Source organism: Acanthochromis polyacanthus, chromosome 12 (genome assembly GCF_021347895.1).
Source record: "Acanthochromis polyacanthus isolate Apoly-LR-REF ecotype Palm Island chromosome 12, KAUST_Apoly_ChrSc, whole genome shotgun sequence".
NCBI lineage: Eukaryota > Metazoa > Chordata > Actinopteri > Pomacentridae > Acanthochromis > Acanthochromis polyacanthus.
The window spans coordinates 25975957-26042189 of record NC_067124.1 but is presented as its reverse complement, the minus strand read 5'-3'; the positions used below and the strand labels follow the sequence as shown (position 1 = coordinate 26042189).

The 66233-nt window shown below is 39.5% G+C and overlaps 3 protein-coding genes across 3 annotated transcripts; 2 read left to right on the top strand and 1 right to left on the bottom strand.

Moving 5' to 3' along the window:
- The first annotated feature begins 7398 nt into the window (after positions 1-7398).
- Positions 7399-18798, top strand: tmem106ba (transmembrane protein 106Ba). The gene is made up of 8 exons (XM_022223037.2): positions 7399-7532; positions 9692-9902; positions 10830-10893; positions 11035-11194; positions 11849-11989; positions 12398-12447; positions 12537-12590; positions 16532-18798. Exons 2-8 carry the CDS (start codon positions 9704-9706, stop codon positions 16650-16652), a joined length of 789 nt encoding a protein of 262 aa, XP_022078729.1. The 5' UTR covers positions 7399-7532; positions 9692-9703; the 3' UTR covers positions 16653-18798.
- Positions 18799-26094: 7296 nt separating this feature from the next.
- On the top strand, positions 26095-29419 carry seraf (Schwann cell-specific EGF-like repeat autocrine factor). Its single transcript, XM_022222429.2, has 5 exons — positions 26095-26591; positions 26929-27024; positions 27482-27586; positions 28641-28736; positions 29115-29419. Exons 1-5 carry the CDS (start codon positions 26369-26371, stop codon positions 29225-29227), a joined length of 633 nt encoding a protein of 210 aa, XP_022078121.1. The 5' UTR covers positions 26095-26368; the 3' UTR covers positions 29228-29419.
- A 100-nt stretch (positions 29420-29519) lies between these two features.
- vwde (von Willebrand factor D and EGF domains) lies at positions 29520-61631 on the bottom strand. Its single transcript, XM_051957043.1, has 31 exons — positions 61347-61631; positions 58434-58624; positions 54608-54839; positions 53092-53166; positions 51384-51613; positions 50376-50465; positions 49587-49731; positions 48570-48784; positions 48216-48289; positions 47710-47983; positions 47291-47487; positions 45701-46569; positions 45236-45372; positions 44089-44253; positions 43372-43476; positions 41998-42112; positions 40728-40984; positions 38981-39200; positions 38512-38649; positions 38048-38260; positions 37347-37793; positions 35847-35942; positions 35602-35697; positions 35400-35495; positions 33961-34056; positions 33677-33772; positions 33021-33116; positions 32798-32893; positions 31677-31772; positions 31351-31448; positions 29520-30201 (listed from the first exon to the last, which is right to left on the bottom strand). Exons 1-31 carry the CDS (start codon positions 61417-61419, stop codon positions 30187-30189), a joined length of 5343 nt encoding a protein of 1780 aa, XP_051813003.1. The 5' UTR covers positions 61420-61631; the 3' UTR covers positions 29520-30186.
- Positions 61632-66233: the final 4602 nt, after the last annotated feature.

Sequence of the window (66233 nt, the reverse complement as noted above, 5' to 3'; positions counted from 1 at the left end):
GTCATTGGTCGCAACGGGGGAGCCTGACATTTAGCAGGTCTGTCGGTGTGTTTTGTGCAGCTCACTCAGATGAACAGATTCACTGGGATTTGGGTAAGGTAAATCTGACATTAGAATGCCATATTTCATATTTATTTATTTGAAATGAGCATTTTTTTTGCTCACCCACCTGTCTGAGCTGAGTGGAGACTAGAGGCTTCTCTGTGCTCAGCTGTATGTTCAGTAGGAAATGCCAATGAATGCAAAGCCTTTATGGAACTTTGGTAAATGGTAGGGTCAAACGATGCCTGTGAGGCATTTAGGGAACAATGAGGAACGATAGCTTCTATTACTTTATGTGTTTAAGTGTTTTGGGTACATCTGTGAACTGTAGCTTACAGTTACACAGTCCCCTCTAAACTGCCAGTGTCTCTGCATGCACATCATTCACGCTGCGCCACACAGCACCAAAAGTAAATTTTCTACCTGTGGGGAAACACTGAGCTATGATAAATGGCTACCATTATTCATTTACTGCAACGACTTCAGCCAAAGCATGTTGAGAAGAGAGCTTTTACTGTCAGAGCATCGACATGAAATGTTAAAAAAGGACAATTTGCCCAAGAAACTCCTGTATCAGGAAAGGTGGGTGGTCACCAGAGCAGGCCTCTTACTGTGGCATTTCAGCACTGAGGAGGAGTGGGGAAAGACAATAAAATTCAACACTGCTCATAATATAGCCAAAGAATAGCTATCATTTACTAACTTAATGTCCTAGATCACCTTTACAAAAAAAGAGCAGCTAAAGTGTACAAAACATCAGCAGCATTATTTCTAAATACAACTGTTGTAATGTGTTAAAAATTATACCAATGTGTATGGGAACTGACAAAAAGGGTAGTGCTTAAAGCGTATTATTTAAAATCAAAAAGCCTGATTATTTTTTATTTTTTGTCCCTACATTATGTGCTGGTGCATCTAACTGATAAAGCTAGCTGCTCTTGTGCAACCCGTGTACAAAGTTTGTCTGGTACTCTGGTAAAACTGGTTAGTTGTGTTTGCAAATTTTCTGCACAGCATTGATTTTACTGCATATTTTAAGCCACAGGGGAAAGAAAGGACCATTCTTATAATCAGTCCATCTTATTTCATTCTCTTACAAGCAAACAAGATTTGCAAATCTGGGATTTAATTTGTTCTACATATTTAGCAGAATTTAACATTATGTATACAGTCACATGGCAGATTTTTTTTGTCCTTTCTCATGCTCAGTTTTTCTTTCTGCAGCATAGAATGTTGGTTGAGTCTTGTGCAAAATACATCCTTGTGCTGCTGGGTCAGACCGTGATGAATCACCGGTAAATTTTGTTCAATATGCTCCTTTACATGCTGCAGGTTTTTTTTTATGTGGTAGCATTCCTACCGAGAATCCATTTCAAAACCGCATGATTTTGTGTTGAGTAATCCCACTTTATGATAATTATTGAGATGAATCCACTCAGGCTGCATATTTAAACCCAGACAAGCACCCATAAAGAATGACATTTATACTGTCAAAGGGATGGGCACAATAATTAATGATTATTTTGCGTTTTTATGATTTTAGAAAATCATTCAAACTAGTTCTTCGGTAGAAATTTCGAGGTAAGTACAAGAACAAGTGCACTGCATTGAATAAAGGGTTTGCTGATACTGTGTTTAAGAGCTCAGTCATTGCTGTTGAATATCACTGTTAATGCTCAGTTTATCGGTCTTACAGCAGCTCTTGACTGGGACTGAAAGATACATAACTCTCAATAATCCTCAGTAATTGCTCATTAAATCGAGCAGACTTGGTGTCATATGTTTGATCTTGCCAAATAACTCTAGTGGCCTTATACTGCAACGCTGCAAATTGCTGTAATAGAGTATGAGAGCTGCCAATTAAATATAGAGTATATATGCTTTCGATGCGACATGTAGAATGAAAACAGAGGCAGAAAGCTTTCAAGAACAGAAATTCAGTGAGTCCCCACTACGAGATTCATTTAGTCTTATATTTTTTTTAGGTTAAGAACAAGTTGACACCAGACATCAAATACTACTAACTCAGAATATCCTCCACTTCACCTCGGCAATATGGAGTTTTACACATTCCCTCTGAAGCCGTGCTTCTGGTTTGAAGTGCTGACACCTGAAGTAGGCTGACGTGTCCTCACCACTCACTTCCTCTTATCGGGGACACACAGGCAGCTTCCTCACACAGCAGACCGGACCAGCAATGCCACTTTTAACCTGCTTCCTCAGACTAGCGCGGAGGTGTTTTCATATGCCTCACGGTGATTCAAAGTGAATTAGTCCTCTCTGTGTACAACACGACTGTATTGGTACTGTGGGCTGCAGTGACAGGAGAGGATTCTGAGATTAGCGGGGACAGACCACTGCACCAATAAACAGGGCATGATGTTAACCCAATAGCCCACTGGCAAGCATTAAGTTCATAATACGCACGTTGACAGGTCATTTTCTTCTTAGGCCAGATTGTTTGGCAGGTGGTGGTATCAAATTAGAACACACTAACTGCAGGAAACAATTACAAAACAAAATTTTATGGCTTTAAAGTAAAGAATATTGACATTTGAAAATCAAGACTGACAGACAAATACAAAAGCAGAAGATAACAAGCTGAAGTGACAAAAAAAGCACAGTGTGTGGTGATGCTCAATTTCAGCAATTTTTCAATATAGTTCTTAACTGGAATGAACACCCGAGAAGGTAGGAGTGCAATCCATTATGCCTGGCTTAAACACCACTGAATGGAAAATCTAAATTTCAAAATCTCTAACCTGGTGGGATGAAAGATTAACAAACCTAGAAAACTGTTCCAGAGTGGTTCAGATCAGAGAAAACAACTTGCAGCGATGGCCTCCTTTCGATGCAACTGGAGCTCTGAACAATGGCTGGTTTCCTGCCAAAGTGCCTTGTGAGTTGACAAACCCACCACCACCTACTGGCACATAAAGTAGCTAGTGGTAATTTCTAACCCAGTTATTAATAGAAGAGAAAGTATCCCGATCCCAAACTCTCATATCAGCAGGAGCAAATCTGCATTTCAATTTTCCGAGGATATTTATTCAAATCATCCAGGTTCAGCACAAAGTTAATGTTGTTTCTTGCTGTACATTCAGCATATAATTATTGGGAAACACAGGGGGATTCACAGTCTTGATGATTCATAGAACATTCAGAAAATACTGTGAATGCACATCATTAAAAACATATTTTCGCTAAAGTAGCAAATCCGTCTTTGGGAGGATATTCAGGGCCACTGTTGATGCTGATTTCTGTCATTTAGCTCGGGCATTACGACAAACTTGATGATGCCAAGTAGGTCGTTATTAAAGCCAACCTGTGTCAAATAGCATTTTCTGTGTATTTTTAGCACATTTCTCATGTGACTACCAGATGGCAGGTACACACCGCACTATGCAATGATTCATAAATGTTACCGAGTTAAACAATCACAGGAAAGTGTGAAACAACAACAACACAGAAAAAACTATTGGAAGACTCTTTTGTGCTAAAACAGCTCCATCTGGTACTCAAACAAAGACTGTTGGGGTCACTTTATGCATAGCTGGTGCAAAAGTATTCCAGGTTATTTTTATCATCCATGTACAGATTTCCTTTAGATTGTCAGGTATGGTATCATTTAGAGTGGCTGCACTGAAATCATGAAGACTAAAATGCACCTATTAACACTATCATTTAATGTTTGCTCACTGGCATTAATGACTGTGTTGTTGACAGAAGGATTCACCAGCCTCTCTGGTGTTGAGTCACACATTTACACACGGCTGCACAGTGCCATCATCTGGCTGAAGGAAAGCACATTCAAATCCCTCCAGTAAAAAAGTGCAACCACTCAGCTTGATTTATGAGATGAGTTTCAAGAATCACTGTAGTCTGAATACAACCGAGATGTTTTATTTAGTCTGTTGTTCGATGTTCAGTGGAGTGGGATTTGGACTTCAATAGGATACAGTTGATTTTTTTAAGTAAATGGATTTTATCTATGTATTGAAAACTAACCATGTTAAATATGTGTGTACTTCATTAAATAATCGTTAAATCAATATCTATTTAAATAGCTTATGTTCCCAATATCTTTGCACGCCATGTATATTTCAGTTGGCAAACAAATACAGAATGCACTATTCCTTGACTCACACATAATTGTTTTTTTATTTGAAATATATATATGCATGTGTCACCTACATATAAAAATATTCCAGGAGTGTCTCTTATGACTAAGTGCGGGTGTTTCTCTGCAGTATCGGTTTTCATCCCATCTGCTTTTCAATATTGTGAGATGCAGCTTCCGCGGACAGACATCTGTTTTAAATAGGTTAATGCAATAACATGGTGAGCTCTAGCTGATTAAGAATAACAATGGTGACGCTTGTGGCAGAAGTTGTTCACAAAGAACCTCTTTTGTGTTTTTCTGTCAGCTGACTAAATTTTCCAGGAACTGCAGCCATCCTGCATGCAGGCTGTTGTATGGTTCATTTTCTGCGGGACAAAGTTTCCAAACACGGGCTTTCAGTCAGAGGACCTGAACTAATATTGGACTCCGCACTGATTAAACAGTGTACCCATTGTTCAAAATGTTTTCATCTTGTTTAAGATTTTTTTTTTTATCGGTCTAAAATTAAATCTCTTTAATTTTAGCAGAATGACATGAGATCAGAATCTGCGGTTGCGGCAGTTTGCTCGTAACACTAAACATTCCCTTGTCAGGAGATTTAATGTAAGATATATTTAGTGAACATGCTCCACTAGTGGTGATGAAATATGAATACTGAGCATTTCTACATGCATTTTTCCTCTACACTTGCAGCAGGCAATTATTTAACAGCACTTATTTAATCGTCAGTGTTGTTCATACAAAGACAAACATTTTGTATTACCAGGTCTAGTTTTCTTCCAGAGAGTCGTCTCAGTAATGATTAAGTAAAGCTGCACAGCTGCAAAGAGCTGCACAGCATTCCTTACATTAGATCTGCATCACTGAACTTTTGATATGCATCAATACATTTACAGTGACATGACTTCAGCTATGGTAAGTTGTGTTTTCTGAACTTTCCTGTTGTACGTCTAAGACAATTTGTTTATGTTCATGTCATGTGGCCACTTATTCAAAGTATTTATGCAATCATTAGTTGTGGAAGGTAATTGTATTTATCCAGGTATTGTATTTAGAGCATTTTTAAGAGACTTATACTGAAACAGACCATCTCCATTATGTTCTACTTTACACTGTAAACTCACCGTATTTCAAAGGTAAATGTTGTACTTCTTACTCAACTATATGGATTTGTCAGTTTTGCCAGACCAGTTATGGCAGACGCTGACGTAGAGACTGAACACAGAGGAGGAAGTCTGAAGGTACTCAGGCTAAAGGCAAGCAAATGTTTTGTGGTTTGTTTGTTTGCTTTGTATCTGTACAAGACAATGAATAAAGTTTACTCTGATCTCTGTATTTGCTCTTGATTTCGCATGTTAAGATTTTACATATGAAAAATGTCATGTTCCACAGTGGGATGACTTTGCATAGATTTGGGTATTTAAGTATTCAAAACTAGCTCCACTGGTCCCAGGTACAGTGTGTAAGTGACAATGTTAAAGGATAAATCTGCATATAATCAGTGATGGATGTAATCCAACAGTATTTACTGTAGTACTGCATTTAAGTATAAATTTAAAGTTTGCTATTACATTACATTCTGTCAGAAGTTGTTACTGACAACATAGTTGGATTAGACATAGCATAAATGGTTCTCATAGCAAAGAGTATTATTACTGGTATGGATTAAACAGCCAAATAGTAGCTAAAATAAACAAAGTTTGTTTCCAAATTGACGATTACATCTGTAATATGCTATTTAAACATTAATCTATCTGTAATCTGTAAAGGCAATCTATTATTTTTTGCCAAACACTCACTGAGTACTTTTACTTCATTTAAATACATTTGGCTCATAACATAGTTACTTTTTTTTCTGTAATATTCTCAGTACAGTAAAAAAATGTGAAATGTTGCCTAAAACAATATAATTCAAATGGCTAATTACTCTGCATTGAGTAGTTTTACTTGTGATACTCATTTGGTTTATAATATGGTTGTTTTATTTGTGTAACACTTTCAGCACAGGATTTTTATTTACAACAGAGTATTTTCACAACTGCATAGTAATACTTGTATGTCTGGTAGGTCTAAAATCCTACGAGCCTCAGTAAAAGGCAGTTGGACTTTTTTTGGGGGGGTTCTTGAGGATGTTTCACTTTATATCCAACAGATTTCTTCAGTTCAGAAGTAAAGTGTCTGCAAGAACCAAAGAAGACAAATCAGGAGTGATAGTATTTGAGTAAAGACTTTTTCCACCACTGATATTGCTCTAATATTCCGTAAGCGGTCACTCTGCCTAACAAATATTCAAATATTTGACAATATATCTGAAATACTGAACATTTTTTTTCTGGAGTAATAAGTTTTAAAATGTATTGTAATTAATCAGGAACATGAATCTGATGAGCTGCAGAGAGAGTTTATAGTGACTATTCTAGTGACTTCAACTGTGCAACTAAACCAATAATCCTGGCCAATCAGGACCCAAGCATCTGTCCTATATGGTTATTATTAGTTCTATTTTCACACTGTATTTTTGTACCTTTCCTATTCTTAATTTTACTGTAACAATTTTGCACCTTTCTTTGTAAATACCAGCATTTTTGGCACCTTAATCTAATCACAATATACTGCGCACAATGACATTAACGGTGATGCATATTCCTAACTAGGACAGCTGGCTCTGTCCGAGGGATTGAGTTAGAGTCTGTGGTGGAGGTGTCAGAGAGGAGGATGCTGAGGAAGTAACTCAGCGTCATGGACAACCCCTCTCACCCCCTGCATGCCACACTGATGTCCTGTCAGAGCACCTTTAGTCATAGACTAAACCGAGGTGCGCCACAGGAGGTCCTTAATACCAGAGGCAATCACACTGTACAATTCCTCCCTCTTCTGCAGAAGGGATAAATAATCAACAAACTTTTCCGTGTGCACTATCATCAGATTCTTTCCTAATACACTCACAATCTGTATTAACATTATTCAAGTGCAATATTTCTAGTGCAATCAATCAGTGCAATATTAGTTTACCTTCACTTCATTTTCTGGTAATCTGTTTCTTGTTATTAGCATACAGTTTACTACTAACCTCTGAGTAAAGGTGGATATTCCACCTTTGTTTATTGTATTGTAATCTGCCAACATAATTTCCTTCGGGATAAATAAAGTATCTCATCTTTTCTAATCCTAACCAGTGTGCCCCAAGTTTCCACAGAGAGCATGTTAGCGTACAGTTTAGTGCGGACCAATCAGATCTCCCCTGGCAGAATTCTGACCAATGAGGAACGAAGGGGGAGTTTCTGCCTTTCATCTCCTTTAGCGTGCGAACCACAACAAACAGCGACGATACAGCGGATGGCAAACAAGTCACAATAAAACAGCAAAGGTAAGATTTTTAGCAAACGGAGATTCAACATGTAATTTACGTCGTGTCGCTGGTTTAAACGGCTTTGATTGCATATTTCTGCGCTGCGGATTGTCCCCACAGAGCTACTGCTTATTTCTAAAACAAATATCAGAATAACCTGTCGACTCGGAATACTGTAATATTGTGCTGGAATAAAAAAAAATGAGAAGGCTAAATATCGCTTTTGGTTGTACAAATGGAGGCCTTATGGCTGCTCTCCTCCGGCCGGTACGTTGTGTTCCTGGCTAGCGGCTCGGCAGCATGGCGGCCTGAGCTCTGTGTCATATGTATGTAATGGCACGACATGGAGCAACAGCCTGCAGCTAGTCTGAGCCTCTAATCTTTATTATCTGCAGCCCACAAATGCATCGCAACGTGACACCCATTAGTTTCCTGTGCTTACACGATGTGGTAATTCAGGAGCTGTGGCCTAATGCACAGCAGACACATTAAAATAATGATAGAACAGATCGACCTACTTTACAATTACCAGTGATCACCCATCATCAAGACATACTGGAAGATCCCCTTTAGGAATATGATTAAACAGTGCAATCTCTTGTGGAAGTAGTATTCAGATTATTTACCGAAGTGAGAATTGCACCACACACTAAAACAATCTTCATCACAAGCCCAGACGTGAAAAATGCACCAAAAATTACATAACAGTAGCTTTTGGGTCATTATTGTCTTGTCTTCAAGTATCAGCTAAAGCCTTTTATTCTACTATTTCATTTAGCAGACGCTTTTATCTAAAGCAATGTACTTCTGAGAGTACATAGAACAAGCAAGTATCTAATTAGAAGTGCCATAAAATAAGTTCAAATGTGATAACAGAACTGTGGTGTCTACAGGCAGTGCGGGAGGTAATAGGAATTATTTTGTTATTTTTTTTATCAGTCTTCAAATGCAAAGGTGTTCAGTGAAGAGCTGAGTCTTAAGTCTTTTCTTAAAGACTGAGACGGATTTTGCAGATCAAACAGACTTTGGTAACTTGTTCCACCACTGGGGAACCACAGAGAAGAGTCTAGCTTTCTACCGACACTGTTGTGGTGTTTGTATCAGACGCCTTTTGTTGTCCGAGCAGAGTGAGAAGGAAGGAGTGTCGACCCGAATGAGAGTTTATACTGTATACTTTAGGTTTTTTATTTACTCCAACAAAACATCATATTTATCATGCAGGCTAATGGTGGTTCTTGTATGTGAAACCCTAATCTGGAAGCTGGAACTACTGACTACAGCATAGCTAAATTTAATTAAAAATATAATATGTCCTCTTGGAATACTGCACAGAGGAGTAGAAATATGAGTTAAGTTCCTCAAAGCTATGCAAGTATAGTTACTCTGAGAAATACAGGTGACTTAAACACCACAAAAACATCAGCTCTTTTGCAGTTTTGTACCACAAAGACTGAAAAAGCACAAGAACACAAAATATGCTACAATAACTATTTTTAAAGAGCCTTACAAATGTCGTCCACCTGCTTCCTAACCAGTAAACAATTGCACTATCCAAAATAATGGTCAAATTTCAGCTCTTCCAAGTGAGGCAGTATGAATAATCAAAATTAAGCAGTTGCTTGATTTAAGTCAAAGTAGAACACATTTTTAAATACAATATTCTTGTCAGTCCCCCGATGAGCTTAGATCATTACTTTCTACAAAAAAGACCGTCAATTTCTTCAAAAGAAGCCTCAACTAATTAAGGTAAAGGCATTGGTTAAGGCTGTAATGACCAAGAAATCGCTTAACTAGGTAGCAGCCCTGCATGCCAAACATTATGAGGTATAATTGTAAAACAAATAAAAAAGCTACAGTAATGCTAAGGATAAAACTTTTAGCTTAATATATGGAACTTTGAAAATGAGCAAAAAGAGATTAGATAGAAATTAAGTGAAGCTAACAGTCGAGTCTCCAGGTCCAACTGAATTATTTGTATTTTAGTATTACAAGACATTTGTCATTATGGACAGTCGGTGCACCAGCTGAAGTTTGTTCTCCTGGGAAATGTTTCCTGGAATTCTTCCTGGCCCATTTTTACATTCAAATGGTTGCGTGGCATGCGGTTAGTCAGCACATCCTGCTGCAACTATGTGGCAGTTCCTCTCTCCACACTCTCTTTTCTGTTTTGTATACAGACAGCTGCAGCTATGGGCAAGTCCCAGTCACACTTGGCCAAACACAAAGATGAGAGTCAAGACGCCCTGACGGCTGCTGGCGAGTACAGAGACAGTCAGACAGAAGAGGATGGAAAGAACGGAGACGTATCTCAGTTCCCCTATGTGGAGTTTACTGGTCGGGACAGTGTCACATGCCCCACATGCCAGGGCACTGGCAGAATCCCACGTGGTAAAACTTTGTAGTTTTTAGAAATAAATACTTGTATTACCACTGTCTGCATGAAAACACCTGTTTCTCTATGTGAAATATCCCTGACAAAATCAGTAATCGTTTACAATTTAGTATCCACAATATTATTTCTTAAAAACATTAACTAATCAGCTTTAGTAAGACTATGTGGGTGTAAGTGTGTCACAAAACCAGGTCCTGTGATGAACCTATTTCAGCCTCACTTGAGGTTTTAATGGTTTAAAAAAAGACAAAGATATGAAATATTTCAATGAAGATCTCTATTCTTTCATGTCATCAAATAAGCCTGCCAAGTGCACAAATTTATACGAACCACAATACTAGTGCATGCACTGTGAAGTTAACATGACAGAAACACAAACCTATTGCACAAAAAATATAATCAGAGCTTCATACCTTACGGTCGACTGTTTTCACAGATATAGCAAATATATGATAGTGAACATAAGAAAATGCATATGGCAGGCCATACTGCCTTCTTTATAAAGATAACAAAATGCAAAATCAAGTTTCAAATATTTCAGGGTTTTGTTAGGGTGTTTCATGAAAGGTTGGTGCACTTAAATCCTTGTAGTTTGTAGAAGAAGTGACTAGACACACTGGCCACTTTATGCAGATCAAACAACTCAAACAATCTATTTTCTTCCTTTTGCTGTACCAGTTTTACAAATCAGGGATCTGGTCAAGCCACTCTGTACTAACAGGACCTGCCTTGTAAATGCAGAGGTTGAAATAGACCCGTATTGTTGAAGGCTGAATAAACCAGTCAACAATAAAACTGATTTTAAATTTGAAAACTCAATTTTCAGATAGGGCTTATGTACTTGTGCATAGTGCAAACCTTACATGTTCCTTACTCAATCCAACAGTAACAGGACCGTTTCCTTTTTCAAAACCATTCAACAGGTCAAGAGAACCAGCTTGTGGCTCTGATTCCATACAGCGACCAAAGGCTCAGACCAAGCAGGACGTGAGTCTGCACTCTGTGTGCTTTTTATAGATTAACTGTGTTAGCTTTCTGTGTGATGAAATGAAATGAACACAGAGCAGCGTGGTAGACTTTGAAGTCATCAGCTGGTTTCAGAGTCTCACTTCTCTTTTCCTCCTCCAGAAAGCTGTATGTCACGATATCAGTGGCTCTCTGCCTGCTGCTGTCTGGACTGGCTGTTTTCTTCCTATTCCCTCGCTCCATTGATGTCTCCTACGTGGGAGTGAAATCTGCCTATGTCTCCTATGATCAGGACAAAAGAATTGTCTATCTCAACATTACAGTAAGCTTGTGTAGACAAACAACCCTCCATACTTAAGATGAAACTCAACACCCTGTAAATACACAGACTTACAGCAGCTATAGACTATCAAACAGCCATTTGTACGTAAAAGGAGTTTCTTATTGTGGAAAACACACTGCAAACACCACAAAGAGTCTTACAGCAGCTATGCAATATCACATGACTATTTGTACATGAAAGAAGGTGCTGATAGTGGTGAACACACAGAATTATCACCTGAATTTCCAACTAGGTCTAGGTCCACTTTATCGCATTTGGTTCAGTCCCACTGATCTCAGTGCTGTTTTTGGCAGTGGTAGGTTTTTGTTTTGTGTTTGTTTTTTTCTCAGTAAAAAGCACCAACGCAGACAGAATTAGCAAACTGGTGAAACAGAAGAGCAATCCAGCTTGCTTTCATTGCTCCTAGAGGGGGCGAAAAATCAGCTACTGCAGCATTAAATGAATACATTTTAAAATGTGTTACTTTGGTTCAGATACAGCCTCCTCTCCATATATAGTCACCTTGTTGTCTGCAAGATTTTAATTTTTACTGGAGATCTATAGTGGTTATCGGTCTCCATAATAACTAATAATTGGTATAAAAAAAGACATGAAGGTCGACCCATCTCACACCCTTTATCTTCTTCTCTCCAGAACACTCTGAACATCACCAATAATAACTACTACGCCATATCTGTGACTAACATCACAGCACAAGTGCAGTTCTCTAAGACGGTGATAGGCAAGGCCAAGTTTAGCAACAGCACAGTGATCATACCACTGGATGAACAGCAGGTAGGTTCAAGCACACACAAAGAAGACAACACGACTCACAGGACTCCAACCTGTTACACATTCATTGCTAGTAAGAAAAAATTGAGACCAGTTCAAATCTACTTTAGAAACTTACACAGCCTACAAAATAGCTTATCGTTACACAGATCATCACAATACAAATGAATAATATCCAGCTTAATTAAAGGATGTGACATGGGACTGCTTACTAAACATACTAGCTACAGTATGTTTCTACAAAATCCAGCTTTCAAACAAATGTTTTCAACCACAACTAAAGTCTAATTGTCTTTAAGTCCCATGACATTACAAAAAATTAGATTAAATTGTATTTCGCATTAATGAGCACTATGTTCATTTCTAATACGGTTTATTCCTGAAATATGTTATATATTGTGTTCATTACAGATCGACTACACAGTTCCCACAACCATTGCCGATGAGATGAGCTATATGTTGTACGTATCTAACTAGAAATCCTCTAAATGAACTATTTACAGTTGGATCATTAAAATTTCTAATCTTAAATCACTTGTTTTTCTTACAGTGACTACTGCACCTTGCCCACCATCAAAGTTCACAACATAGTGGTCATGATGCAGTAAGTATGGTTTCATGTTGAGTGCTTAAAAGTGATGTTTGTTTTGCACCTATATGCTAACATCATTGCATATTTACACATTTTTTAGCTTTTTATTTATCCTGAGAGACGTGATCGCATCAGGCTGTTTTTTTGTATTTTATTTCCTCAACATTTCCCTCCTCCACACTCGCATAGCTTCACCCACGCATTCTTGAAGAGCTGCCCAGAACAAACGCAGCCTTTTGCTGTGGAGTAGTTCTCAAAGCAGCAGGAGAAACCAAGGCCTCTGGGTGCCTTGCTCATTTACACGTCAATGCTAACATGCAAGCAGATTGAGCAAACATTAGTTCACTTAGTCCAAGTTAGTCAAAGCCAAATGGATGGTTTCTGGCCAACCATCTTTAGACTGAAATCCAGGGAAAATGAGAAGCTAAAGCAGCAGCCAGTGCCTTAATTGAATGGTTTGACATCTACACACGTGGACAAAATTGTTGGTACCCCTCAGTTAAAGAAGGAAAAACCCACAATTCTCACTGAAATCACTTGAAACACACAAAAGTAACAATAAATAAAAATTTATTGAAAATTAAATAATCAAAAACAGCCATTACTTTTGAATTGTTGATTAACATAATTATTTAAAAAAACAAACTAATGAAACAGGCCTGGACAAAAATGATGGTACCTCTATAAAAGATTGAAAACTATTTGACCAGAGTGACATGATTAACTCAGGTGTGTCATTTAATTGACATCACGGGTGTTTCCAAACTCATAATCAGTCAGTCTGCCTATTTAAAGGGAGACAAGTAGTCACCCTGCTGTTTGGTGAAAAGGTGTGTACCACACTGAACATGGACAACAGAAAGCGAAGGAGAGAATTGTCCCAGGACATCCGAAAAAAAATGATAGACAAACATCTTAAAAGTAAAGGCTATAAGACCATCTCTAAACAGCTTGAAGTTCCTGTGACAACAGTGGCTCATATTATTCAGAAGTTCAAGACCCACGGGACAGTAGCCAACCTCCCTGGACGTGGCCGCAAGAGGAAAATTGATGACAAATTGAAGAGACGGATCGTTCGAATTGTATCCAAAGAGCCCAGAGCAACCTCCAAAGAAATTAAAGGTGAACTCCAAGGCCAAGGTACGTCAGTGTCAGATCGCACCATTCGTCGTTGTTTGAGCCAAAGTGGACTTCATGGGAGACGACCAAGGAGGACACCACTGCTGAAAAAAACTCATAAAAAGCCAGACTGGAATTTGCAAAAATGCATGTTGACAAGCCACAAAGCTTCTGGGAGAATGTCCTTTGGACAGATGAGACCAAACTGGAGCTTTTTGGTAAGGCACATCAACTCTATGTTCATAGACTCAAAAACCAAGCATACAAAGAAAAGAACACTGTCCCTACGGTGAAACATGGAGGAGGCTCAGTAATGTTTTGGGGCTGCTTTGCTGCATCTGGCACAGGGTGTCTTGAAAGTGTGCAAGGTACGATGAAATCTGAAGACTATCAAGGCATTCTGGAGAGAAATGTGCTGCCTAGTGTCAGAAAGCTTGGTCTCAGTCGCAGGTCATGGGTCTTCCAACAGGACAACGATCCAAAACACACAGCCAAAAACACCCAAGAATGGCTGAGAGAAAAGCGTTGGACTATTCTAAAGTGGCCTTCTACGAGCCCAGATCTGAATCCCATTGAACATATGTGGAAGGAGCCGAAACATGCCATTTGGAGAAGACACCCATCAAACCTGAGACAACTGGAGCTGTTTGCTCATGAGGAGTGGGCCAAAATACCTGTTGACAGCTGCAGAACGCTCATTGACAAATACAGAAACCGTTTAATTGCAGTGATTGCCTCAAAAGGTTGTGCAACAAAATATGAAGTTATGGGTACCATCATTTTTGTCCAGCCATATTTCATTAGTTTGTTTTTTTAAATAATTATGTTAATCAACAATTCAAAAGTGATGGCTGATTTTGATTATTTAATTTTCAATACATTTTTATTTATTGTTACTTTTGTGAGTTTCAAGTGATTTCAGTGAGAATTGTGGGTTTTTCCTTCTTTAACTGAGGGGTACCAACAATTTTGTCTACGTGTGTAGACCGTAATTCCAGAAAGGCCACTTATGAATGTCGTTCCCAGACTTCACTTGGTGCATTTAACAAGCAAGGTCAAAAGGCTGTTATTTTAGAAATCTCTTTAGTCTGTACCGTAATATATGGAAATATATAGGAAAAAAAAGCTGGCTTTACCAGCAAACAGGAAAGACACCAACTACAGCTAAATTATTTCATTTAAAGATGCCATTATATGCATTACATCATTACAATTGTTCTGTATTCCAACTAATCAGTACCACTTACAGTGAGCTCAAAATTAAATGAGCCAGTACTGGTAAAATAAAGCCGACCAAAGTTTGAGTCCATCATTACTTCATTTTGTGCCTCATTTCCGCCTCAGTGTTAGGGCACGGCGCTCCTTAATGACTGCTGGGCTCTGCATTGTGAGCAAATTGAGAGTGAAATTTATTTGGTCACACAGGTGATTGACTCTGTTCTCTGCCAAGTATGAGAACAGAGTCTTTCTCATTAGAAAAGATCAGTGTAAAAAACAGCTAGGCAGTGTCCATTTGTTTTATCTGGCACCGGTCGTCATTTTCACTGTTGTTCAGCTGTCGCTAAATAACCAGAATCCTACTAACTGCTGTTGTTGGGTTTGCATCTCTGTGTTGTCTGCCAAAGATGGTTAATGAGGAAAAAGAAGGGTAAATCCTTAATGCTGCAGCAGAACCATGAGTAGACAGTTTGTGCAGTTCCAACAACTTCAACAGAGCGAAACATCTCTCTCACTGATCGTGTCATGCCCATTTCACGAGTCACATTTTGTCAGTTAAAGCTTTGTCATACATGAATAATTTAATCTTAATGGCTTAATGATTTGTAACTAAATAAGATGCGCCAAAGAGAGCCACAGCTGCCGTTTCTACATGTCAGATACATATTTAATTACATTCAGGTATGTTGGAATATATTTCAGTATCTGTTTGTTTGTTACCATTTTAAATATTTACTCACAGTCACCACCTGTTTTTCAAGAGACCGACTCATTTAGATTCAAGTCAACCAAAAGGTTCAGCCCCAGAGCACTATAATCCACTGGGACTTGGGAGGTTTAACCTGTTTAAAAATTAGCATTTCTCATCAGCTTAGGGGCCGTTTACACGAGGACGCTTGCAGGTAAAAACGTCAAAATATTTCAACAAAACACCCTATCGTTTATACGAGGACGGCGTTTTGGGGGTTTAAAAACGCAAAAATTTGAAACCGGCCTCCAGAGTGGAAAAGTTGAAAACTCTCCGTCGTTACATTTCCGTCTAAACAGCAAAACGCAAAACTTTGCCGAGATCTGACCACGTCGCGTACGCGATTACGTCACATACGTGCGCCGGTGCTTTGGTTTGCCGGCCGGTACAAGGAAGTAAACAAAGATGTGTGATTATTTCCATCCTTCGTACCTTCAAGCAAATCTGGCAGCTCTATGTACACTACAGGAGTCGTACCAACAAACGTGCAGAATCTGTACAGATTCCATTCATGAACATTTACCGCGGCGGAGATCCAAAAAAGGAGATAGTACGCATGCGTTTAGACATGGCGGAGTTTTATCACAGCGCCACCCAGCTGCCTGGCATGCATATCCAATCGAATTCCACACACTATAGAGTCACCGTATATACTCAGATTTCCTTCAAAACCGCTCGTCTAAACAACGTGAAATGACAAGACGCCACTTTTGCATTTTCTGTTAAGATGGTCCTCGTATAAACGTAGCCTTAATCAGTAAGATTTTTCACGCCACTGCAAGATTTACTCCTGGCAACCTTTTCACCAACAACTTCACTGAAACCACCTTGTTGTTTGAAGATATTTACGTTTTCATTTGCTTTTCAGGGTGACCGTGACAACATCGTACTTTGGCCACGCAGAGCAGGTCTCCCAAGAGATGTACCAGTATGTGGACTGTGGGGGAAACACCACCTCCTTGCATGGGCATGTGCAGGTCTACCAGTAAGGCAAGCAGAAGAGCACATGCATCAGATTCTGCTGAGACTGAGGTCACAGGGAGTGACTAGGCAGACCTCCACACTAGGAGATCTTTGCTCAGTGGCAATGGCATAATATTTCTCAAACTAGTCAAAGTGGCTCATGATCCATTTTTACATTCTCTTCCACCTTTTACATGTCACATAAGCTTAGAATAGACATTTTGCAATAAAACCTCCATCTGATGGCCTGTTACCGGTTAACAAAGCAATCTTACCTGCCTGAATTTTGCAGAATTTGCCTCGAGGTTCACCGTCTTTTCCCAATCTGGTGCAAACAGAACACACAGATATGAGAGATTTATTATTCATTTATTTACTGGAAGGTTTTCCCACCACATTATTTCTCCAATACTAACATTACTGGAATCAGTAGTTTTAGTTCTGATGCACTTTAGCTAACCTGGCAATAGCCAGATTAATAATTGTGTAGTACTTGATAGTACTCCACAATATCAATCTGGGACCGCTCCGTGTAAATCCGTTCAGAGGAAAGAGGTACGGATTGGACATTGCAACAGTATGTCCCGCCTCTGACAGGTTTGTTTTTAGTCAATCGCGGGATCTTCACAACGAGCGGAGCCAATTGGTAGATTAAACTCTTACCAAAACCCGTAGGTAAAAAAGCACAAACATCTTTACCATCCAGAAATGCGCAAAGCGCCTCTCTTTGTTCTTCCTTCAAAGAAGCGATAGGAGATTCAGCTAAAACTCACTTAACAGCAGCATCTACACGATCGTTGTCCTCCGTTGCCATGTTTGTTTTGATCTACTGGCGTTTGGTGTCGTCTTCACACCCGGATATCCCGCCCCACACACAAATACTGCTGCGTGATTGGCCCGTGCCAACTTGGCTCTGTACGAACAGTGAATGCGGGAGCGGAGCAAGATGGTTTCTTGAGAGATTTGTGAACTCACAAATATCGCGAGAAATCAACTTGCTGGCAAGGTTAACTTTAGCCTGATTCATATCAACTGTAAGGAACATGAATGTTGTTTGAGTACAGTGGGAATGCTGCATCTGCTAACACGCCCTCCTACTCTACACCACTTTTAAATAATTTTACAGTCAATAAGGTGTAAGAAATATCTTACTTTTTCGACAGTGAAAACTAAACCACTGAGCAGTACCTAACCACTTCTTTCTGCCCTTTTTTCATTCCTTCCTTCAAGCTGCCTCTTTTTTCTCTTTCATGATTCATGGTTCTTGATATTGTATAGTGCAATATAGATGACTTATTATCTCATGTCATTGGTTCGTTTTTCGTTTTTTGGCTCAGAGTTTGGTACTTTCAGTTTATTGAGTAGTGGGAGTATAAGTCTTACATTTATAATTCTGCTGTGTGATTTAAAGGCAAATGTGACTACTGTGTTACATTCATATTTTACTGAACGATTAAAATCTTTATTTTCCATTCAAGAATAAAAATAACTTTGTTAAAGGGATAATATTTTTAATGATAAAAACAGGAGCATTACAGTGGGCTATACAGTAGAGCTATGTGTAAATGCAATTAAGTATGAACTTTCTTTCTGGGTTGCTTTAGAACATGCTAAAGCAAGAATACTTTCTGACCTGGGAGCAGCTTTGTTCCCTTTAATGAGGCTGTTCTGTTTTTGTGGACTGTGGTGTCATTTACTGTATTATGTGTGCAATTTTGATCCACTTTGCATCTGTAACTTGTGTCATGAGTTTACTCCTATTCCTGAGGTTTGAAATGATCATGACTTCCTTTCATTTGTTTCTGTTGTGTATTTAATTGTTCTCATTATTTTACACTTAAACACCACAGATTGTGTGCACTATAGAGTTTTTGTGTGACAGCAGACACCCATTATGCTTGAATTGCTAAAATATATATTTTTTAAACATGAGTGCAAAGTTTCTCATTTAAGTTAATTTGTGATAATTTGGTAAGTTATGCAACACAAAGTGTAAATTTTCCTACCATTTCTACAAAATAATCATAAGGAAACTGTAAGACTAACTATAGCCTTCTTGAAATTTGATAACAGTGAAGATGTGAATGCTTCGCTGCTACTTTCTAATATCTACAAGTGGTTTTGTGTTTTTCATGCATGAAGCTAAAAATAAAATCATTGCTTAATTTTGAACGTTTCCTTCAATTTCTTGGTGCAATATTCTCTGTACACACAGGGTGGTGCTACGTGTTCTGCTAAGCTACAGTATGGTAAAATGCCCCTGCAGATAAAACTGTGACTGCCACGTGATTTCACTGTTATTTAAATGCATGACATTATTAATCAGATTTATCAAAAAAAACCTTCACATTCACTGATACTGGAAATAAACTGATATACAAAAAAATCCAAATAGTTACCTACATCATTGTTTCCTATTGTAGAAAGTTTGAGTTTATCTGTCAGATGTTTGAGCCAAATGTATGAAAAAAAATGTGTAGAAGTAAACAAGTAATTATGTCACAATTATACCAAAGGCTATCTAAATGAAAAGTGTATTCACACTATTTATATTCATTCACTTACAGTATAAATGCATGTTTATTGCAGAGCTGCAACTAGTTATATAATGAAACAAAGTTGAACGTAATCCACATAGATCCTCGCTCAGAGTTCTGCACAAATTATCCGTGAATTAGTTGCAGTTTAATTATCATAGTGCAATTTTACTGTTGTTTTACCGTTTAAAGTAGAAAACTAAAAGCAAAAACTAAAGTCAGTGCCATATCTCATGATTTTTCTAGCTTGGTTTTGAATAATCATGCTTACAAACAAGCAGCACTGAAAGCATACCTCCACTACCTGTAGTGATGTGTTCATATTAACATGGAATGTTAACAGTAGTGAACTAAGACAGTGATGACAGCATTTGTCTTTTTTTTTGTTCATTGGAAAAATGATCTAATCATCAAGTTTTCTTAGATGCAATTCAAATTTTAAGTTTTGTAAGTCTTGGAACACCTTGCAACTACTTTCTCCCCATAATTAATTTCCTTCATCAGTGTCCCAGACTCCAAGTAAGCATCTTCTGATAGTGGAATCCAACATATCCAGTTCATTTTGTTGGAAGACTTTAAAAAAAAAAAAAAAAACAAGTAGATAGTCTCAACTCAGAAGCCAAAACTAGTTAATTTTTGGCAGTTTGCATAGAAAATATTTTTAAAGAATCAGTTATCAAAATAGTTGTCAATTATTTTTTGTGTTGCTCAACTGATTGACTAATGGAGATATAGTTTCAGCGCCACATGCAGCCAAATATACTCATTATGATAGGTAAATTAGTACAATCAAATATCCACTAAACCAGGGGTCGGCAACCCGCGGCTCCGGAGCCGCATGCGGCTCTTTCAGCCCTCTGTTGTGGCTCCCTGTAACTTTGGAAAATAAATTGTTCTGCCTTTCAGGCGCGTTTCAATGCATTTTAATATAGAGTTTTATTGTGAAATTACCGCTCTTATTTTGACGTGTCACTTCACCGGATGTGCTGCTGGGGTTTTCCCCTGGCTGGGACATGAGAGCGCAAGGTTGATCCGGAGGAGATGGAGAAGCAACGCATGTAGTTTCACATCGTTTTGTACTCAAGAATGGCAAGCCTGTATATTAAAGCTCCACTCCAAGAAAGACACGTCTTGTCTTTGAGTCAAAAGTACTCATGATAGGGTAATACACGTTACACGCAAGAACACGGCAGCAGGTCAGAGAGTCAGAGGAGTAACGTCTTGGAAAACAGGGCAGCGACTTACCGGAGAAAAGTTATTAGCTTAAGATAAATAGATAAATAGATTTTACAAGTCAAATAGACATTCGCAAAATATTGAGTTCCAGCTAACATTATGTAACATTTGAGGTCCAGGAGCAAAAATGACATGAACCAGGTAAGATAAATATTAGTGGAAGGACACAATTTAAAAAATGAATCTAATTAGAGGCTTTGTAATTAATTAATCACGACTGATTAACAAGGGCATAGAAGTAAAAAAAAGCGATATATGCAGTGTTGTCTTCATTTTAAATGCCAAAAGGATTTTGCGGCTCCCGGTGTTTTCTTTTCTGTGGGAAACGGGTCGAAATGGCTCTTTGAGTGTTAAAGGTTGCCGACTCCTGCACTAAACTAAGCAAACACCTCACTAACCTTGTCTTTTCGGAGCCTCACCAATAGTGGGGCTACAAATGTAGACATTTGTAGAAACTCCACACAAGAGTCTCCATATGACAAACAAATTTAATATATCTACAGAGCAAGAGTCATGGGAACTCAGCAATTACTTCAATTGAGGACTTGAAGTCTGACCAAGGGGATATTTCACTGAACAGTGGAACAGAAAGAAATCTACGTAGGCCAGTTATTGGCCAGACAGACTGCTTTGGATCAAAGAGTTCAATGACTGGACAGAGAAGCTGAATGACAAATACTAACATCTACTGCTCCCACCACTAGGGGGCATAAACAAGGCAAGAGGAGAAAGGAGGGCAATCCCTGTCTGAGGTATGCAGTTGAATAAGGGACCACGAGGACGTAACAAAGTCGGTTTGGTCCAACTTATAGTCAGATCATCTGTCCTTATGCCTATATCGAGACAGAACATAAGCATATATTTTTAAATGACATTTTTGTTCTCTGCTCCTCTCACCTTACTAAAAGAATTGAGAGTCACTGTGTTAATTCAGCACAGGCTCCGACGTGCTCTCGACTGGAGCTAGAAGCAGAAGATGTCTCCAGTGTATCACGGTATGTTCACATCTGCTGCAGTCATTAAAACACCAGCTCACTTCCTCTCTGGGATCCAGGTCAGTGGTCTGGACAGGAGCTACACTAGAATACATATGGCAAAGGAAAACACAGGAACAAGATCAGGTTTCCCTCCGTGTCTGAGGAATTAATCTAATTGTTCTTAGCAGAGAAATGCCTCCTGAAGTCCCTGCCAGTATGTTAGTGTGGCAGCATTACCATACAATACTGACATATATTCAGAATATATGGGTATACAGACACATTAATATATTTTGCCTCAGGAGTTATTGGGTTCAGACTGAGTGGGAAAAAGAGAAATATTCCATATTAAATATTAAACTTACAATGCAATACAGTGAAAAAAGTCTCAGTACTTTATACTGAAACGTCTGTTGACAGATATGCAAAAGGACTTCGCCCATACATAGTTTTGTAAGGATATTTGTAGCTTCAGAAAATATTTCCATTGTCTCAGTTTGTTGAGGACAAATAATTTTCCCTTTTCTTACATTTTACTGATACAGTTATCTTTGATCGGAAAATTAGCGTTAGGCTTTGCATAAGAGCTCAGGAAAGGAGAACGAGACAGGCAGATGCAGTCCAATGCAGGCCCATGCCGGGTGGCCGTCTGGGGTGGCCGGTTCCCCTGGCGATGTTGACCCTTTGCCTGAGGGGGCGGGGGTTGCCTCTTGGATGCCTGGGGCCCAAGGTCCTGTGCTGGGTCGGCGGCCGCCGGTCTTGGTCGCCTGGGGCCCGGCCCCGCTGGACGTCCTGGCCGGGTTCTCCCTCTGTCCCCTTCCGGGCCGATCCGTGGTCATCCTCGTGGTTTGGTGGCTCGGATCTCTACTCTGGGATTGCTGCCGGGTCGCCTGGGTCTTGTGGGCTCTCGGGCCCGCTTCTGGCCTTCACGGAGGTCAGAGGTCATAGTTGCATGATCACAGTCACAATTGCACCGTACTCTGCATGTGGACATAGCAACCATGTTGTCTTGTGGGGTGTTAAGTTTGTCCTGGTGCCAGAATATCAAAAGACATGTTTCCTCAGTTTGTTTGTTTCACATAGATGATCTGAATAATTACTAGCTGTGTTTCCTAACAAAACCCATAGGATGCGTTCCGGTGTGTCTTTGTTAAGGTGTACTAGCTTGTTGTCAGCTTGTTGTCAGCTTGTGTCGGTTTCAATTGAAAGATAATTGTATTCTTGCACTCTTCCTTTTCTCTTCACTATCCCCCTTGTTGTTGTTTTTTTCTTCCTCTTTTCTCGTTTCTCTCTTCCTGCCTTTTCCCTGTCAGGTCCGCCAAATTTATGTATATTTAACTAATCAACAAGTATTCAAACTAAATAAATTACTGTACAGTATCAAGGGGAGTCTTATACTTATAAACTCCCCTTGGAAAAGCAAACTTGTCTGGCACAATGCAGCAGCCAGATCCCCATTCTGCCTGCTCTGTTGCCGGACAGGACAAAAAAAAAAAAAAAAAAAGAATGTTTCCCTGCTTTCCAAACACAGACAGAACTAACCAGTCTAATCCTCAAGTCAGGTGCACTGTATGAATCAATAAGCCACAAGGTGTTATCATTGTGCAAACTATGGATAAATAAATATGAGGCCATATGCTTTATTAGCTCAGTCTACAGTTCACCATTTGTTTGGATTTTAATTGAAGTTACTACCTCAATCCAAACTGTCACTCTGCCAAGACTGGAAGACTGGAAATTTACAACACACTAGTTCTTGAATCCTGGGCCTGGGATCTTTCTGCATGGAGTTTGCATGTTCTCCCTGTGCATGCGTGGGTTTTCTCCGGGTACTCCGGCTTCCTCCCACAGTCCAAAAATATGCTGAGGTTAATTGATTATTCTAAATTGCCCGTAGGTGTGAATGAGAGTGTGATTGTTTGTCTGTATATGTAGCCCTGCGACGGACTGGCGACCTGTCCAGGGTGTCCTCTGCTTTCGTCCGAGTCAGCTGAGATAGGCTCCAGCACCCCCCACGACCCTAATGAGGATAAAGCGGTGTATAGGGAATAGATGGATGGATAGTTCTTGAATCACTGTTTGTTGCTGTGGTCAGTCCAATGAATGACTTTCATATCAGATATGGTGGCTGCTTTTCCAAAGCGACTTGCAGTGAGTAACAGCCAAGTGATTACACATTTTGCTCATGAAATCTTTATGTAAATTTAATCCGCCACTTCAGAGTGATCCGTCTGAGTATTATGCCAACTGGTAAGTGGCGTACTGAACTCTGAATGAACTGCCATTGCAGGGAACGACAGATAAGCAGTCACAGTCTACTGCCATTTCACACAAAAATAGCAGCCGCAGAAGTTAATTTGTGAGGAAAGGAACAAAATCATATGGAAAGTTACTTTCCTTCAGCTTTAATTCAACGGATTTAACTTCAAGAGGCCTGGTTGAGGGGAACAGCCACATCCGCTATTGATTTGGTTGTGTTATTGTCATTACAGCAGACCTGTCACTCACCCCATACTTCATATAGGTCCAGCATTTCTTTTTACCAGGTAAAAGGAAATGGCTTTTCCACATGTGCTCCATGCAAGTTTTCATCTTACAAAACATCTTGCTGACAAGATGGCTCCACATCAAATCTTTTTCTGCCTATTGCAGTTTTCCTTCAAAGGTTGCGATAATAAACGAATAACACAGGTGCTTATTTAAGGGTCGTTTCATCCAAATCATAAAACTGCATACCTCACATTTTTAATTTCCACTAATTCTGAGTTATCTGCTTCTGAAATTTCTGAAGTTATTTCAATACAACAGACGAAAGTGAATTGTTGTTTAAAACATTTAAATGCACGGTTTCTTTCCTGTTACTCTGGATAACCAAAACAACATGCTATCAGTAGATTTTACAGGACTCAGTATCTCAACAGAAAACTCTGAGGTGTGTGGACTATCCAGAGAAAGCAAGGCATTTTTCTATTTTTTTCCCTCTGTTTCTAGCTGAAGTTGGAGGTCTTCATTTATGGATTTCTCAAACCTCAGAAAAATAATCAGAGTCAGCAAACAGAATGGGGGTACAGGGTTCTCGCCAGCGCATTTCAACGTAACGGCCCGTTACGCTGTCAGTTTAAAAGATTACGCTAAATTAGGGCCGCTACGCTGCCTTTCGAGTTGTGGTATTGTGTTTTGAGCACATTTGCTTGCGTAATATTTCCATATTTATGTGAAAAATTTCTTTATTGGGGCAGTTGGCGCTGTGAAAGAGAGTTATTTTTACAGATAACGCCATGTGCGTTTGTTTTTATCGACTGGGTGCCTATCTAGGTTAATTTATGTCTCCCCACCTCAGCCGTACTTTCCTGTCGATTGACCCGTTCCCATCTAAAATTAAGAGTCGCTTCCAATCTCGGGGTTACAATTAGCATGTCTCGGTTGTTTCCGTGATGCCATGTATGGTGAAAAGTGACCTAAATCACGAGCATTTGGAGCATCTGCGTGACCCTCATTGGCTGACATCTGGGCAGGCCGCTCGCAAGATTTAATGAAGGCTATTGCGCATGCGCATAGTATCAGGCCGTCCCGACCTGCCGTTATGCTGTAAAAAATCCTGGTGAGAACCCTGGGGTATAGTAAGACAATACACCTATTCATCGATTCTGCATAAACACTAACTAGACTTGTCTTTTTATTGTTTAGATGTCAGTTTTCCTCTGAGTAATGGGTTAATATTCATGGTGTGGCAGGACTTTATTTTAGCTGCACATCTATATGTCAGTGTACTCTGCAAGTGTTACTCCAATTGCATTTTTAACATCAGCTTTCCCTTTTCATACCTCTGGTAGGTTTAAGATAACTAAAGTCCATTGTGTCTGACAATATCATAGCATATATATCAGGGCAACAGTTAATCTAAACAGTATATTATTGAAAAAGAGAAGCTGCAAAGTTTTGATAAAAGTAAAATGTGTTACACAATACTATTATGAATGAAGCATTGCAGTGGTACACAGATGCCCCATCCTACAAAGCACAATTTGCAGACAAAGGGGAACATATTTATTACGTTTGTATATTTTGAGTTTCAAAGAAAGGAAAAAAAGACCATTTGCATTAAAATCATTACTCATATTGCAATATCTGCCAAACTAATGGTTACATGTTCATATTTTGCTGTGTGTACTTTGTTATTATGGTGTTTCAGCTCTTCATTGAAGTCATATGAAGACAAAACTCCCTTGTTTTTAATGCTGTACCATCCCATTTAGTTAACCTGACAGTTTGCATTTTTAAAACTTTAGGGTCCCCACAGAGAATTTTATATATTACCTAGCAGTTCTGACAACTCAACTTGCATTTGAACTAACTGAGCAACCAAACTGGCCAGAAATTGCAAGCACGCTATCTGTTCAATCAGGGTCACTGTTTGAGGGCAGCTACTTCCTGTTTAGCAGAAAACACGTGAAGTTAGCATTAGCCAAAGTTAGCTGCGCAGTTGTCTTTTAAATCCCTACTTGTCAACTCTTATTGGGTTTGGTCGTTTATCTTTTCCCCAGTTTGTTAGCCAACAACATAACATGTTGTATAAGAAAATATTTAGCATGTAAGAAGACAACAAAAAAAATCTAGCTCGCTAGCTTTTTTAGCAGCTAATGTTTACGCTGCTAACAAGCTAGCTAACAGCTAAATTTACTAAGAAACCCCCGTTGAGGGTAGTTTTGGAATTATTATTGCATTCGTTTCAAGTTCCCTCCAACTTGTACGTGCATCTGTGAATAGCTTCACTACTTACCCCCCATTCAAAGCCTCCAGCCCCCACACCCGGAGATTTTCCCCGCCCCGCCCTGTCGGCTGCCCCCGGCTCCACACCGGTTGTAGCCTCCCTGTGTGCAGCAGCGGGGCCGACGCGGAGAAGTGTCACTACTTTGTGGGAGACTTTCTCCATCTCCGTTCACCGCTCCCCACCTTCCACTCTCCAGGTTGAAGACGAATTAAAAACCAGTCATGGGGTTTTCTGGTCACGGCTCAGCGGTTTTCCTTGTTGCCTCCTTGGTCACCTTTGTCGGTGTCTGCCACGGAGGCTCGGACGCGCCCCGGGGAGTCGCTATCGGGTTCGTGTTTGACCCCAAAGCGAAGTGCGACCCGCCATGCGAACACGCAGGAATCTGCATCCGCAACAACACATGCTTCTGCTCTAAGGGCTACGAGGGAGAGACCTGCAAATATGGTGATGTACCAAAGCTTTTGTCTTAGATGAGTTGCACCTTTCTTTCAATCTGCAAGAATTACCTAAATATTTGTGTGTATTCAACCCATTAAAGAACAATAGTTTGGAGACATTGTGGATAGTACAAGTGTATAGCACGGACAATTATAAAGTATAATAAAAAATATACTGTATATAATGCAACCTATAAATAATCAGCATGTCACTTTATACTGTCATAAAAGAACACCTTATTTTACCATTGATCATTTAAAATGTTTCCTTTTTAAAACAAAGCTGGTCAAAACTTGGAACCAGAATGTCTACAGTAATGACAAAATCATGTGTGTCCTTGCAGCCAACTGTTATCCCAAATGTAAAAATGGAGGAATGTGTCTCCGCCCTGGAAAGTGCAGATGCCCTCCTGGATATGGAGGAAGATACTGTCACAAAGGTGAGCAGGTTTATTTGGAGTGAGTTACTGTGAACGTGCAGAGCCTGGAAGACTCCTAAAACGTTCTGCATTGGAGTATTTTTGGCAGGACAGTTAGTGGTGGTGTATTTATTCTGAATTTGCTCTGTGGTACGTGCATGTATCCTGTATTTTCCATGTTATGGGTGATATAATAGAGCCATGTTCATACATTCAAGTGTGAAAGTAGAGCAGGTAGAGTTTTCTAAATCTGAGGGTTTTTTTTTTTTACAGGATATAGAAAAGTGTCCTTTTGTAAATCGCTATGTGGTAGTGTTTGTAGGAAATCAAATAATGAACACTTGAACTGAAACATGATGTGTTTTTAGTGTTTAGTCAGGAATTTCTTAAATGGGTGGGTAAAATCTGCTGAAATATTTGACGACAGGTCAAACTATCTCGTGAACGTCCCTGCTCATCTGTGGCCCGTCTTTTGCAGTGACCTGTGATGGGGGATGTTGGAACGGAGGAGAATGCACCGCCGTCAACGGAGTGGCCAAGTGCATCTGTCCTTCAAGCTGGACCGGATCAAAATGCCAAGAGGGTCTGTTTACGGCCGTATCCAATTACCCCAATTAACACCAAAGGTCAAAGACACCAAATGGAGCTGGTCTCTCAGCTGGAGCTGCTCATCAGCAGAAGACATTAGTCAGTGTTTTGAATGTTTTTCCTGGTCAAAGTTGCTGCCATGATGGGAAGAAACACTCATTTATACAGCTCAACAATAAGGCTAACTTAGTGGTGAAAAGTGACATCAGGTTTTCCAGCTTGAGAATGGTGATGAAGACATTATTGACAGTTTAAGTTGGACACTTTCTATACTACTTCCACTTTTCAGTAAACTTGCTTTTAAAAAAACAGCTCAGTGGTTCTCTGTCTAACCAACAAGATTCAAACTATAGGTAGAAGCTGGTTAGCTTAGCTTTGCTTAGCTTAGCATACAGACTGTAAACATGGAGTTAACTGCTAGCCTGGATCTTTCCAAATAGAACTAAATCTACCAAAAATCACCTCTAAATCTTGCAAATTATCACAGGACATGCAAGTGTCTAGAAGATAAACAGTGCAGTCGATGTAGTAGCATGATGGTAATATGACTTTTGTTTGGTAAATGCTCTAATTAGCAGTCATTTACCATAAAGACTGAAAACCAGGGGGAAAGGGAAAATTTAGAAAAAAAATTCTGGCACTTTATGACTTAACATTTTATTCAGTAAGGTAAATTTGTATAATCCAAAATATTTTGGGGCCTTGACCTTAATATTTAAACTTGTTCGGTTAATTTTTAAAGTCACTCTTATGTCTCTATTTGTTAGCACTTTGGCTCAGCTTCTGTTGTATTAAATGTGACATACAGTAAATAATAATGACTTGACAAACACAAAACTATTTTTATTTTTTTTACAATTCAGGTTTTAAACAACAAGAAATAATGTTTTAATTAGTGAGCTTCAGAGGTAATAGGCAGATTTTGTCACCTTTGCGGATCTTTTCTAACTTCAGACAAGAAGGCAAATGCCTCCAGTGTAGCTCACTTACAGCCCCCGTCTGATTGCTGGCATGCTGAGAATCTGTCTCTGGTTTGTTCTCCATTGCAGCGCTTTGCCCACAAGGCTGTAGAAACGGGGGCATCTGTGTGGCTCCAGGAATCTGCAGCTGTCCGGAGGGATGGCTGGGTGGTGCCTGCCATACTGGTGAGTTAAAATTGTCCCATAAACCAAACACTTTCATATGCATCAATTCACTTTATAAGCATGATTTCTTTGGTGTCTCTTCATCTGCTCAGTTCGGTTATGCATCCACTCAGGCCAAGTTAACTGTCTGCATTTTACTAAGTAATGTTACAGATATCTCCCTGCGAGACAAACAAAAATGATGCAATTCCTATGTTGGTATTTACTAACTTAAACTCCCTATATTTCCAGATGTGACACAGCACTTCTCACCTCTAGTAGCTGGATTTATGGTGTTAAAATTTACAACCTCTTCACAGTCACTTCCACTGCCCCTGCTTTTTACAAGTGATTAACATCGCTGTGTTTGTTTCTTTTGTTTCTTTGTCTTGGCTGTAGCTGTGTGCACTCAGCCCTGTCTGAATGGAGGGAAATGCATTTCTCCCAACAAATGCCGCTGCCGGCCTCCTTTCTCTGGACCTCACTGTGAGGAGAGGAAAAAGTCCCACTAGTGTGACACAGCCTGGGTCAGAGGTCAATGAGACCCCAACAGCATTGTTAGGATGATTATGTTTTTGTAGTTGAAAGTATTTTTTACTTTTTAAAAAAAAACATTTTATATGTAATTCTTCTACATTTTACTGTATAAACATGCAACATACTGTACTGAAGTTTGTGTAATTAAATGGAAAAACTGAACTATATGCATTATCAAAGCTCATTTAACAAAACAAAAGCAAAGAAACAGTACATTGTCTTTATTTTGTCACATATAATTCATACCACAGTGTAATCTGGCATATTTAAAAAAAAAAACAAAAAAACAAAAAACCTACATCAGCTGATAATCCTTACTTGAATCCATGTTTGGTATCAGTGTAAATGGATAGCACAAACAGGCCTGATGTAACAATATCTTAAGGAAGCCAAAGAGAGAAAAAAATGCTATTTTTGTTCATCTGTACCATATTCATATCAATGTCTTCAATCTAATTAGTGATAAGTACCATCAAAATTAGGCATAATGAAAGCAGATTTAAGATGATTTTCTCCCAGGTAAGAAACAGTGCACATCGGTTGGTATAAGTTGGCTAAATTGCAGTAAATCTAAAACTAAAAGCTCGCTGGTAATCACATACACATTTTGAACAAATCATGCCTAGCACTGACTCATTTGTCAGTTATTTTTTTATAATACTGTGCAGCAGCACACAGATCTGTATAAAGAACTGCAGATGCATCTAACAGATGTGTGTTACTTTGAGCCTTGAGGTAGTGATATACAGGGACGGAAAGAGAAGTGCAACACATCAAATCCCTCTGTTAGCAGTCAAATGTGCACAGAGTCACACATTCAAGCCCGATACCCACCAACACACACACATACTCATATACACAACAATTTATGGTGCTCTCCTCTTGCTTTGTGCATTTTGTAGCTTCTTTCATCCCATTTCTCATTCTGTCTCCATCATGCTTGTGATGCCTGTAAAATGCAGATGTAAATTCAGTCACATCAGATGTCACATTGTGCAATTTTCAGCTCATGCATTGGGTGGATGTCTTTCGGTCTGTCATATATTTTAGAGTCATGATTGCATTTTTTTTGTTGTTGTTGTCACATTAGCCCTTTTCACATACAATCTTCAAGGTGGGACCATTGCACCTTTATTGTGCCTCACTGTTCTGTGTGTAGGGTGTGGAGATGGAATTTAAAGCAGAAATACTGCACTTCTAAATAAATGAAATAAATACATTTATCTAAAAATGTATTGCTTTGGCTCTGAGCAATGTCTTTCTCACAGCACTATCTGATTGGTTATCAAATCACGAAATATATTTACATAGCAAGTTAAAAACAAAGTGCCGTACACGTGCAAGACATCAGGCCAGGACAAACCTAGTAAAATCTACATTTTAAACAAAATGAAATAGAAAAAAAAGACAAAATCAGACATAACAGGAAAGCAACTTGTAAAATCAATTGGTAAAAAATACATAAGAAATAAATCTGAAATATTAAGAGCAGCCAAAAGTCATTAAAAATCTGTGCATCTTGAGGTATTTTCTTGAAAATGTCAGTGGAGTATTGTCACCAGTAATAGCCTATTAACACTAAAAGATAAATGTTGAAGAGTTCTCTTTAAATTACACGTGTAAAACACAAATAAAGGCATTTCAATGAAGCTTGACTTGGCGTTTGAGTTTTTTCAAGTTTTGACATCAAGACTTTCATTTTTACTCCAAAATATCAGTTTCCCTTGACTACTAGACGTGTGTGAAAAGGGTCTATGGAGAGCCTGAGCACCTGTCAGCGCTTCTAAGTTAATAGTAATATCTTCAAGTCAGCAGCTGAGCATCTGTTTTCCTGACAGGCAAATATCTTGCAATGTTTGGGGAAAAACTAAAACCTAGAACGTGGTTAAACAACACGTACAAATGTTCTGAAGGCAATTCCAGCCATTTGGACTAAAAAAATGTTTATATATTTCATGATCCTTGACTCCACTCTAAAGGTAATACTGGTGGGGTTAGCAGAACCTCAGAGGAAATGCAGCCTTTAACACTGGACTTATTCGTGCTATTTTATGAGCAGAGTCATACACTACACATGAACCATGGCCCGAATCCTCACCTTTATTGCACAGGTGAGGCCCTTGTATCCTTTCCGACAGTGGCAGTAGTCAGGCAGCACACACCTGCCTCCATTCAGGCAACGTTGTTTACAGATTGCTGGGGAGAATGTCAGAATTTAATGACTTATGCTTGTCATAGTTTATTCTTGTCAACCACAGTCAGAAAAGAAAAACAACAACACCAGGAAAATAAGACATGTAGAGCTCATGATTATAAATAACTTGAAACAGTATCATATAGTTTTGTTTCTGTTTTGCGTGTTTCTCCAAATAACAAACTGAAAAATAGAAGAATTAATTCAGTGGGATTCACTAACAGACTCACGTGTTTGACACTGCAGGCCCTCCCAACCGATGGGACAGTGGCAGGTGTTTGGCCCCACACACTCGCCGCCATTTTTACACTTCTGCAGACAGGCAGCTTTAATGAAAACAGTGAGGACAGCATGAACACAGTCGACAGCAGGGAACCTAAACATTTCCTCTTTCTAGTTCCTTTGAATAAAGACAGTAAAAATGTCATGTTTCATCACTGTACAGCTCATCATGTAAGGATTTGATGATTTTCTTTATTAAGATTGATTAATTGATTAAACTAAACACTCTTGGGTTGGAGGGCTCTCTTTATTTCTCTGTATTGTGCCTCCTTGTCTCCTCTGTCCTCTGTCTTCAGGTCTGTCAAACAGAAAGCCATCTCAGTGTGCTACCTTGAAAGATGTCTCAACTCATCAACCAGACCTGGAGGACAGAGGAGGCTTTCTGTAGGACATTATGAGCGAAGATGCAGATGTCTATCCCTTGTGGAAATCTGTGCGGTCCCCGTGACAAATACAAGTGGCATGACACACAGCTGGTGTATACGAACCTTGGCAGGAGCAGAACTCTGCCAGTGTAATTCCGTCTTTAGTGTTTGTGCGTGTGTTTGCTTGTCTAAAGAAAAGTACGAGTAAAGTAAGCTTGGAAAGACAGTTTGCCTAGGAGGCTGAACTCATGGCCGTGAATAGCTTTATGTTTTGTTTTGGGGGTTTTTAGCCTAAAGCACATCTTGTCCTTCTCCATGCAATGTGCTTCTTGTTGAAACAGAGTGATAATCCTGGATTTAAGACTATTTAGGTGGGTATTTAAGTGTAAGATTTTTGCTTTGCATGAACCAAAAGTAATGTGATTATTGTACAAATATACAAATAATAAGCATTTCCTACTTTAAAGCGTACATGTATAGCATGACGACAGAGGTAATGATGATGTCCAAAATGTTTAGTTTTAAGAGATTTTTGGGGAGTAGAATACATTTCTTTCCATTTAATTCTATTTTATGAGTCTAAACCTAAACCTAAGAAAGCAAAAACATGCTGATTAAATGAACAATTTGTGCAGATGCCACTGCACTATTTTGATTACTTGCTGTGTATTTTGTGTTCATGAACAAGGCATTGTACCACTCACGTATGTTACACCTCTTCCCCCTCCATCCAGATGCACAGGAGCATGTGTTGGGTCCCACACACTTGCCTCTGTTCATGCACATCGGCTCGCACACACCTGGAAAATATTTGTTCACACATTACATTCCACATTCTCTCTCCACATTCGTAATTGTGCACTGCAGTCACCGGCCATTACTCTCTTTACATAGTATTCTCAATATGCAGCCTGTGGTGTTCCTTACTCTTTTGACACCTTTTTCCTGTGTAGCCTTCAGGGCAGGAGCACACATTGTTTCTCATACACTGACCTCCATTTTTACAGGGAGGGCTGCAAACAGCTGAAACACAACAATATTCGACTGTGAGGACCTCGGGAGACACTGTGAAGCTGGAAAACAGAAATTTAAAACAGAAATACAAGAAATACTAAACATGACCTCCAGCTTCTCGTATATAATTGTGTCACACCTCTTAAAATCAAACAGAACGAACATTTTTGTTCAGCAAAACAGGTGAGAAAGCATCACATCCCTCCTGTCAGCCATCTTCTCCCACTACCTGCTGTTAATCATTATGGGACTCTCCTCAGAATTCTTCATTGAAACACAGACTAATGACTTTCTCCCATTTTTTTGCCGCATTTAACAAACAATGACCCCCATTTAATACGTTTGTGTACCAACACATGATAAAAATACAGCTTCAACCAGAAAGTGACCTTCCTCATATCAGATGCAAAAAACATAAAAAAATAATAGTACTGTCATTTTAATCATTAGAAATCAGTCCAGTAACTGATCACCTAACCAGAATTCAGATTTTCTGTACAACTTCTCTCTGAGGTAGAACAACAGAGTAGCTAAACATGTCAGTGAGCAATGCATTATCAGAGTCTTACCAATTTGACACTGAGAGCCGTAGAAGCCACTGGGACAGGCGCAGATGTTGGGCTTAATGCATGTCCCTCCATTCAAACAGACGGGGTTACAGAGAGCTGTAAGTAACGTGAGGTACAAGAAGTACAAAAAAATCTTTATATCATGGCAGCAGTTCCATTTTGAGTGCTAATATGAAAGTCTCAATATTCAATTTAGCATTGTAGCTGAGACAACTATTAAAACAGATATAGGTTAATGCTGCAATCTAAATTCATGCTTGGTAGATAGGGTTTTTTTTTTATACCTGAGTTACAAGTCGGGCCATACCAGCCATGTTTGCATTTGCAGACATCAGGAGAAACACACTCGCCTCCATTTTCACAGTGTCTGTTACACACCACTGAGGGAAATAAATTAACGTTATTCGCAATCTAAAATGAAACTTCACAAACTTAAGTCTACTGAATCCAAGGACACTTAAATTAAAGCTACACTAATGAGGTTTGCCATGATACATAACAGATTTGAACACCCACACTGCTCATTGGAAGGGAGTTTTGTGATCCAAGAGATCACTGACCAAGGACTCTGACATGCTAATACTTTTTGATGCTGACAGCTTTAAGGGTGTTTCGAATGTTGTTTGCATCGACACTGACTGAACAGTGTGGGACTCATGGATCCCCAGTTTTAGAATGATACAGCCATGAGCAAAAACCATGATCCACAATATACAGGCAATGCAACTACAGCTGACGCCATGATCAAGTCTTTCAATGGTAAGGGCAAACTACTAAAGGTAAATAAAAAAGCCCCTAAACAAACAGAAGCATGGCAGTCCTGTAGAGCATCAGAAGGGCAGATAGCAGTTCTCTGCTGAGGTTTGTGGGTCGAACAAGTGACATGTCAAATTATCACAATGTATCCAGTCATGATCTTACATGAGAGGAACTGTAAGACAACTTGGAGAACATCCTTATCTTTTTCATTTTTAGCAGATTGTTAGATGAGAAAGTTAATAGAACTGTCATGCTTGTATATGAATATACAGCCAGCAGCTTATTAGTTTAGCGTAGCATAAATACTGAAAACTACTAAGTAATTTAACTATCCTGGGGCCTGATTGCAAAAGCACTTCTCACAGGAAGCTTGGAAATGATGCCAGCGCACCATCTTCCACTGTCCTCTAAAAATGCTCACACACAGATCACAAGTATAATGTTTCATTTGATGATGTAAAAGTGTGAGATTTACCACAAGAAAAGATGTTGGAAGTTGCATATTGAATGTTACAAATTTCATGAAATGGACCTAATTTGTGACCACACATATAATAATCCAGCTGTTCATAAATCTATAGCTCACTCACATCATATCTCAATGAAATAACTTTTACACTTAAACTTAAAAATGTATTTTTTCAGACTGTTAACAGTCTGTAAAAACATCACTGTAATATGTCAACCATATAAAACAAGAACAAGAAGAAAGTGTGGTTCAGATTTCTGTTCTGGAAGTTTCAATAACATTAATTAGATCATTCTTCATTAGCATATTTAAACATTAATTTTCAGAAAAATTGTAACACAAAAAATATTGGTTTTAATGTCGTAAAAGCACCTGGGGAAGTTTCATTGATGCATCTGTTAGGTGATTACTAGTTCACTTGTGTTTTACTTTACAGAAAATGTAAACGCATCACACAACGTTTAAACAGTTCAAAGTAGTTAAGTAACATCTCACTGATTTCACATCTGGGTCCCACATAGCCGTAGGGGCAGGTACACAGGTTTCTGGCCAGACATGTGCCTCCGTGCTGACAAGGCGGCTCACAGCTCGCTACACAACACAGAATTGTCAACAACACACAGACACTCGTCAGTATTCCGTGAGCAATGTGTGTGAGTCAGCAGATTAGACTGGTGTGAATATGAGTGGAGGTTACCTTCCTCACAGGTGGGCCCACCGTAGCCTGCAGGGCATTCACACACATTCGGTTTCACACACTTCCCCTGGTTCTTACAGTCGGGCCGACACACCGCTGAGAGAGAAGAAAGGGGGCAGTTTTGATCAACAAAATCGAACACTGAGATAAATTAGCCAATTTCTGAGGCGATCGTGATTTATTTAATTTGTTTTGCAGGACAAAAATAAACTGATCACACTCTGTCAAACTCTCCTCACTCTCACCTATGCGGCAGTTATAGCCAGTGTAACCCTCCATGCAGGTGCAGGTGTTGGGCAGAGTGCACTCCATGTTCCTCCCACACTGATACCTGCACACAGCTGAAATCAAAATACATTTGGGGGTTTTTAACTGCTGATCCAACAACAGCAAGCAGATTGAAGGCTTTATTTTAGACCAAGAGAGCTTCAGGATTGGCCATGTAACGCCATAATTAAGAGATAATAGTATGTGCTAAAACATGGTGTAACAGGAGCTTAGGTAGCGAAGATTCATCAGGTCATTAAACTGATTCATTATTGCCAGTTAAACAAGAATATATATTTACAATGCTAGCAAATGTTAACATGAGCGACTGGACATAACAAAGCAGGTTAAAGTGTTTTAGTGCTTATGATTTCAGCTTTTCATACGTAGGAGGAAGAATGCCATCGTCTTTACCTTTCGAAAAATCCTACACTAATACACTCGGTATTTAAAAAAAATGCAATAACTTGAGCTAATAATAGCAGACATGCATACAAGAGTGCCACAGCAAAAAAACGTGATCTTAAAAAGGTTGCCATGAGCATGAATATTCTTCCAGGTGCATCAAATATGAATGCTTGACTTATTTCACAGATGAGCTGAAAAAAATAGTCAAGTAATCAATTTGCTTACTGGCTGAAACCAGTTTGATAACTGGCCTGAGGGTACACAGGGAGTAATTTGAATATTTTATTTTCTGCGGTTTACCTGGCTTTGCTCTTGTAGCTTTTTGAATGATAAATCAACAAATGAAATTAAATTTTTAATCCTCAACATTTTTAGCTTCACAGGATGCCATTCATCTCTAATAAAGCTAAACTGCATCACATATTTGGTCAAAACTGAGTAAAGACCAGAGTAAGTGGTTTTTTACACTGTACATTTGTATACAAACACTATTTACAAATGCGTTAGAATGCCTTTGATGCAGCTAATCAAAATTTTTTCCCTGTTTTTTCAGTTTTAAAAATCTATTTTAACGCTCAAACACATTAAAAACTGAGCTTTTATATCACATATAATGATTAAATGCAGGTAGTTAAATTAAATCAGTTTTTTGATTAAACTCTGTTTCGAATAAAAGACAAATTTAGCAAACTGAAAGTCATTAGTACAAATAAGTAAGGAATCCGCAACAAGATTATGTTTTGTTGTAGATTTTTCATTGAGCTATTTAGACAGTCCTAAAATCAGTGCAGTAGTAACATGCTTTGTTTGTTTTTGTCAAAGTTTAGCAACGATGAGTAATAATCACTCATATAGAGCATAAAATTGAGGTTTTATTTATCTGTATAGCTAAGACCCTTCATACTTCATAACCATCCATCCTTTATACACCGCTTCATCCTCACTAGGGTCGCTGGAGGTGCTGGAGCCTATCCCAGCTGACTCGGGCGAAGGCAGGGGACACCCTGGACAGGTCGACTTCATAACCATTGATTTTTCATTTTGTGAGTCAGCATTATAAGATGAACTACCTTTACATGTGACTCCATCCCCAGTGTAGCCGTACGGGCAGCGTCCACACCTGAAAGACCCAAGGACAGTAGGCTCACAGGGAACACCGGGAAAGCAGGGCGAGTCAGCGCAGGTCACACGGTGAGCTGGCTGCCCCCATCTGATCCCTGTAGAGAGGTCTGGGGTCAGATCCACCCCACTGAGCTGACCTCTGTGAACAGTGGGAGGAAACACTCTGGATGCAGTCTGATTCTGTGGGGTTGCTCCGGTCTTTCTGTCAGACGACAAAACTCTCCTGATACTGGAGCTGCTCGTTTCTGGTCGCATCCTTCTGTCAGAGGGTCTTCTGGGCGAGGCGGGCAATAATGAAGAAGAGGAAGAGGAGGAGGAAGGAGTCTTTTCTTTGCTGGAATTTGATTTGGTGACGTGAATATGACCGTCTGCTCCACTGCCGACTGCCCCTTGACCTGTAAGACACTGGAAGTTAGAGGATATGACTAATCAGCAAATGTAATACCATCTTTACGTAAGATTCTAAAACAGAAACAAGTGATTGCTTTAATTTAGCTCAGACTTGACTTTCTTCTATGTCCTGTATTATGTTTTGGCTAGGGTGTCTTCTTTTAATTTTTTTTTATTTTTTTTATTTTCATGTAAAGCCCATAGTCTAAATTGTCATTTCACTAGCTTTCAAGCTTTGAAAGAACTGCTCTCCTCTCACCAGTTGCTGTGCATGTGTGTCCATTTCCATGGAGACCAGGAGGGCAGGGTCCACAAACAAAGCCTGCTGAAACGTGGATGCTCTCAAAACACTGGACCCCCGGGTAACACGACCCTCTTCTACACGGCGACAGGCCTGTTGATTTGGGCCTTAATGGAACCTGTGGTACTCTTACTGGTGTTGTCACCACTTTGACCGGCAAGTCGGCATTACCTTGGTAACAAAAAGGTGAGAATGACCGTTAAATGTATGATGAGAGGCTATACTTCTTTATGTATGAATGTGTAAATCCCTTAGACAAAAAACAAATCCAATGCTAGAAATGTGAGAATTTGTCCTAATGAGCCAACTCAGAGAGTCTTTAAGACACACCTACTGTCTCTGAAGCTGAATTAAGATAGGATGTGCATTATTTAACAAATAAAACTTAATTTTTAACTAAAATGAGGAGGTAGTGGACTTACGATTGCAGTTTTTCCCATCACCACTATATCCCTGTGGGCACAGGCCACAGATGAAGGAGCCCAGTGTGTTGTTACAGCCCACTCCAGGGAAACAAGGCTGAGAAACGCACTCATCTATGTCTTCTCTACATGTGTGGCCTGACAACACATGAGACATTGGATGAGATAATGAAGAAACATTGTAAATCACTATTTCAATGTTATACATTTATGATTTTTTTTTTTTAAAGACTAGATACCATTACTGTGCATATATCTATTTGCGCCATGGTGCACCGTGGCCATAAAATTTAAACCAGAGGTTGCCAGAGTTATTGATCATAATAAATGACCACCATTATCAAGTTGCCCGTAGTGTGCAAATAACTCCATTGTGGCTCCCTTTCATCCCAATAAATAAAACAATCATTATCTTTAAATCTTTTACTCCGTCTACTTGTGTAGTTTAAAATGAACACTTAATGGCTACCTGTCATTCCAGGTGGGCAGATACAAGAGAAGGAGTTGGGTAGATCGATACAGCGGCCCAGCCTGCAGGGGTTGGGTTTACAGTCATCAATGTCCACCTCACACAGCTTCCCTTTAAATCCATCAAGACACACACACACATATTCTCCGCTACCAGCAGGGAGGTTGACATTGGTGACACATGAAGCTCCATTCAGACATTCACAGGAGTGCACAGTCACCTGGAAGAAAGAATAACAGAGAAAAGCTTCTCATTTGAATAGCATGAGTCAGATTCACTAACCTGAATGCAGTCACACAAATATATATCTTTGTCACAGTGATTTGGCAACCCAGCAAACAAAAGAAGCGGAAATAAAGTAAGTGGACTTGAACAATCACTGCAGACTATGTGTAATGAAAACTTTGGAAAATCTATGGATTTGTCTCAGCAAAAATTGCATGACTTAGATTTCTGTGCAGGTGTAAACACTTTCTCCATTCCTGTGTGCATTGCATTGTGTGACAGAAATGTCAAATGTCCAAAAAAAAAAATCAAGCAGATTTGGCATTCATACTGACATTGTACATTAACTTTTGCCACTTATTGCTGAATTGCTAAGTGCTGTAGGATGTATTGCTGAATTCTCAGCATATATACCTGTGCCCCCCTCTAGTGGGAGAAAGCAGCAAAGACCTTCTGTCACAAGACCTTTTAAATTGCAACAATTCCAGCCCAATTCCAAAGGTGTGTTAAAGGTCCTATATAGTGAAAATGATAGGGTAGGTTTCAAATTAAAGCTTTTAGAATATGAAGCTGCTTACTACCACCATTCTTCTAGCCTCTCCTCAACTAGATGACTTTCCAGCTTTCGTCCAGCTAACAATTTGCATCACCCTGCCTCCTCACTGCCAGCAGCTTCTGAGTTGAGCCATTCAGACTGTGCAGCTGCCTGTCAGTCCACTCGGTGTATTTACTTTCTACAGATGCTTCTGTTCACTCTAAAATTTGTCATCCACAAGCAAAGCACATCAAAGGTTTTGCCGGGGAAATACAATAGTCTTCAGGCACTCCAAGAATCTGAGGAATTGAAGAACAGAATGCAATGTCCCCATAATAACAATTCAATCCATAGTTGTTGGTAGAGCTATTGTCGCATATCCAGTGGTCATAGCTGTGTGGGAATTGTAATACTGAGGGACAGTCAGAAATAGTATAAACTTTAAGAATGACTTGAAACCAATAAACAAAGGTCTATTGAGAGGCGAAGGTCATAATATGCTCTTGACCACAGTTAATAAATTGGTAAAAAGCTGTAAAACTAGTAGGAAATCTCCAGTGTTGCAGAGAAGCTGCTTGGTGATAAGAGTTGCAAAAAATGTGGAAAAATGCTGGAAAATGAACTCATTGTGGGCACAAAACTAGAAGAGATGGGTTTCAGGGTCTAAATCTTTTGTGCTCCATTTGAAGAGGTAAAAGGGGCAAATTCTAAGCCTCAGCCTTTAACCTTCCCTCAGCTACATATTTACAAATTGTCAAACAATTCAAATGTTTCGCAGAATATTTCATTGAAATGTTTTTTGTAACTTTTGCTGGAATCCTTCATCTGTAACATTTGCATGACATTGACCTAGATCTACGCTTACAACTTCATCAGAAAATATTGAGCTACAATGACAGTTTTCCTTACTTATCCACTGATTACCTTTAGACATTTTTTAACCTTCTCTGCCCTACAGTATGCTACACTTGATGAACCCAGCCTTACCTTTACAGAGGCTCTCGTCTCAGCATTACAGTCGTCGCTCACAGTAAACTGGAAAGTGTGGATGTCGGTCACTTCGGCGGTGGCCTTCCACATTAAGAGGCCAGCTGGAGACAGAGATGCACCTTCAGGACCTGATGCCAGCGTGAAAAGAACCGATGAACCTTCGGGGTCCCGAGCTTGTAGCTGGTAGATGAAATTCTCTCCCTGGAAGGATTGGAGACTAAATGGCAGCGACCGGAGCAGCGGAGGCTCATTCTCTGGTGGAAATTACAAAGGAGGGACTAAGCATGAGACTGAATAAACCTAGAAGTGATTAGATGTAGGTTGAGTCACACACTGAATAAAAAGGCGGCCATGAGAAGGTACTGTGTGGCAGAGAAGCTGTACAAAATATGTAGCGCACATACTTTAAAGTAACATTTTGGAATAGCAATTTGGTAAATGCATACTTAGCTTCCTTGCTGAGCACTACATGAGAAGATAGTTAGCTTAGGTTAGCCTAAAGTCAGACAATGGGGAAACAAGTGATCATAATCCTACATTACAGGTAGAAGACAAAAAAAACATCCAGTATGTTGTCTTAGCTAGTTAGGACAGGGTTTTCTGTTCCTCTGAAGCACATATGTGTGTTCTAAGAAGAGATGAGTACATTTTTGCTGACAATATATGGTCAATACACCATTTGACTGGATCAGAAATATTGGAGGACCAATGTTTTTGGGTAATTTTAGCTTATTTCAAATGATTTCCAATTTCTTGTTGCTTTCATTTTCATTTAACATATAATTAATGACAACAGACACAGTCAGCTTAATTAATAATCTACAGCTTGTCCTATCCTATCTGGCTATTTGGTCTTTTGGTCTGACCATGGCAGAGTACTGTTTGACCTACTTTAGGTTGAAGAAGTAAAGTTGGTCAAAAAGTGTAACAATAATCTAAGTTGTCCTCATATCCACGCCAGGGGACAGATGGAACTTCAATGGCTGCAATCTGCAGAGAGCTGCTGACAAAGCTGCCCCAAATGACCGCAAGCCACAAAGCTCATTGACAACAATCCAACCTCAGCTCCACTAAGGAAGTCACACATGGAAAACTTTTTCAGTCTTACACTGCGTTGCTGTACATTAGGACTGGTTGTATTGCAGTTCAAAGTAAATAAGCAAAGTTTATTTTGATAGCACACAGTTTCAGATGATTAAAGTGCTGCCCAAAAAAGTGCAAGAATGAGCTTTCAGACAAACCAGATGAGAGGATTTTGTGAACATACTTTCTGCGATGGACCATGTGTGTTTGGACGAGTCTGGAAGACAAGTAAGGCAAGGACTGCTGGGGTGGGACTCCCCTTCGCTGTAACATAGGCTGTCAATGTTGCAGGTTTTCTCCTAAGAAGCAAAGACAAAAAACAACCAAAAATATATTAAGTGGTATTTCTGTTTAATAATAACTACCTTTCATAATATAAAACATTCTCATTGGAGGCCTCCACATCCAAAACATGAAACCCATGCCTATGTCAGCGAGGTACATTGGGCTACTGAAAGCATGTGCATCATGTTAGCAAGGGAAAAAGGCAAGTTTTGTTGAAATACCCAAACAAAGATTTGGTCTAATGAAAACAAATTGATTTCCGTCAGGAAACCTGATACATTCAGCAGCATAAAATAACATTACAAGCAGATCAGTCTTCAAAAATTATTCAATGTAAAGTTGAATTTAGAAGTATTCAAAACTGACCATATTAAGTGTTTTTAGTCAACATTTACTCTTTAAAGCACTCCTTCAAATCTCAGCATTCTTTTTTTTCTTGCAGAGAATTTAAAGCAATAACTATTTTTTTGCAAAGTGCCTACACATATTTTTCATGTAAGTCTGCATGTCAGTCTCTTTGGTCAGTGTTATTTTCCAACATAGTTGATCATTGTTGAAGCCACTGAACATTTTAGAGAATGAACAGTCACACAAACACAGATTTGGGTTTTTTGTTTTTTTTTAAAGTATTGCAATAAAACAGTTAAAAATTGTCTGTTTTTCAGGCTTCTTGATTTTCTCTACTTTCTGTTTGGCACTCTTAGTCAAATAAAGATGAAGACTGGAGCATAACTGCTGCCACAGTGCAAGCTGTGGGTTGTGGTTAGTAGCAACTGCTGACAAAGGCAAACGTTTGAGGCCCCAGAGTACTGAGTGCACAATAGCCAGAGGAAATACAAAAAGAAACAGTTAAAAATAAAATCATAATTGGTGCAGACTGCAGAGGCAAAGACACCCTCAGTGTAACCAACAGATGATTGTTTTTGTCTTTCCAACAACAAAACACAAAGAAGAGATTTAATGGTTTGATTGCAGTGGCACACACTCTAAAATACAGAAACTTTCACCTTGATATCGAGCTGAAGCAACTGGTCGATTAATTAAGGTAGAAATCAATCAACATTTAACTCTTAAAGGTGTTTTATATTTTATTCTTTCATGTCTCAGGGCACCTCCTCAGACTCAATTCACTGAACAAAGTTGTCAATAGAGCATCTAAACCTGAAGAATATTACAACTGAGACTGCAGTTGGAGATGACACAGTTAACAAAGGAAACAGGCTGAGGTATTTTTGATAAATGCGTTAAATTATTACTAAGAAAGCTGTCTTACCTTCAGGGTACAGAGGACTTCTGTGTTGAGGATGCAGCTCTGACAGGCTCCATCATACAGAGTCAGAATCTTGGCATTACTGTAACTATAGCCATCATTGGAAACCTGTCATCAGCAGAAGCGTGATTACTGTGGCTCACTGGGAAAGGCATTAACAAGTAAACTTCACAAGGTCTAACTGCTTCTCAGACAGTGGGTCATTCACTCAAACACTCACAGCATACAGTCTGTGTACAAAATCTCTCTTGTGTGATTTCACTCTGAGGTAGGTACTACGGTTCTTGCAAAGCTCTCCTCAGAGATACATTTTCTCATGTTTACGAAATATAACTACTGTGAAAATGCATTCTCAGCATTTGCATTGTTTCACGCACTTGGCAGTAACGTAATCCAGCTAATCTGTTTTACACTACAGAGTCCGTTTTGAAAAAGAAGAAAACATCCAGCTGCCCTCTGTGGACTCTTTTCATAACTGCATCCAGCAAACTTTCTACATATGTTTGCTTACAGGTACTCCAGCGCTGATTTATTGTGGGCTGAGATAAATATTTATTATCAGTTTTAAAAGAGTTTGATGATGATACAGCAGTGTGATAGAAAAAATAGGAACAAAAGCCGAAAAAAAATACAAGTGAAGGAGAGTAGTATGAAGCAGGTAGGATGGGCTCAATGGATTCCTGACTTTGTTGTGCAGAAACGGTGGTAGACATGACTAACTTTGATCTGCCAGCGGGCCAGTGGTCTGCTCGTCACTGTTTTCAGGTCGACGCCTGCAGAGGTCCTGCTGTCCTCCAGGGGGAGCTGGCATTCCAGAGCTGTCACATCCAGAAAGGTGGCCAGAACAAACTGAGGCTCGTCTAAAACCCATTCTCCATCTACAAACTTAATAAGAGACACAGAGGGAAAGAAGGAGGAATGTATAATTGGTAGGAGGTGCAAATGAGAGGGGGAGATAAGAGATGAGAACAAAAGAGAAAAAGGGATGGAACATGATCAAGCTGAATAACTGATGTTAGAGCTCAGTGTTTTTCAATTAACAGTAAACCAGTCTCAGTGCAGTTGAAGTGCAGCAGGCATCTGCTGCACTTCAACTGCAGCAGGCATCAGATTTCATTTTAAAGCCGACTATACACCTCTGACAGTCCACAAACAAGTCTAGCAAATAGCTGGTTAGCAAAATAAAACATTCTGAAGTTAAACCGGCTGAAAATAGAATGAACTTTGGACTTGCATTAAACTACTTGAAGTGCTCGTGAGCAACTGTTTCATCATCTCTGTTCAATACGGTAACAGTATGTCAGTGGTGTGTGTTGTAGCCACAGAGGCCAAACCTCAACGAAGGTTTAAAACAAAGTTGATGAGAGCACACGAACATGGACATGTCTCATTAAATGGCTCTAACTCAAAGAAATGAAAAGAAACAAACTAAAGACCATACCATTAACCGAGCCTATACCCCCATGTTTGATCAAACTTATTCCTGCCTAATACAATCTATCAGAATATCCACACACAGAGAATATTTAGAGTGTTCAGATGAGATCATCTGCGGATTCCAAAGGTTCATGATTAGTGTGACAAAAAAAAAGCAAAATCTGACTTTTCAGCATTTGTATACTGCAGAATATTACAGTCTGTGTGTTGGTATTTCTCATTTACTTCATTGTGACATTTTGCATGTAAAAAAAGAACCCATCTGATAAAAAGTTGGTGGTCTGCATTGAAGAGTCTGGGCAGAGCATCTCAGATGTCAAAACTTAAAGAAAAAAATTGACAACTTGTAAATGTATTGTGAGGCACTGTCTATAAAGGGGATGCATGCACAACAAATAAACAAAAATAAACACAAAGGAAAACAAAATACCTTTTCTTTAACAAACTCACACTTGAGCTCATAGGAGTCCTTGAAGCCTTGACCATTGACATGGATGGTGGAGCAGTCTCTCTGGTGAACGTCACACAGACCCTCATTCTCCAGTTCGGTGATTTCTGGAATCTGGTCTTCACAAAATTAACAAATAGTGCAAAAGAGCACGGACTGTTATACCTGGGAATTCAGCCCAAATCACAAACCATGTGCCAAGTGGAAGATCGATGTGTTCAAGTCACCGCTAACTGTATTACAACTAGGCTAGAAACACAGAGACACCTTAAAAGTGTTGTGGTGTGAGTCACTATAACACTATTCTGAGCACTATAAACTCCAAACCAAAAGAAACAGCTGGTCCTTAGTTTTGTCTGTTCAGCTATTTATCAAACCAGCTGATGGTACCAAAGATTTCTCTGGAGTAAGTAGTGTGGCTACGTGAGTATGTGTTCAGTGTTTTACCAGACAGCACACTGCAGTCATATGACCCAAATCCTGGGAAGCAAACACAACCCCAGTCTGAGCACTGGCCGTTCCCGTTACACAGATTTGGACACTTGAGGATGGACAGAACATCCTGGTAATCCTCTTCTCTCTTCCTCTCCTCCACCAGCCTCCTCTCACACTCGTTCTCTAGCAGAGGTAATGCTGCATTGAGCCACGACAACTCATCCTTCAGTTGCAGGTCGGTAACACACATATCCACTGCACGACTAACTATTGTCTGTCCAAGCAGGTGCCTGCAACCTAAAGCTATGCTTGAGTTTGCCACAGCCTTCTGGCACTGGGCCTGAGCCTGCTGCTTAGTCAGGCCAGACGGTGTGGGCCACATTACAGAAGAATCTGGCTGAACTGCTGGTTCATGGTCCTCTGGGAAAAAGTAGGCAAAGCCCTCCAGATCAGACTGGCTAAGACTTTGGTGTGGGGAGTTAGAGATATAACGATGCGTCTGCCGCCTGCCTCTGCGTTGTTGTTGATGCGCTGAGGTAGAAGCTCTATCTCTGGAGGCTCTGAAAGGAAAGTTTCTTTTATGTGGCTGTATGTGACTCCCTCCATCCTGGGTGTGACCTGTAGGCAGAGGCTGTCTTTCATATTCTTTGAGTAGCTCTACCGAGCCAATGTACTCAGCTGTGACATCCAGAGTTGGGATGACACTGAGGAAATGCAGATTACCATCACTAGAGCAGGTGGAGTCAGAGGAGGCGGTTTGTTGATGTCGAGCTCTGGGAGATAAGATGCGGGGCTCTACCTGACAGGTACAGTACTTGCGGGGATTCAATGGACTCATATCAGATGGCAGAGTGTCAAACAGGCTGTTGCCTGGAGGGAGTCTGAGAGAGGAAAGGAATACATTGCAGTGAAGAATTAACAGATTTTGACAAAAGGATCTCTGCATTGCTGCAATAATCTGTCAACAGGGCCCTAGCAAAAATTATTTGGTTCCCTTTTAGCTGCTGTCTTGGTTGATATAATGACGAGCGGCAAAATTCTGTAAAGAAATCCCCAAAAATGTCATTATCTCTATCTATCTGATATACATTGAACATGTGTGGGTCTTGGTGAAAATGGACTAAAAGATTCCTAAACCAGCTTCACCACTGGGAACATCATGCATGCAACAGTACTCCACAGCAACGGCTGAAAATGGCTAAAATTCATATAGAGTGAAAACAGCTTGTTTACTTCAAGACCTCTGTATCATCACCACATCTCCGATTTTTCATTCATTAAAGTGAGTCTGATGCTGGGCTCATTGAAAGCTTACAGTGAGCATAACTGAAACAAATGACCAGTTTGAATTTAGAAGACTGGGAAAAGAATCTGGATTTCCTTTGTTCTACATAGCTTGCTTACAAGTTGCTGTAAGTCAGCTTACATAAAGCACAACCCCCAAATCGACGTACACCCCCTGTCAAAAGGTTTGAGATGGGTTCATCATTCATTTGAATGAGAACCCGTCTCAAAACTTTTGACAGGGGGTGTACGTCAGTGCACCCACAACTGAAATTTTCCCATCAAATGATAGATCAATCACAATCACAAAATACTGACCTCCATTCAGAAATAAAAGCGTGTAGATGTTCCATTTTGGCGCCGCCTTCTGAGTGGAAGTCATTGTCTGACTGTCCATCGTAGGTGCCACACAATCCCTCGGTGTGATTCCGGTCTGAACTGGGGGCCCTCAGTGTCAGACTCATTCCCCAGTCAGACACATCTGCACGAACAAAAGCTCCAGATGAGAAGGTCATCTGCAAAGGGTCAAAGATTCAGATTAACGACATGCAGGCGAAAGAATATCATAACCTCTAAAACAAGAAGACACAACCAAAGTATTCTTCGCATGCACTTTTCTAAACCTTTATCAAAACACAGAAAATGAGTTGTAAATCAGCTATAAGTACAACAAAATCTGAAATGTTGTGTAGGAACCTGTGAACAGATTTTTGATATGGTGACTGGTCCTCACTCACTGTAACTTTGCGACCTTGGTAGGACTCAGTGATCCGAATGCGGCTCTTGGTCAAGTCTCTGTTCTTCACAGACAAGTGAGGTTTGGTTTCACCCATTTCTCCGCTGCACATGTCAAAAGCGATAACATCGCCACCGTCCCTCGCCACGAAGCCACACACGCATGAGGCAGCGTGCATAACGCTGCCACACTCCCACTGACGGACATGCACCTCAAACGGCCAGAAGCTGCTCTTATAGAGAATGAAGGTGCCTATCTGGTAGTTCTCATAGTATCTGAAAGTAAACAAAGAATATATATGTTTTTACTGCAAGTTCCTGGAATAGATTATTAGATATTGTGATTACAGTGCAAAAAGAGACATAAAATACATTATTCACTGTGGACAATTTAAACTTGCATATGTAATGGAATTTGGACATAAATTTTCAATACAGTCTAATACAGTACACAGTATAATACATGTAAAGGTTGTCTCCTGGTTAACTAAACAAGACACTAAAGTACCTGCCATCAAATGTGATAATGTGAGGATCAGTAAAGGAGTAGCAGTAGGCAGAGGGAACATCCTGAACCATTACCTGAAAATGAGAGATCAGTTTTATTCCTTCTTAAAACAACATACTGAGGATACATCACTAGAGGACAAGAATGTGCAGATGATTGTGCATATCAAAAAAATAATAACAAAAATTGCAATTCACAGGAAAACCGTTTGTAAAAGTGAAAAATCATAAGAAAAAAGTATTTAAAAGATGGCTAAATATATAAAGATCTATTAGATATATAAAAGTCAAACTCCTATTTATTAGTAAACCATCAGCATCGCAAAGTATCAGTTTTACATTCTGATGTGTTTACCTGAACAGGTTCTGGTGAGTAGCCGTTCCAGAGAAAATTGTGTGAGGCAATAGGTTTAACAGAGATCCGAGTTGTTCTGTTGCCATCTTTGACAAAGTCAGTGATGGGGGTGAAGTGGATCAGAGCCCGACTGCAAACGCCGCTGCTACAGGGGCCATGGGACAGATCCACAGCACAGGAGGACAGAGACAGGTCTGCACCCAACAAACCCTCATCTGCAACACAAGGATTTAGGTTCATTTCATTTAGATGATGACTAAAAGAAAAAATAAATCAATAAAATAAAGGTAAAATGTATACTACAAATGTTACTCGTTTATGAGCTGGTTTGGTACTTCTGGTATCGAGAAGTAACATCACTTTTCAGCCTCCTTTTATGTACTTGTGCATATTTAGATCAGACCTTTAGAGGTGAAGACTTTTCTATTGGATAAATTAAATGATGGAAATGAAATCCTGCAAAAAATAGCTCCAAATTAAAATGATCAATTACAACGCCTTCAAATATATCCAGCTCTCATCATGACTGACGTATGGACTCTGTCGGTTTGTCAGCAAGATTCCACAAAAACTAACTTCCTGAAACTTATTGGGTTGTTTTTAATAAATATTTTCTAAGTCACTGCTCTACTACATTTACTACTGCCCTTCTCTTTACATAAACATTCTGCTACTGTAACTTATGTTACAATCTCATCTTTTATATCTAATGTTATCGAAATGATTTTTTTGTGTGTACATAATGTCTCTCTGCAATTTTTGTGCCATGCATATAATATAATCTTAAATTGCCCTTATACATCTGTGTTTTGAGCTGTTGTAATGGTGAACTTTCCCCATTGTGGGATCAATAAAGTTAATCTTTATTATTATTATTATTGTAAACTGTCTAAAATACATACCACGTTACTGAAATGCAACAGTAAGTATTATGGCAACATAGGACAGGATGACAGACGATAAAAAAATTTAGAACCAATTAATACGTCATGTTGTCATCTTGCTGTAAGTCCTCACCTTGACTACTTGTGCTGAGCTGCAGGGATAGAGTGCACTGCTCTGTAGAAGAAGACCCCTTTGAACACGGCACAGGAACTGTGCTCTCGACCACCAACTCATACAGTCGCCCATCCTCCAGGACACTGCTCACCTCTGGTCTTAACTGCACAAAACATTTGTCAGCCCTTTAATACATAGAAACTTTGTCAAAAGCCCATGACATTCAGAAAGGAAGGAAGGTTGTAGGCAAAGAAACATTTTTCTGGAAGTCTTTAACCTTAGCAGGAAAAGCTAAAAATATGTTGTCATTGGTCAAAAGCTAGTCTCACAGTGCTTTTGGAAGAATCAATTAAACCTGGGGTTCTGTCTCAGGATACCATCAAGTGAGTCATACTGTCCTATGGCTAATGACTTTATTTTTACACAAAAAGATGGGAATAGGCCAGTAATACGAAAAAATCAGCATGATCCTGAGATGAACCAAGTAGTTAAAAAATAATGACAGTTTTCATTTTTTTTCCTTTCTTTTCCTTTCTTATCTTTTCTATCTTTTTCTGTTACCATACACGGAAAACCTCCTGGCAGTTCTCATTTTCAAATTCTATTTACAGTAAAAACAGTAGAAACAGAATTGGCAATAACTTTTGTGTCTTTCTGGCCATGATGACCAACAAGATTGTGCCTTTTTGATTATATCACAGTCAAATTTAAAAGAAAGAAGGAAAAAAAAAACATTGTTATGATCATACATATACTATAAATCAAGAAAAACCACACACAATAAATCGTCAGGTAACTGTTTTATACCTTTATTCCAGCAAAGAACTCCTGACTTTCCACTGATGAACTCCGGACGTCAGGTGAGTCCAAGAAGAAACTGGAGCTGGAGCAGTAAACCTGAGAGAGGGAGAAACATGTACATACAGTAATCTGTTTGTTTTTTTTTACTTTTATGAAATGATTGCGCGCTATGTAGTAATTTGTCTTTTTCAATTATGCTTACATAAAAAATGTCTGCACTGTAAAGCCTGAACTACCGGCTTTGGCAGTACCAGACTTAACAAAAGTCATGTTATTAAAGGAATTTTGGATTGAAACAAGAGTGAGCTGGTGAAAAAAAATAAAAAAAGGAAACAATTCTGAATGTATTAAAGGTTTTTGGACAGGTAATCCATCCAACTAACACAGAATAAAACAAAACGACATGTTGACAGGTTTCCATAATACCAACAGTCCCTGCTGCATTCAAAGTCCAGGAGCAACAGTTCTGATTTATGTATTAGATTTCATTTCCAGAAGAATGGAAAGTCTGTTGTACGAATGTACGAGTGACGATTCACAAATCTGTACTTGATTTTTTTCCTATTTATTTGCTTATTTCTGTCCAGACAGTCACCTGGAATGGATGCCTCTACAGCTGGCATTCACCATTAATAATGTTTTGGTTTGTTTGTTTTGTTTTTTTGCCATGATTTACACTGACATTCCAGGGATATCGCATTGTAATCTGCAGAATTACATGATGTACTTCATTCTCTCCACATCCTCACATCTACTAGTCCATGGATCATTACTGTTTGTCTGGTGTGAAATTATTCTTCATTAAACGACCTGTTTATTTTGAGCCCTGTTTTTTTTTTAGGTTGGAGTTCGTTAGTTAAAATCATTTCATAAACACAAGCCTGACATACAGTTAGGTTAGCTATGTATCTAAAGCCTCATGTCTGCATATAGGCAGGAAATGTACACAACTAAAAAGAGACCACCCAGGCTGAAAAAAAACCCCCATTAAATCAAAGCAGCCCTCAGTCACACCTTGTCCCCCAGACGGAGGTTGAATCCATCCAGTTCGATAAAGGCGGAGGTCTGAATGGTGGTCTCCTGTTTGAGCTCCTCCTTCCTCCCCTCAGGTGAGAGGCGAGACCAGGCCACTACATAGCCCAGGGAGCTGTTGGAGCTGCTGTCAAAGCTGCACTTCAGATAGATGGCGCTACCTGTCACCTCTGATGTAATCACTGGTGCAGGTGGAGTAGGAGGCTTATTAGCTGACAGGTAAGAAGCAGAGAGAATAAGTATGTTAATGGGACATAACATGCACAATATACTATATGAGAAGAGTGCAAAAAAGTGGTGAAGGAAGTCAATAAAATGACAAGATAGTTGTGCACAAAATGAAAAGCCTATTATGTGAATATATTACTTTCCCTTGTTCTTTTCATAAATTAGATTTACTGTCACATGGCAGTTTACCATTTAGCTCAGGTGTCTATATGTTTTTTGCCTTATTATTCAGCTTATTCAGAGAAAATTACATTCCCCACCTAGGAAGAATGCAACAGTTCCACGTTTTTGCCAGTGTTTCTGCCACTACACTTGTATTGTTGTGGACAATTTTTCTTTTGTATTGCTACTACTTATTGACAACCATATGCACATAAGCAACTTGCTTCAGGCTGGTGCTAATTTCCATTTCAGGGGGATTTAAAGGGCAAATTCACAGTCATGTCTGTCTTAAAAACAAGAGTCCCACAGGTGCACATAGGAACTCTGAAACAGTTTTTCTGACTGTAATTATTCCTCCTTTACATCCTGGCCGTTAAGAGATGCCTTTAAAAATGTGTTTCCATTGCAAGTAATCAAAGACAAAGTCCACAGTCATTATTCTGTGCAAAAATGTATTATAAGGTTCAAATGAAGTTCATATGAGGCTCGATCAGCCAAGCCGTCATCTTCCAAAAGTTTCCAAAAGTGTTTTTTTTACTGCCTTGCAGACCAGTACAGAAACTGTGGGACTGTTTGTTTAGAAAAAAGTTAGTTATAAAATTCACTTTGAAATACATTTTTGCACAGACTGGACAGTGGGTTTTGTCCTCCATGAGCTTGAAAGGAAGCCTGCTGGAAGGGGTCTCTCAAAGGCCAGAATGAACAGCAGGAATGATGACAAGAAGTGAAAATTGTTCATATGGGATTCATATGGGAACTCTTCCCTTACTTTAACAAATATGAACCTACCTTGTAATGACAAAAATGTTCTAATCTTGAAAAGCAATACAATTTTAAAAAAAACCACCTAATAAATCCAGCAGACGCTATGCAGAAAAAGGCGTCAACTGTGGAACATGAATTTATTCATATGATCCAGTTTAACCACAAAACATTCAGCAAAGCCCATTCTCCAAGGTTTAATAGAAAAGAGAGCTTTGAAATAACACGGATCCCATTATTTAAAACAAGCTAATGAAGCAATCTTTCTTCTGTCTCTAATTAAAACCCCTCTTTCTTTCCACCTCTGTCAGCTTCCTAAAACCTGGCTTTTAATTCACGACCTGGCCGAGGGCTGTCACCATGGAGACGATGCCCAGCGGACATCAGGACACATGCTCAGCTCATTAAGGGGAACGGTGAGGGGGCCGACGGTACATTCCTGAACACATGGCAACGCCCTGACCTCCTGATTGTTTTGGAGTTTGACCTAACACGAGGAGACAAGCGTAGGCCATAAACACAGCAGCAGGGTTCTCACTTTTACATGTTCCATCGAGGTTCACCTCGCCAGGGCTGCAGATCAGCGACGTTGAGGGTAAAGTGTCTGAGATCTCTGTTAGATAGAGGAGATTCAGAAGTTTAAACAATTATAAATCAGTATTAATTAACATAATGTATTCCACATGGCGGATACAAGACTTGCACTTTTTCCTCTAAGACCTTGTCTGGTTTAGTTTGTACATTTCTGTGTTATTTATCTGCAGATATGCTTTCACTTTTAATCTAAACATTTTAAATTGATGCTGTTAGGCTCAACAAATGGTATTATGCTGTATCCTAGGAAAGATTTTAAAGCTGAACACTCACAACTAATGCAATCTCTTTTCTGTGCATTTTTGCCACATGAATTCATCACTATCAGATGCTGCAACAAAGACATTATGGCCACCGAAAAACATACTGTCCAATGGATATAGTCACTACACAATGGTAAAGGGAAACAGTTAAGAATTCACATAGCATGATAGCTTCAACAGTCAACACCTGAACCAACTTTCTATACTGGGATGAAAAGTAAAGTAAGCAGGGAGGTATAGCAACAATGCTTTTGTTTTGTGCTGTGTTACCATTTAACTCTCATAGGTGAAACAAACCCAAGGCGAAACTGCAAGAAATACTTTAAAAAACAAAGGTGGATTGAATTGTTTAATTGATTTAGGATAACCCGACCCACTGTCACGCATTCATGCCTGCTTACAGAACAACTCCATAACTACTTCTTACATTTCACACAAAATGGGAAGAGAGATCATGAGCAATTATTATTCTAATGTATTTTGCAATAAGTGATTATTTATTTCAAACCTAACTCATTTAGAAATGAGCTATTAACACAAGACTGGCATAGAATCCCCTTTACAAGGTGTGTGAACGGTTGTCTATTTATAAATCTAACAGATATAGAGCGACATTAGTACATATTTGGTGTCATGTTTCTGACCACCTGATAAATACCAGTATAATATACACTCTGTTTTTATCTGTGTTTTGTCCTACACTAACTCATAAGGGACATATCTGTTTCTTTAAGTGCTAAAGGCTCCACTATGTTAGCAAGCTAGTTGCTAACTCTGGCTTTCTACAGTGTGATGCAGGGAACGTAGCGTTCACTTGGTCTGGGACAGTATAATGGAAACCTTTTAGCTAATGCGGCTGAAAATAATGTTGATGAGGGTGGTGAAAGTGAAAACAAACCAAAAACTGCAGGCTGTGAAACTCAAACACACATTGGACTGTTGTTAAAAGTTTATCACTATTCATAATCAATGCTGTAATGCATTATCAATACATTATAATGCCTTGTGAATATGTATATGAAGACACAGAGATTAGGACTCACTTGATAAGGGTTGAACTTTTCAGAAATGTGAAAATGCTTGAAAAACAAATACTTTATTCCTGTTGTGCCACAATGAGCCTGCCTCTCACAGTGATTGTCCTATTTTTAAATGTGTGCAACACAGTCTTGCGTTAGACTCTCTGAGCTGACTTACCCTGTGCACAGTACCCCATGCATCCCTGTGTGGGCTGGAGCAGGTAAACGTAGAAGTCTCCACAGTTACGGACGGTTACTGGGATGCGGAACATGCAGCAGTCTTTGCTACTGCTTGGGAAAAACTGCCAGGCAGCACAAGCCATCAGCTGTCGGACTTCAAGCGGACCTGGCAGGGACTCACCCTCGCCCAGAGACAACCACACTGGAGCCTGAGTTCCACAGTGATTCACCTGGAAGTTCAGAGAACATTTTAATAGTGTGGGGACACTGCATACATTTTAATTGTTTATTTTGTAATTGCATTTTACTTTCAAAAGTAAGGCTATGGTCACTGTTTCCCCAAAATGAACCCTCTTGCTGGATGGAATCTTTAGGTTTTCAAAATGAGATTAATTTTGAAAAATAAAGAGAAATAATAACTGGTAGTACCAACACACGGCCTCACAAGAAGTACAGAGCTGCTGGATAAAAGGTGTCGAATACCTCCTGTGTCCAAACATACTTGCCCAATAAAGGATTCTGAAAACATTAGCCTTCTCAGAAACAAAAAATGTCATTAAAAGAAATTAATCTATCAAATGACTGAAGAGGTGTAAATAACAACTTTGCTCTGATGCAGAATAAATTTGAAAATGCCAAAAATGAATTTGAAAAAGTTACAGATTGCTGCAGCTCATTCTCCTTCCCAAAAAAACCTGGGTCTGACAAATCTAACCATTTATTCACCATCATCATAAAGATATCTCCTTATTATATAACACATGTTCACAGCGATGCTCTCTTCCTTCCTCCGCCCACTCCTGTAGTTATCCATCACTCAGGGGGAGCAGCGATGCCCTGGGAAGGCAGAGGGAGGCTGACACTTCAGATGGATCCTGCAGGCTCACAGCAGGGCACCCGCAGGAAATGAGACACATTCCGGCTCTCCTTGCACTCTCCTTCATAAGTATGTACACACATACAACAGAGCTGTGTGTGTCCAGTCATATGTGTCATGCTTACACACAAAAATGCAGAAAATGTATTTTTTGACACATGAACACACTCTGGAGTGATGACAGACAGCCCACCACAAAGTTTCTCCGCATGAGGTCATGTATAACGTCCCGACGTGTTTATATTTGTAATTGAAGAAACACATACATATCATCACTTATATATTACCACTAGACTTCAAGATGTGCTTCTGAAAAGAAAATACAAAAGTGATTGATGAGATAATACGGAAAGTGCAATTCGTGATGTCACGAGAGTTTTAAGACCTTCAACAAAGGTGACTGTCAGCAAATGATGGAGACTCTGAAGCCAGTCTGTGTAAAGTGTATTACTAAATTAAAAGTGGGGACATTTCATGCCTTAGAAATCCTGAAAAACAACATGTTTGTGGCTTTTATCTTTTAGACATTTTGCTTATGTATGTCAAATCATTTATAAGTAAATGTCTTTAAAAACTCACTCTGATTGTGCATGAATTATGAGCACATCTTTACCTAAATACATAATCTAAGAGTTGATTCTTGATACTGAAACAGTTTAAGAGTTACAACGGTGAACTTGTAGCTCAAAGTCTGGCATTTTGGAGTCCTAATGCCAAAGTGAAACTTTAAACTCGGTTTCAATGCCTGCAGATGTACAAACTGTCTGGAAAAGAGCTACATGCTCAGCACAATTGATCACTACATGTCAAAGTAAGTAGCATTTTAGGATATACAGTTGATCACTTTCGAGCAGAGACTTTGATGAGATGATTCCAGCAGGTGATTATCTTAGCTTTAAGACTGAAAAAATGAGAAACAGCTAAGCACGGCTCTGTTTGGGAAAAATTCAATATCGGACACCATCTAATAGTTCCAAGGCACAGAGGCACAGCTTATGCTAAGTAGAAGTAGTGAGTAGAAGTAAGTTCTGTAAAATGACCATAGCATAGTTTTTAAAATGTATGTTTTGCCTTTTTGTTAGAGATTGTCAAATGTAGGCTGAACTGTTTCAGATTTTTGGGTGTAATTATTAGAGTCCGAGCACGACGGTGCCGAGCACTGATGGTGCCGAAGGACCCTATTGAAACTCTAGGCTTTCTTTTTTCTTCTTCTTCACCTTTTTCCATCTTTTCAAACTCCACTTTGGCGGCCTAAACATACCCTAAACGCGTCTAACTTTGCACACACATCAGGACTGGCGAAAAATGTGATATTTTATGGGAGTTGCGCACGTGTGGCAAAATGGCTTGATAGCGCCCCCTGTAAAATTGAAAAAGTGGTCATTAGGCCAACTGCCATGACTTTTCAGACAGGCATGATGAATATACGGCCCTCGTGGGACACAGAGCTGGTCTGAGATCAGGCAACTTCCAGGCTCTACTGTAAAGTCTGGAGAGGGAACATTTTATTCAGTTTTATCTCAACGTGACAAATAAAGGCTCTTTTCTTGAAAGTGCAATCTGCAGATGGCAAGAATGTGTTAAATTCTTTGCAAAATAAGGTGTTAAAACATGCAAAGTCACATGTTTTGTTACAGCCACAGTTTAGGCTGTGAGCTGTGGCAGGGCTCTCTCCTGGCTCGGCCTTGCTCTCTCTCTCTTTGCAGGTGTGTGCTGTGCTGATGAGGAGCCCAGGTGTGTGTCATCTGTCATCAGCAGATCATGTGCAGGTGGAGGCCAGCTAATCAGGTCCTGGTGTCCTATAAGAACCGTCGTCAGTCGTTGTTTGATGCCAGACTGTCTTTGTCCCTCCATGCTGACCTCTGCTTGCTTTTGGTTAAGGTAGTGTCTACAGATATGGACCCGTACCCGTAGCCTGTGGCCTACGGATACGGCACTTTCCATTTGCCAGACAGATACGGACCCGTACCTCTAGCGTCTACCGGGAGTCATGTGACCAGATCTCGTGTATCTGATTGGCAAATGGAAAGTGCCGTATCCGTAGGCCACAGGCTACGGGTATGGGTCCGTACCTCTAGCAACTACCTTTGGTTAAACGTTGGAAAGCCAGATCAAATTTTTGCAAAAAAAAATTATCATAGTTTCATTGGTGCAGCAAAATAAACATGATTATTATATTAAGAATCGCTCATCAGAACAGATCTTTACTGTCACCGTCAGGCGTCAGTATCCGTGGGTGATGGGGGGGTGGGGCCCCATGGGGCGCTGTGGCCCCCCCACCCCCCAGCTGACACTGTGCCCGTGCTGTGTCGCTCCATACTGACACCTGCTGGCTCTTAAAGTCATTACAGATAATTTTTAAATTTAATTAAATAATTTTGAAAATTGAAAATGTAATAATAACAGTAAAAGAGCAAGCAAAAATGGTTGTCATAATTTTTCCCAGAACAAAATGGTGCAACCAGAATGAGTGCAAGCAAAAAGAATAAAGTGACTGGTAAATGGAGGTTATTTAATGGTTCATCAGTCCAACAGCTGAGGGGGAAGAAATTGATTTTGTTTTGCCGACCAGCAAGGATGCGAGGACCCGTCCAACGCTGCTTGCAGCTTTAACTGTAATTATTCTTTTGCTGTGGGCAGCAACTGATTCATTCATTTCTGTATAATATGGAAACTACTTAGTGCTTCAGAGTTTAAGTTACTGTAACACAGGCATTATGTTTACGAAGCTATAACTAAGTGATCTGTGTACTGTATTCAAAATGAATGGAAATCAAAGGTTACCTGGGAAGATGATGGAAGATTTCTAATCATATAAAAACACTGGAATGGTTCTTTCAGACATAAATGTGGCTAAATATTACTCATTACTTATACGCAAGACAACACTTGAAGACAGTTGACATTTGATATCTCTGCATTTTTTTAAATAAAGAATGTCGTTTACCTCCACACACTGGGTGGGCATACTGGCAGGCTTGTCAAAAATCTGAAACTGGTACCATCCCACTGTGAGGGAGTGGTCACAGATGAAGTCCTGCAGGGCCGACTGCTGCAGCCAGCTGGAGCTGAAGGTGGTGCTGCGGTAGGGGTTCTGGAGGACAGAGTGGCCACCCGGAGCACACTCTGGAGGGAGCACTGCAAGCACAGCCAGAGAGGCAACATAAGCACTGGATTTTCACCAAAACTGTCAATAGCAATGATCAAATACTGCATATGGAAAGCTTTCTGTTGGCCAAATATTGGGTTTGTCGCCAGCTGGTTTGTATTCAACAGAAACAGTCCAAATTGAATTTCAAAGCTGATAAACTGTTACAGTTCTGGCCAGTGCTGTGGATAGCACACACAGACCACAGGAATGAAACATGAAGGAGGAAGCCCAGTGTTATCATCTAGGAAGTCCGTATTTTTAGTGAATTACATGTAAAATGTCAGGCTATCTCAAGCCAAACCAGGAGGGACCCTGACCCATTGTTTGCCTGTCATTGCAAATTTCATGAGTCTGTGCCTGAATTACCCAGAAGAATGTTGTTTTCAACAGTCTTAAAGAAATGCCTCAATCTCCACAACATCTTCCATGATAGAAAAACGGGGACAGGTCCAAGGGGAGAGGTCAGTCTGGGTCACAATCCTGAGGACAGTTATGGTAAAAACATGACAGCTACATCCTCAGAGAGACAACTGAGCAGGAAGGAAACGCAGAGTAGTATCTTGTTGACATGAGAAAAATCTGTATGATTCAAACTGACAAAACCTACTTGGCATTACGAATCAAGTACCGAACCCTGTACACTAGTCTATTCGGTTGAGCAGTTGTTTCACTGTAATCAAATTTAGGTTTCTATAGTACAGTTTAGGTGTTTTAACTACAACTTGTCAATCATCTCTCCTAGGAAGGAAAAGAGTTTCAGGAAACACTTTCTCTGTTAATAATGGAGATCAGACTTGGGGCCAAACTTAACAGCACTATGTTAAATGGATTTTGCCAGGAGGATGTGGCTACTGATATTCATATGGTTCTTGTAAAGAATGAGGATGTATTTCATATTCACTGGCTTCTGATTCATTCTTTTTGCTTACAATAAGCCCTTTCAAAAAAGAATCGTGGACGTGTCAATTTGAGGTCAGATGTGATTTTAAAACATGAGAGCAAGTATTTATTTGGAGAACGCAATAATAAAAATAAAAATAAAATTATAAAGGGGACAGATTAAAATTTTAGCAAAGATGATGACAAGATATCAAAGCACACTCAGGTTAAAGGAGACCACGATGTTTTGCTGTGGCCACACAAACAATTTCCGTGTGCGAAACTGATAATGGACTGTGGCTAGAAGTATTACGAACAGAGGATCAAACCAACTCTGCAGTCCCTCAGCTACACAAAAGGCTTTTCCAACTCATTGTATAGGTTTGCTTTAAATATAGGCACATAAGGCAGACAAAGAGGCAGATAGTTTTCTCAGAATGTAATTGGAACCAAAGTAGAGCTAAAAAGAGAGTGAATGTCAGCTTACAGGTTGGGTAGCTAAGGAGAGACAGAGCTGCAAACAGTGCAAACTGGTTTGGCAGCTACAGTAGGCCGCATCAAACCTGAATGTATCTAAAAATGTCCGGATTTAAGTATTGCCCCTGGCATTGACAGGACCAATACAAAAATGTGTCACTGTGTGATGGACCTGCGGAAACTTTTCCAAAGTAAGTTAGTTATATCAATTTCAGTGTTTATCCTCATATATTAAAGCTCATTCCACCTTTGTAGATGTTACTGAACCTCAAGCTGCTAATCATTAGCACCATTAATAACCCTGAAACATATTAGGAAAAAAACAAACAAACATGACATCCACCTGCTGCTTTCAGTTGATTCCAACATATAGATCAAGTTGCAAAGAAGAAGCAAAGAGAATCTGATGCTTTTCTAGAGCTGTGATTGGCAGAAGGAGAAACACTAGCATGTTTTCAGACCTCTCACTGGATGTTCACACCTCGGATGTTTTAGTTATTTTGATAGCGATATGACAACAGAATGGAAGGGTGGTGTATCGAGCCATGTGGCACACCTAATGGGTACGGTTATAAGACAAAGATGTTATTTTAATTCCAGATCAGGAAGTGAGGCCAGATAATTAAAGTCAAGAGACAGCATGGCTTGATGTCTATCATATGTGACATCCATGTAAAAATGACTAAAAAGCATCAGGCCAATAAAGTGAAAGTAGAGAGAAAGAAAAAGGCCCAAGCTTTAACCAACATCCAGCCTCTGTTTCTGTGTACTGTCGCAAAGTTTTCCACTCTGACCTGAGAGGTCAAGTGAAAGGTGATATCCTGACAGTCTGCACTGCGGTGACAGGCAGACAAGCCGCTGAAAGAGACGACAGAAGCTGTCAGAGCTGACATCCTTCATACTCAACACCTGGTCACGTCAGTCCTCAACACCTTCACAGGAACTCAGAGGGTCCACATCCTGTCCCTCTGTCTGAGGGGAGAGCCGGAAAAGCAAAGGCCCAACTGTTTGTAATATGGTTGGAAAGACAGTGAACTGAATCTCAGCAGGACTGCATTACACCCTGAGCATGATACTTGGAGGTATGTGACCTTTGACAATAGTCACATGATGGATGAGAAGGCATCATTTTCTTTTTGGCAGAAGTGTACAAACTGTTAGAGGAATTTTCAAGCTCTTATGTGTTTAATTTGATTCAGTTTTAGGCTTGTAAATTGTCGTTTTTCTTACTGGTCAATATCACATTCAGAGAGGAGTCTAGTATGATGTCTGTTAACAGAATTGTGGAAATAGTGCACAGGCAGTAATTAAGTATTTAAAGAATCATACTTTTACTTGAAGTAGTGGGCTTACCTGTCTGAGCATTTGTATTAGGCAGTAAAAACACAGCGCAGAGAAGAAGTTTCCAGAGAGTTTCAGGTCTCATCGTCCTGCAGTGGGCATTAACACGGGACTCTGCCACCAAACAGCGCAAACACAGACCACAACACCGGCACCGTTTCCACCAAAAGTCCTGATCGGAGCAACAGGAGCGCAGCGGGGATTTCAGAGCCACAACAAACGACGCAGAGGGACGTCCGGATGTACGTGAGGCTTATTAAAGTCACTTGTTGTCGGAGGACTGAGGAGGCTGTCGGACTGCAGCGGCTGACCTCAGACTGCTGCAGCATCACAGTGTGTTAGGAGGAGCATCAGCGGTAACTTTCTCGCGGCCCAAACTTCTGCACACATCTGCACCGAGCTGCACGAGTATTACGACTGAACACTTCAGATTCATTCATGACTCTCGGACGGATTTTGCTAATCAGGTAGATCAGCTGTTTCATCTGTAAGCATCAGGAAATAGTGGGCTCTTTTTATCCGGAGCATTTTATGCTAAAATGTTAAAGTACAGATTCGTTAAATTTTGTGTAATTTTGACGATTCAATAGTTCATTACCAACTAATCAACTTTTACTAGTTTCATGTCATTATACTGAAAGAAACACAACTCCAAATACATAAACTAATACTGTACTGCAACTACAACTATTATTTCCCAAGATCCAAAGAGATGCCTACAAATTTAGTGTTTGATGAAACAGTACAAAACCTGAAGATATTCCATTTTCAATCAAAATGTGATAATTATCAGTAATTTATCAGAATGTCCAAACAGAAAGTAAAGCAAAGTAATCTTGATATGCTTTACATTTGTTATATTATATATGCAAACAGATTAATAAAGGTCAAGCATCATAAATCTAAATCATCCTAACCATTCGCACATCAAGTACTACAAAATTGACTTGTGGGTCCAAGGCCTTAGAGCAAAATCAGTCAATCAACAGTGGCTGCTCTGTTATTCAGGGTGAATTAAAACCAACAATCTGAACTGGATCAAGCCTGTAAATCTTTTTGCACCAAATTTTCTCTCTACATGAAAAGGGGATGAGGAGGGTGGGGAGTGTTGGAGGGGGCACAGACTGATGGTCTCATCATGAAGGCTCACTAGCGACCAGCCAGTGATATTTCATTAGTCAGCGCTCCAAACCACTAAAACAGATGGCCCACATGCTCACTTTGTCATGGAGGCAGCCCCAGCCAAAGAGTGGGATTTTGGACAAACCAGGTATCATATTAACATCTTTTCCCAATCTGCTCATTCCCATTCTCACGCTTTTACTGCCAACCCAACTGCTGCAGCGTACCCTCAGATATAGAGTTTCACTGGCAGGAGCTGAGAAGATGATGGTTCTGTCAAAGACATGAAACTGATGTGTTTAAAAGAGGAATTATGAAACAGAGGAAGTGATTGCTCAGTTGCAATTGTCAAAAGAATAAAAAAATTCCAGAAGTGTTTTACATTTAAAAAAAATAGCCTAATAGAGGACAACAGGGAAATAATATGTGTTATTTTGGTCAGTCTTATGTTGATATAAGAGCCAGGAGAGATGCAATGTTGCATTTCTCAACAGAGTCAATTACAGCCAAAGGTTACAAGTACAGCTGTGCTCCTTTGTCCTCCAAAAGCAAACTAAATCCAGAGATGTCTTAAAGATTAATAGTTTATGAACACACTGCAACTCTACAGTAACTTTCCCTAACAGGAGCAGCTTGCTCTGTTTGAAAGAGCCTAATTGCATCTGCAGCACTGTTGTAAAAAACTCAGACTATTTTTTTTAACTAGAGTGGACAGTTTAAGTAAACTGTGAAGTTCAATAAAGTCAGCAAGACAATGGTATGTGATTAATAGTGAATAAACCTTCTGTAGACCGACAGGAAACCAATGGAAAGCTGACAGCTGTGCAGATGGCAGACTGCTCCTTCTATTTTCTCCCTCTGCAACATGAAGGTGCCTGGCTGTCTTGTTTCGATGCTCGTCTGCTTGACTCCTAGGCGGAGAAGTGCTATAACCCCTCCTTCATAAATCTCTCCAACCATCAACCTGGTAAGAGCCTGGAATAGCCATCAAGTTAAAAAAAAAACTCTTTCCGTCTGCTTACGTCTCGTCTTACACAACCAGCAATTAAATCTCAATTGGCCTCCTGGATGGAAAACATGAATTTATGTCAAGGGAACATATACATGTATGACTTTGTACTTCTCAAGTTAAATGCAGAGAGCAAAGAAAGTGGCAAACAAACGGGGATAATTGCTTCATTTAATAGTTTAATCTATACATGAGCTAATTTTGTGCAATTTTCTCTCATTACAATCAGTTATCCAAACGTTGGAGAAATGGCAGCACTGCAGTGTCCCTTGAGAAATGTGACATCAACGAAATGGTGCAGGGAGTTCAAACTGTATGCAATTACCGTAACCTCCACCACCAACAGGAAAACTGATTACACAACTTGAAGTAGGACAACAAAAGAGCAGAATACTCTGAGAAAATAAATGAGTCGCTTATAGACAATGCAAGCGCCAAGAACTGTGGTTTTTAGTTGTAGCTAAGTAACACTGATATAAAAAAATCTCTAGAAAAGAGGGAATTAACTTGGAAATCTCTGCTCTGATTTACAACCCAACTGAGGCTTGTCACAGTGAGCAAAGGGTGAAAGTGCTTGCTTAGGTCTCAAGAGTGTTGGGGTTATGTTTGCTCCTATTGCCTTTGGTTGGGCCACCATGAAGAAGATTTAGACAACACCGTGCAAGAAATATTCCTCATCCTGTGTCATGGCTAACAATGCATTACTTTTTGATAACAAGAAAGATGAAAGAGGCACTTGACCAGCTAATAAAAATGCATATCAGCCATCTAGGTGATACAATGTCAATGAAAAAGATTAACCTAAATTATTCTGGTGAAAGTGGCACTATAGTCGTGGAAAAGTAGAACGTAAACGTAATGCACTGAACCCATCTAACGGCATTCATTTTCAAGTATTAGTACAATGAGTCTGAGTATCAAGAATAAAAGTACTCAACACAAAGAAGCATTGAGTGAGTTTTGCTTTTTGGGTGAAAAGTTTGAAGGTCCAGTTTAGAGGAACATTTCAGCTTTTAGATCAGTCTAATAATAAAAGATGGCATCAGGGAGGAAGAAAAGGAGAAAGCAAATAAGAAGGAGAAGAGAGCTCTTTTGTTAATTTAAAGCATGATTCTACAAAGTTGATCATAACTAGAGCTGTGGGTTCTGAAATGTGGAGACAGTCTGTACAAACAGAAATACCAAAGTAAAGTGTGGAGCCTCTAAATTGTGTCTGAGTCCAGTATTTTAGTGGTGATGAAAGCATTAGATTAGAATCAGAACTGCTGTGGGTGTTTTGGTCTGTTTTGTAATTGTTTCATGCTGTAGAGGGAGCTGCTTTGTGTTTAGCTACTGTAGCGGACAAATGTGACCTTAGAGCAGCTGGGTCACAGGAGCTATTCCTGTTTCAGCCCCCGACATCCAGCCTCCCATCACATACCCCGGCCCAGACTGACCACTCAACACCACCCACCAACAATGCCTGCAATGCCTGTGCAGCCTCTGATCCAGTTAACAAACCAAATGCCAAAATTCTAACGGACGCAAGTAAAGGCTGCAACACATCATTAAACAAGATATACACGAGGTACCCAGCTGTTCTGAAACAACTGTCTTGTTCATTCATTTAAGAGCAAAAAAAAAAAAAAACAGTCATACAATCATAGTAAATGTCCAACATTTAATGTCAACATCTTTAAATCAGAAGCAAGTACTTTTCTCTAGGTCAAGCCTTTCAGTGAAACCATTGCATATCATCAGAAACACACAGAACAATGCAAAGAGACATCGATTTATATACTAACAACTGCATTAAAAGACTTTAATGCACAATTTGTTTTTGCATATCCATTGTTGAGTAGCCAGGTAATTACAGTGACAATAGAGAGGTTTGTATTATTTCTTTCCTTCTTCTAGTTCATCTATCGGAAAATCATTTTTGCCTTAAAGGGGAAACAGAACTTTTGAGGTTTTGTCTGTTTTTGCCATAATGAAACCTGAGAGGGCAGTCCCAATACTTGACAAGGACCGCACAATGTGTGTGTTTACATGTATGCAGGTATCCTAGTTATGATTATGCTTTGGGAGTATCCTGATTGTGTTTGATATCCCATCACAACATGCTGGTTTCCAGAAATCCGGATTTTCTAGCTGAAGTACTCGGGTAAAAAGTGTGGACCTTATTCAGATTTCTGACCAGATCTCTGACTTACTTGCAGGAGAATCATCAACTCAACTTATCTTGTCGTTAGTCAGTTTAAAAAAATGAAAATAAGATTCTAATAAAAAGGCTGAAAGAAAGGAAAAGCCTACATTGGTAATCCTGATCATAAAACTTAGGATATTTTAATGATAATTTTATGAGATGTTCAGGGATTAAAAGCCACCTGCAGGCTATAATCAGAACCCTGAATACTGTTATTTAAAATTTCTCTAAGGCTGGGTAGATCTTAAATCAGTATGCCCATGTCCATATACATAGTATATATAGTTAGTTATAGAAACATGTTTGTGTTCAAGGCCCCTTTTTTTAGCTCTAAACTTCAGCCAACACTGGATGTATGTACAGTAAATTACGTTAAGTTCACAGTAAATTATATATTTTCTGCAAACTACACTGAAAATGTGGAAATTACTAATAGGACTAAAGTATGTGGATGTTTGAGGACCAGTAGTTGTACTACACAAAGTAAACTGTACAAACTGTATCACAAATTAAAAAATAACAGCAAGAGATTGTAATTGATCACATTTTATTTGATGTTCTTTTATTTATTGGTTCACTTTGA

Coding starts and splice junctions, on each gene's coding strand:
- tmem106ba (XM_022223037.2), top strand. CDS start 9,704: ATGGGCAAGTCCCAGTCACACTTGGCCAAACACAAAGATGAGAGTCAA. Junction 11,195..11,848: donor TTGTCTATCTCAACATTACA/GTAAGCTTGTGT, acceptor TCTTCTCTCCAG/AACACTCTGAACATCACCAA. Junction 12,591..16,531: donor AACATAGTGGTCATGATGCA/GTAAGTATGGTT, acceptor TTTGCTTTTCAG/GGTGACCGTGACAACATCGT.
- seraf (XM_022222429.2), top strand. CDS start 26,369: ATGGGGTTTTCTGGTCACGGCTCAGCGGTTTTCCTTGTTGCCTCCTTG. Junction 27,025..27,481: donor AGGAAGATACTGTCACAAAG/GTGAGCAGGTTT, acceptor CGTCTTTTGCAG/TGACCTGTGATGGGGGATGT. Junction 28,737..29,114: donor GGGTGGTGCCTGCCATACTG/GTGAGTTAAAAT, acceptor TCTTGGCTGTAG/CTGTGTGCACTCAGCCCTGT.
- vwde (XM_051957043.1), bottom strand. CDS start 61,419: ATGAGACCTGAAACTCTCTGGAAACTTCTTCTCTGCGCTGTGTTTTTA. Junction 47,984..48,215: donor ATTATCACATTTGATGGCAG/GTACTTTAGTGT, acceptor GTTTACTTTCAG/ATACTATGAGAACTACCAGA. Junction 34,057..35,399: donor GGGACCCAGATGTGAAATCA/GTGAGATGTTAC, acceptor TATTTCCCTCAG/TGGTGTGTAACAGACACTGT.